This window comes from Ostrinia nubilalis, chromosome 1 (genome assembly GCF_963855985.1).
Source record: "Ostrinia nubilalis chromosome 1, ilOstNubi1.1, whole genome shotgun sequence".
Lineage (NCBI taxonomy): Eukaryota > Metazoa > Arthropoda > Insecta > Lepidoptera > Crambidae > Ostrinia > Ostrinia nubilalis.
In genome coordinates, this window is record NC_087088.1 from 7,966,704 (window position 1) to 8,038,792 (window position 72,089).

General features: G+C 36.4%; 1 protein-coding gene and 2 long non-coding RNA genes across 3 annotated transcripts; 2 read left to right on the plus strand and 1 right to left on the minus strand.

Moving 5' to 3' along the window:
* Positions 1 to 27,800: 27,800 nt before the first annotated feature.
* On the minus strand, positions 27,801 to 29,122 carry LOC135075452 (uncharacterized). The gene is made up of 3 exons (XR_010258025.1): positions 28,592 to 29,122; positions 28,268 to 28,406; positions 27,801 to 28,182 (listed from the first exon to the last, which is right to left on the minus strand). It is a non-coding gene; the product is annotated as an uncharacterized LOC135075452 (long non-coding RNA).
* Positions 29,123 to 34,846: 5,724 nt separating this feature from the next.
* Positions 34,847 to 35,524, plus strand: LOC135088560 (uncharacterized). Its single transcript, XR_010261058.1, has 3 exons — positions 34,847 to 34,885; positions 35,070 to 35,208; positions 35,294 to 35,524. It is a non-coding gene; the product is annotated as an uncharacterized LOC135088560 (long non-coding RNA).
* Positions 35,525 to 69,852: 34,328 nt separating this feature from the next.
* LOC135075458 (putative nuclease HARBI1) lies at positions 69,853 to 71,632 on the plus strand. Its single transcript, XM_063969901.1, has 5 exons — positions 69,853 to 70,372; positions 70,443 to 70,724; positions 70,879 to 71,266; positions 71,347 to 71,480; positions 71,570 to 71,632. The coding sequence occupies exons 1-4, from the start codon at positions 70,118 to 70,120 to the stop codon at positions 71,475 to 71,477; spliced, it is 1,056 nt and encodes a 351-aa protein (XP_063825971.1). The 5' UTR covers positions 69,853 to 70,117; the 3' UTR covers positions 71,478 to 71,480; positions 71,570 to 71,632.
* The last annotated feature ends 457 nt before the right edge of the window (positions 71,633 to 72,089 follow it).

The following is a 72,089-nucleotide window of genomic DNA, read 5'->3' on the forward strand; positions in this document are numbered from 1 at the left end:
TCTGCTCGGTCGCTTCGTCTCGTTTGCTACTTATCAATTGAACTATCAAACTATGAGTAAACCTAGATTCCAATATAGAAATTCTGTTCCACAATATTTTGCTAAGAAAGCAAACATTCTAATGCAAATATGTATTTGATAATTTGATTGTAAAACAAGGAAGGTAAAGTAATTCAAAGTACTACCTATTCAGGAAAATTGCAGACAAAAAGAAAGGAACGAAAGTTATGGTTATCAAGGATAATAATACCGCGAAATTACTGCTTAATCCGTGGAAAACTTAAAGTCAGCACTATTGATCCAAAGTAGACAAACCTAATAACGAGAAAAAACAGTTTAATTCAATTTTTCCGTTTTCAAAAGAGCCCGTGAAAGCCCGGGACAGAAGAACAGAGTGGAGTTAAATCGACGAAGTTGTAGAGACAAACTGTGCCATCCGCCATTCATAGTCACAGACAAGTTTGAATGCTTTCATTGAAACTTGTGCCGCAGCCACTGTGCCGTCTTCCAAGGAATTAGGCCGAAATGGCAAGACAGATTAGAAAAGTTTGATAGCACGGATAATATTTTTCCACCAAACAAACGCTCGGCCAACTGAATTGTGATTCTGCGGACACGAAATGAAATGAAAGTTTTAGATGGATTGTGGACGTATTCTTTCAATGTATTGTTTATGAACCTTGTTTTATGACAAGATATTAAATAAGTAGTCTTTCTTCACACTTTGTCGTAGCTGTGAATTCTCGTGTTTGCGTTACAAATACATAACTTTGGTAGTGTTGCAAGACGATATTAAGGCTGAGTTACACCACCTAACTTTGACCGTAACTATAAGATTAACTGGTGTTTTTTATATGGAGTTTGACAGATTTTTGACGTATGTTAAAGTCAAAGTAAGATGGTGCAACCTAGCCTAAAATGATGAGCTATTTCTTTTAATTATAAATTGGGAACAATCATCGAATAGATTCAGTAAATCAATAAAAGTCCTTAAAAGCTCTCTAATTTACTATCACAATAAAATTGTAATAAAAATTCTTATCACACAATTGAGAAAGAATGCGTGTGGCAATTCTAGCGAAATTGTCTCTGTGTGTTTTTAAGTGGGGATGTAATAGGAGTAACGAGTAAGAGTTGTGCATTGGAAAATGCAATCAAACATGTTGATACGGGTTTTAAACGTGACTTTAAAAAAATCTATTATGATGATAAGTATAATAGATGGCTTGTTATGAATAGTTAAATAATCTTTAATATAATTCACAACTAGGTTGATTTACTTTGGAAAAGCATAATTTGTTTGATTTTTATAATGAGTAGGTATACTCGTATGTATACTCGTATGTTAGGTAGGTAGGTATTTAATATTTAGTAGTTTAGTCTGCTTCGAGGACTGGCATAGACATCAGACATGTATTCTGAGGCAAGATACATACACGTCATGACGAGGCTTCAATACCTATCTACTTGGAAGAACTATGATGTTCTCGCATTACTCATCTTCTGTACGAAAAAAGGTTATCTTATACCTAAACGATTTAAAAATGATGTGAGATTTATTGAAATGAGTTTATTTGTGACAATTTAAAACACCCACAGCATTAGAATAAATATTATTTAAATAAGCCTCGCATGTAGGTATAATACTCAGATCATTCCTTGTTTAATATATATATTCAAATCACTACTCAAATCACAGGGACCCAACTTTGCATTAGTGAGCATTAATATTTCAACCAACTTAATCCCTTAAAATGTTCCAGGCCGGTTTATATTTTATAGGTACACGATATTCAACATTGACTATTCAAAATCTTGAGGCCCATTGCTAGAAAAAGCCAAAAACCTATAAATCCCTAAACAGGGTAAATATGTGTAACGCCTCAGCCTCGAGTTTAGCGGGCAGCGGGGCGGGAGCGGCGGCGGCGCGGGAGCGGGGCGGGCAACGCAGGCCCGTTCTCGAAACCAATGGAAACAAGCGGGCAGCTCGCGCGGCGCTTTAGCGGCGAAGTGTTGTGTTCGGGGTTGTGTTGTCGAGATATTTGTTTTTATTCGCAAACGAAATGTCTGAACAACGGCGACAATTTTATTTCGATTCAAATTTATTCCTAACGCTCGATTTATTGTGGGCAAAAGAAGCAGTGCGCTGCCCGCTCGTTGCCCGCTGCCCGCTCGTTGCCCGCTCGATGCCCGCTCCCGCGCCGCTGTTTTCGAGAACCGGTCTATTTGATTTTACGCATAAGATCCTGCCGCTCCCGCGCCGCCGCCGCTCCCGCCCCGCTGCCCGCTAAACTCGAGGCTGAGGCCTAAGAGCGGCCGTCCATCAATACTCTATCTAAATAAATAAATTTTTATGTTTATATTGCAGAACCTAGTTGTATATACCTACTTTTGGGCGACGGTTCATAATATAAAATATAAACTTTTGTTTATATTTTCTGACAATGACATTAGTTTCAAGTAAAAAAATATTTTCCTTAGAGAAAAGTGGCTGAAAATGTTTACTACCTACCTAGGTACGATAAATTTACACGTGCAGGTAATTGTAGAACTTGGAAATTTGGTTTCATTGTTGTATTTCTGTGTTTGTTCTTAAAACACGAGTAAGCGTTGTGAAGTTTTAATCCATTCTTAGTACTCTGACACAAAGACTTCGAGTTCTAAGCTAAGATTTCGTGTTCATTCATTGCGTACTAAAGTTCAAAGACCTTGACGACTTAACGTTTCTCCATACGACAATTTTAAAGCTCAACCATAAGAGTAGGTACAATTCAGTAGCCACTAGATCACGGGGTTTTAGTTAATTAATTTATTTATTTAAGTACTTGTAATAGGCGGTACTATCCTACTTATGTCAAATCTATGAAGGAAGAAGGTAGGTATATAGATGACCCACGCTGAACTGTCCCACCAAACTCAATGACAGGGGGGCGCTACCATAGTTCAACTATATGGTTCCCAACATGGCAAAAATCGGAACAAGCGATCCGGTATTGACGGTGGCGCCCCGCTGTCAATGTCATGGGTAGGACAGTTCAGTATTTTGGAACTATACTTAAAAACTTTGATATGAAATCCTAAGATAGGTATGACGTTTCTTGCTCCGTACATTTTCCCCGCACAAGACGTTGGCAAGACAGAAAAAATATACTCGTATTTTAGTAGTAAGATGTAATTGACACGCCTGAGTGTTTGAGTAAGTTCAAAAATAGGCACTCTCTTTAGCAAATAGTTGTACTTCCTACGTAGGGTATAATGTTATGCTTCAAGAGGTAGAGAAGCGGTTATAGAAACTCTTTGTATTTTAACTGAATAAAAAATATTATGTTTACTTTTACGATATTATTGACTACTAGGGAATCATAAATATTATAACAAACATAAAACCAGTAACATTGACCATTCATGTCTGATCATCTGAAAGTTTTCCCGCCGATTCGATATTGAAAAAGTTGTGGTAAATAAGTTATTGTATTACGTTCCAGGAATAACGCTGGTTCAAAGTCGAGTATGGGCATGAACGGAATATAATTCCGGTGGAGATGTCATATTCAGACACAATGTGGCGTGTGCTCCACATTGATAAGCAGCGGAGCGATCTGCGGGACCTTAAGGCAAGGTCTTAGTAAAGCTGATCCAATTCTGCTGGCGTAATTTAGAGCAGATTTCAACAGAACGAACGAAGTTGTGAACTGAAATCGACTGCTGCCTGGATTTACTATACTAGCCCCAATGACACCAGTTGATTTTGTGCTTAAAGATACATTGGCATGCGGAAATGCATTTTTTTCTCTATCATTTATCTTACCTTAGTCAATTTCAACGAAAATGGGCATGTTTTTTAGTAAAGTTGGATTTTCTAAAGGGAAGTTCTTACTTAATTACTAACTTAACCATAAGTAGCGGGTTTGAAGTACGCTAAAACGAAACATCTGAGTACCTCCTAAAACTGATTAATTTATTTGATATTGATTGTCTTCTAGTGTATGTCTTGTTGGTTGTCCTATTAAAAATTAATTTATTTATTTATCTACAGAAATGCAGACGATTTAAAAGATATTGAAAATTGGTATCAGTTTTAAAGGACTTGCTAAGTTATTAAAATTGACGTCATTTAAGGAGTTAAAATACATTTCACGGTAATTCATTTTTCCAGCCTGTTGGCCGAGTATGACGGCTATAGCAATGACGTCATTGTTTGCTGTTTTCTTAAAATTATGTTTTGTTTCAAGGTTGTTTCGAAGGATTTTTAAGACTTTTAATAAAGAAGAACGTCTTTATCGTTTTAGATGAAGCAAATCTGCATCTGATCATAAAGAAACGAAATATATCTTACATTTTTTGTTTTTATGTAGAGTGTAAGAGAAATTATTAGCGTAAAGCCGATAAGTATGCAATTTAAAGCGTAAGGCAGATCCTAACATGATATCATCATTAAAAGTAGATACTTTAAAAATTAACCAAAACCAAAGGGATCTTTTTTCAGACTCGTATGGTGAGTGAGATAATAATGCGATGTGGTGTACTTACGCTATTTTATTACATATTTATAATAAGTAATAAATCTTGCAGATTCTATTTCGTTACGGAAAATATCGCCGATAATGGAAAATGGAAAACGGTAAAGAAATCCTAAAGAACCGGTGTTGGATTTTAATCTAACCTTCTAGCGATTCGAAAGATGGTTCTTAAATTTCGTTACCCGATTCAATGTGATCGATAAGAAATATCAGGTGATTGCGAAAGTATTTTCAGGCTGCGGAATTGAAATAAGACTACTCTTAAAATTTTAATAGCTTTTAATGTTTTCAATTCTAAAGTAACTAATATTAGACATTTACAAAGCCTTCAATTCAAATTCATTTTCATTATCATCAGAAACGCGACATAAGAAACAATTTAGAAACAGACATGAAATATATCACCACATAATGTAAATACCTACTTACTTATACCTGGAGACTATTACAATATTATTATAAGAAAATTAAAGCAGCGTGTTTGAGTTATCAAAGACATCAAAGGTAATATTTCTTAGATATAGTAAAATACACGTAGACGGCACACCTCGTTAACTTTTAATTATCTTAGGGGTTGTAATTGCCTACTTCATATTCTTAACGTTTTGTGCTTAACCCTACGCAAGTCACTGTTAGTTCGCTGACGTCACCCTGATGTATAGACCCTCCGAACTTTCTAATTACACAACACATACATTTTTGGGTAATTAGCAAATAAACTCTTTCCGAAATGATTAATGAAACTCAGCCGGAAACGAAAATAGAGTAGGACGTTGAATTACAAGTAGGAGGTACATTGTATAGGCTATGACCTTAGCATAAGGAATATCATGAAAATATTTTGCTTGTAATTAAATTAAGAAACTTTATAATGCCAATTGAAGTCTATTATTTATTTATTTATTGAACGTTAAAAATTACAGTGGTCCTCCAGACAAAAGTGCCGCACGTAAAACACTATTTATAACTTCAATTCATCATCATCATCTCAGCCATAGGACGTCCACTGCTGAACATAAGCCTCCCCCAATGCTTTCCCTGTTGCCCGGTTGGTAGCGGCCTGCCACTTTTATGATGTCGTCGGTCCACCTTGTGGGTAGACGTCTCACGCTGCGTTTTCCGGTACGCGGCCTCCACTCCAGAACCTTGCTGCCCCATCGGCCGTCAGTTCTGCGTACTATGTGCCCTGCCCATTGGCACTTCAGCTTGCTAATCCGTCGGGCTATATAGCTCCAATTGCTCTATAGCAATTCGAATTATGACCATCCATAAACATATTAGTTGCGGAGGATTGTTTGGGTCCCACGTAACCATTCCTGAATCAATATCCTTCCTTTCATTAACCATTAAACTCCTGCATTGGCTATGAATTGTTTAGTTCGTGTTAGCTAATTCGGGTGCTTAATAATGCAGTAGCGCGTCAAGTGACTTCGCGACGAATGAATTATGAAGGGACCGACTCCATTCACGCGCCGGCGTGCTACGGCAACGTGTCAAATTAAAGTGTGTTCTCATTTAACATGACATTCGCGTATATGATTGAGTTGAGATATAAAGACGTTTTTTTCTTTATCGTCAGGAAGGTACATGAATTTGTATACCCACCAACCGCGGCGCAGTTAGTGGGCTATGTGGAGTTCTCCGTACCAGAAGGACTAATCAGACCTAAGTTGATCCCGGGACATCACTAGTATCAGCGTTTGCTTCAAGTATAAGACTTTGCAAGGAGCAAAGCAAAATTTTCTAGTACTTTCGTACTAAGTTTTCCCTTCCATATTTTGTCAAAAGACTGAAAATGATTAGAGTTGCTATTTTCACTTCAATGTCACATTTACTCCTTTCAGTGATTGTTTCCACAAGCACAATGCTTATAGGCTGTCTTTGCTAGCTGTTTTACAATTTTGTATTCAACAGCCGTATTAAATCTTCTTTTTTATAGAAATCGGACCATTAATTCAGACGTTTCTATTACCGAGCGCCCAAGATGTAGCGGCAGGTGTAAAGAATCGTCTGATATCTGATAGAACATAAATTAGAGTTACAGTAATGGTACTCATAAATTAAAATCCGTGTGTTTGCGAGATTTACAACGAGTCGAGAAATTCAGAGGAAGGAGATTGGGTTTCTTGCTAACTTTGGATACACGGTGATTCCAGCATTTCGGTACTTATACCTTGATTCTTTAGAATCCAGCAGAAACGTAAACAAACACTTTCATACACAATTACACCATAATCACTTACGTGTTGATAATATCATACACATTATCTCACAAGCCCATGAAACCAACTTTATTCTCACGATTATACAAGTTTGAAATCAATCTTTGAAACAAATTATTTTAGCAAAATACGTGGACGATGAAAATTTGTGAGACTTGTCAAATTGATTTGAAGTTTAAAATTATGTGTTATCTTTGACAAATCAGTGTTGTAACCTGTAAGGTCAAAGACAATAATCGGTAAATTTAATCGATTTTATTTCAATTATTATTCAATCATTTTTATTACTGATTACATTTAAATAAAGGGATAAAAATAGGGCCATATTCAACAATGTATTTTTTCTTCATTGAATGTACTATTAATTATATTATTTAATGCACTGCTTTTTAAGGCAGTAAAAAATATTTCTATAGGTACGTAAATAGGTACTACAATAATATCAATTCGCTATTAACGAGAGATTTTGTCGCCTCACTAGTGCACAGATTAAAAATGCTTTAATGTCAGTTGGCCATATTTGTTTACTTTTCTGCTGAATTCTAAAGAATTTGACTGTATACGCTTCCCTTAACATCATCATGTCAATATGACTATAATTAAACATTAGCAAATTGCAGAATTTGCAGATTGAACGCTGGGCTAAATGTAAAAGACACATAATTATTTTTTATGCATAACAAGGCAGGTGTTTGACCACAATCGCACCTGGCGTTCATCATGTTTAATTATGTTTAATCTTATTGTTCTTTCGCAAATCTTGTAACATAAAACAAACAACTGAATATAGGTACAACTGCCAGTTTATGGATTTTACTGGAAGACTAAAGAAAGTGACTGGTTGAACCAATACGTAGATACGTAACAACTCTAGGTAGGTATGCCTATGACCGCAGCTATCCAACTTATCGTTATGTCCGTGCTTTTACGTTTGGCTATCATAAAACACTAAAGCCCAAGTAAAATTTCATCGTAAAAGATTGCGAGGTGAAATAAAATAAGTATGAGGTTATCATGAGGAAGAAAAATGGACGAAGAGACGAGGCGACGTGCGGACATGATGAAATTACTACGTCGCCTGCACGATAGGTTCGTGCAAAACTACGGGAAAATTGTTTAGGTACGTCATGTTTTTTTGGTCAAGTTGGTCATCTAATGGTTTTAGATTGTGTGAGATATTAATCACATTTACGCACCTATACTTTAGTAGACTTTAAATTCGAAGGCTGAGTTGCTGATGCAACTCTACTTTAACTTTAACAAACGTCAAAAATATGCACCGGTTATTGTTATAAGTTGGTGCAACTGAGGTTAAGATAAGATGTTATCAAGTAATCAGCTCTAATTATAATTATTTAATAGGGTTTATGTGATTGAAGAAATTTTGTTGCGAAACCGCAGTCATGACCTTTATCATCATAAAGTCAAAGAAGTGGGAGAATATTATGAATAATATTTGTTTGTACTTAAAAATATCTTTTCGATTTTTATAAACTCAGTGAAAACTTAACTCGCCGATTGACCAAAGTATGCTATGACACGCACACTATTATTTAAACAGCATTACATTTTTTATGTAAATTCTCCGACATATCACGCATAAGGTCGTGCGTTTGGCTCTAATCTACGGTCGGGTCGGCTGAACCGCACGGTGGTCGGAGAATAAATCTCTATTACTACGGAGCACCGAGCCTGCATTCAGTGACCCGAACTCAACCTGCCACTGCGTGGTCTCTCCAAAATTAAAAGGACCAAGCAAACACGTTTTGTTGTGGTTTCCTACGATTGTATTGCGGATAGATTCTTTGGCTACGCAACTAGTAACTACAGCGACTAATTTTGATTTGTTGTTTGGGACGTGCAAAAACGGAATGCTTAATTGCAAAATATTAAACAACATTTTTTCTACGTTATATTACAATAAGAATTCCATACTATAGGAAATATCATTTTAACGCGCTGAGCACTAATATTTCAAACAATCAACAAATGAAAAAGTTTTAACTTAGTACCTACACAGTAACTTTCGTGAGATAATAATAGATCCAATTCACATCCGATTGTTTCATTCACGCACTAATTTTATACACATTTTTCTTGAGCATTTTCCGCAACACTAGCTTTCTCTTTCACTTATTTTATCATTCTAAGATAAGAAGGAGAGACAGAAATATCGAAATCGTTTTGCAGCATCTTTTATTGTAGACCTCAGGCTGCGTGACGGGGTTGGTAAATAAATCTCAATTACGCACGAGCTTTCTGCTGCATTCAGCTGAGAGCGCTCTACTAACTTCGACGTGTTTGTTTGTCTTTTATTATAAAAGAAAGGAAATAAGCATGTAGGTTATGTTATGGTAAGTGCTTTTATTGTACTTCATAGAGATAATTTAAATATAATATAACTCACAGGTGACTGACTGACTGACTGACTGACATAGTGATCTATCATCGCACAGCCCAAACCACTGGACGGATCGGACTGTTTGGTATGGCAGGTAGATGTTATGACGTAGGCATCCGCTAAGAAGGGATCCACGTACGAAGTCGCGGCCGGCCGCTAGTGTGGGTATATGTTTATGAAAGACTCTATTTTACATTACATTACGATTGAATATCTTGTACCTACTACTTTATTGTTGGAACTTCTGTAACAATTCGAAGTGAATAAATGAATATGAATAATTCCCGTGGACTGAATTGTTGCAAAGTTGGAAGCACTTGTGAATACTTGGGAAACACAATAATAAACTTCATTACTTACTGTTTTATTATTTTTTAATGATATCTAATTGATACTTAGGTAAGCACCTTAGTATAGCTACACGTAAATGTCAATTATGCAGTAACTAGCTTAGGTATACTCGTATGAGTATGGGCTAACAAAACGCGTCTTACTTATTGATTTTGTACAGCTATAATTTGTTTGTTCACTGTTTTCGATTAACTTATTTACTGGTGGTCGAAAAATATAAATGTGATTTTACTGATAATTTGAAAATAAATTGGATCGCTGTAATGAAAAGAGATATTGTAACCTAAAATTATCTCTTAGGCTGAGTTGCACCACCTATCTTTGACCGTAACTTTGACGATAACCGGTGTTTTTTGTATGGAGTTTGACAGATTTTTGACGTTTGTCAAAGTTAAAGTAAGATGGTGCAACCCAGCTTTAATGTTGTCAATTACAATTTTTTTGCAACGTAGTCAAAACAATCTGTACGTATTAAATCTTATTCCCATAATAAGTATTATGAACGCAAAGCAATTTGCATATGTCATTGTATTATAGTGTGTTTGTGTTCCGGCCTATTCCTCCCCTCGTTAAGAGCGTCCCAATTAACATACTGGGACGTCCCTAAGATATGTTAGTAGTGGGTAACCATACTAAGGGCTAGTTTCACTTATGAAATTACAGACAGACATCTAACATAAAGTCTATCTAACATAGTTATAAAGGGTCACTTATCCGCCAGATATCTCTATCCTAGACCTGGGAAACCAAAAGATTTTCCGAGGACCATGTAAATAATTGAAATTATTAATTAAATATCTCACTTCCAATATCTCTCACAAAATAATTTCCAACTGAAAATCCTCAAGACAAGCTTAGCTAATAAGAAATTAATTGGTAGTTCAAATCAAAGCAGATTAACAAACTAATCTTGGCTTGGCTTAATTAAATCTCCCTTTTACTGCTACTTTGCGCCTAAATTAGGTTAGAAAAGCAAAATTGTAATTTGGTTCCAAACGTGACCAGTCGTGACCAATTCGGTAAATCTCAATTAGGAACTGACTACATTCAGTTGAGTCGCACTTTACCTCGGCTGTGTTTGTCCCCCAAATTAGGGGAGAGATAGACTCTACCGGTACACGCGGGGAAAGGGCGACAGAACTTGCCCTGAGTAATGAAGGTGGCACGAAAAACAAAATATTGCAAAAGTGTATTAAAAAGTAACGAGAAAGGACGTTACTTTTTTAATACACTTTTGCAATTTTTGTACGTCACTTGAGTACACTTTTAATCCGCTGAACTAAACAATGGTAAATACTAAATAGGTAATAATGGCTACTGTAACAGTCTGTTCACGTGAGCTAAACTGTGGGCTAAAACAACTAAATAGGTAGTTACTAGTGAAAGCGACTTTTGTACTAAATAAAATATTTTTTTATATTATAAAATAGTTTATTATAAGAAAACCTTTGTTGTCCGAAATTACACCTACACCAAAAGTGGGATTACGGCAAACAATAAAAGACAACAATAGTATCAAATAATACTTGTAATATTACACTTGTGTAGGTACTCATAATTAAATACTCGTGTGGCAAAGCAGAAGAAATTAAAAAAGAGTTCAAAATACACTTTTTAGTTACGATACGGTTCGATTTTCTGAAATCTAAAGTAAGCACGCACGACTGCAGCCGACAGATGAAACTATTTGGAATGGCATGGCGGATATTGCCTGGACAAGAAGGACTAAACGGTGGATGACTAAGTTCAACTATGTGCCACTTGAATTAAATTAATTACGAATTCACTGATTTAGTGTAGGTACTCGTATTTAGCAACTTAGTTTTGACGATTTCAGTTAGGTATTTAGTATTGACAACTTACGAGTGCGCTTAGAACAATTTAAAATCCCATCAAAAACAATACTTGTCAAAAAAACCAAGTCTCGCAACTCAGTTCTACGGTAAAAAGTTGTGAGATCCATGTAATACCAAGTCCAGGCCAGGAAATCTTTAACGTTTTACATAAATATATTGACTTGGCCATCGCACTAAATAATTTAATTTACACGTGTTTTCATGCGATGGCCAAGTCAATATATTTATGTAAAACGTTAAAGATTTCCTGGCCTGGACTTGGTATTACATGGATCTCACAACTTTTTACCGTAGAACTGAGTTGCGAGACTTGGTTTTTTTGACAAGTATTGTTTTTGATGGGATCTCATTTCTTTTTGTATTTTGTAGACAGCAGTTATGTATCTAGAAAACTAGACCGAAATTGAAAAATTTTACTAGACTTGGCGGTTGCACTACCGTGCCCCCAAATCTCATTTCTTTTTGTATTTTGTAGACAGCAGTTATGTATCTAGAAAACTGGACCGAAATTGAAAAATTTTACTCGACTTGGCGGTTGCACTACCGTGCCCCCAAATATTTTAGTTTTTCCTTGATTCATACACCAAACACTACTTATATTCCAAATTTGAAGCTTCTAGGTCTGCTAGAAGTGCCTTAGAATTTTGATGATCGGTGAGTCAGTCAGTGAGTGACAAAATTAAGTAACTTTGACCCGTTATAATTCTTAAACTACTGGTTCAAATTGAATGAAATTTTAAATATACCGTGTCTTTACAATGCCTGCATAGCTAATGAAAATTCAGCCTTCTAGTTTTATCCACAACGAAGTTACAGGCGGTCGAAAATGGCCTGAATTGCTTCGAGAAAAGGATGGTACGGCCGTGCCGCTTTTTTGCTCGACTTGGTGGGGGCACTGCCGTGCCCCCAGATACTACATATCAGACCAGTTACATTGACTTTGGTTTTTATCAATGGAATCTATTAGATACTCGGTGACAATTACGTATGCAAAATACTTATAAGGAAAGTGGATTGTTTAGTTTAAACGAAGATACCGCCTAAGTAAAATTCATGAAGGAGAAAAATTCTCAGGCACTCTTTACCGAGATTATAACTTATGCATATCTCTGGCAGTGTATGGCAATTTATTCAATACAAAATCAATCTCGGTCCTAACACGATCGGAAGAGAAGTTGCGTCATTCTGTTTACGGAGCCGTCATTTTGCCAGCGATAATAAATATTACATAAATGTACGGACGACGGCATATCAAACTAAACACTGTGGCGTCTTATGGAGTGGTAATAGATGCTACATTGCAACAATAATGGATACTCTGATATGCCCTGGATGGTACTTAGGGTGCTATCGACTAATCCCCGTCTCCTATCGGGTGGTAACAACCTTTTGCGTCTTTAGTAACGCGATTTTTACAGGTGTTTATGATTGTATCTGACGTTTAAGCTCGTAACAGAGCCCGGGGTAAGAGAGGTATAATTAATGATTAAACGAACTTAAAAAGTGAAGTTCTATCATAATTATGCGAGGGCTTTGTCCGAAGAGATTAGAAATAAGAACTATGTAGTATCACGTACGGTGATGCCAGTTTACGCACTGTTAGTTGAGGATTTTTTTTTTTTTTTTTTTGTGGGTATCTCACTTTACATCTTATTTGACATTGGTATCCGTCGTCAGTTAGTTTGGAGTAGTAATTTGTATTTTTTATCATTTCACTAATATGGGGGTTTGTGTTTTTAATAATATAGGTACATAATATATGATTGTTAAAGACGGGTTGGGAGGGTTTCTAATCTCTTCGGACAAAGCCCTCGCATAATTATGATAGAACTTCACTTTTTAAGTTCGTTTAATCATTAATTATGCTCGTGCTTTGTCCTCGAGATTAGAAATAAGAACTATGTAGATTTTGAGAGAACTGATGTGAAATGATAATAAAAACAAAGCTGTTTATTACTTTGCAAAAATAATAAATCATTAGTAAGAATACAATGCTTGTTTTATAATTACTATTAAGTGTGACATAACTGTCGTAGTTACCCGAGTGAATACTTTCGTATAATTGATAATTATTATTAAGGGTAAGTAATTAAAGGCAAGTATAATTAGCTGTTATATTAGCCATAATGTAAGTGGGAAAGTTAATTATTGTTTCCCAAATCAATTGTCAGTATTAGGTTCTTCTGGCAATTAAATGTTGATTGTTATTTCTGGACGCAATAGGCATTCTATTAAAGAATTTGCCCAAAGTAGCTATTTGAAATAACGCTCCAACCGGGGGTAATTCTGATAATCAAGATTAATTCCTAATGTATATGCTCTAGACGAGGCAGCATGCCTCGTGCTGTGAGTGGTGAATATCAAGGTGTCAATATCACAAGCCTGCAATGTTAATTGAACTAAACTTGTGACTAAACTAAGTGCTCGGTGTTAGAGCGGTAAACAATTTCGTAAGCAACACTTTGCACAAAATGCTTGTACATGACATAAATTGTCAAAACAATACCACGATTGATTGTTGTGAACTTGGGCGCGATGTCGTGATTAAATTGAATATTTGTATGCATAATATTTGAATGCTTATAAGGAAGGTTTGAACAATGTGTGTAATAATTACACTAACTAATGACAGTAAAATGGCTAATTTCTCAATATTTTAAATTTTTCGGAAACCATAATATCTGATTATGTTTCCAATATGACAGCCAAATTAAAAGACAAGCTTATTACAGCTATCGAAATTCACAATTTTTTATTAAAATAGTGGAATCTAATACCTCAATGAATGATAGTTATGGTAAAAGTAAAACAATTTCCTTGAACAATTATTGTACTGCTTGATCATCAGACAATGATGAAGATATAATATCCATAGATAGATGAAGATGTAATCTTCGTTTTATATGAGACATTTAGACACATGTAGCGTTTTTATTTTTATCCAATTAAAGAAACAAAGCTAGACTACATTATAAGGGTACTGCTAGTATACCCGTCGCTTGATCACATGTGATTTTTCGCAATGTATGTGTAATACAAAAAAGGAAGGAAACCGCAGAAATAAGCTTGACCTTGTTGTCTTAAAATTTTAATTGCGTATGCATCAGGGTACCTATCTAATTTAGGGTATATAACGATAACGAATTTAGCAAAATTAACGATGCCACGTTCTCCAAATGTAAAAATGATAAAATGGTGAATTTGGTAATGTCGAGTCCATACTAATATTGAATGGACTCTTCAAGATTCGGTATCTACCATGCTATTATCTAGATAAGATAGATCATTAGATAGGACACATCGTTGTGTATTGATGATTATAATGATTTTTCTAGTTTCGCATCATTGCCACAATTATTTTTATTTGTGTTAAGTGGGGGGAAACTGCACGCCACCTATGCGGTGTACAAAACTGAATTTCATTCTGAGAAACTGAAAATTTTGAAGATCCTTAGTAAATACTTTTAGGCCAAGAAAGGTCAATGTTTGGAATCTTTGCAGATTAATTCTTATATTATGTTTTTAATATTAGATAATATTAATAAAATAAAATAGATGTTGGACCATGGGTCCCCAGAAGCTTCCCCGTAACACGTCGCCCCCCATCCCGTAGTTGAGACATCGGAGTACTATATTTCATGACACTTAATATAAGTTTATGAATAGCCTGATATAATTGCAATTTTTCTATGTCCGAATATAATCATGTATTATGTGATTTATACTGACATTTATTATTGGTTGTGAGATTGAAATCACATAACTCTATCCTAGTACAACAGAGTCACTTATTACTAGTGACCACTGATGGTAAAAATTTAAAAGCCAACCGACATATTTTACGAGATTCAACTGTCGCGGTTCTGAGCTGGATGCGGCTGGTGCGCTCACGAGCATGACACGTGATGACTGTTTTGAAAGTCAGGAGGTCAAGTCCTCTGTTTTCATCGGTTGTCTGCCTTTCGGGGAAGTCCCTTCAAGGTTAAATTCGTATAAGAAAGGTCTTTTTGGTGGCTGCTGATTTGATTTTGGGATTCAATTCCAGATCAGCCCCAAACTTTGAAGTTCGCTAGGCAGTTTTTAGTGTTTTGGAAAGTTTTTATCAAAAGACATGGTGTCAATCTTCGGTGTTTGTAATAAATAAATAAATAGATAAGTCTTTTAACAATTTCACACAGCGCCAGCTGGCCCCAAAGTAGGTAATAATTGATCTTATCTTTAATGTGTCTAAGTAGAATTACGTTTTTTCTGATAATGAATTCTTAGTAGACAGTCGAAAAAATGCGATTGGCATCGATAAGAAATTCATATTAAGGTAATTGTGTTGAGGCTTGTCCTACACAGGATCATCACCAATATTACAATCTCATCATGAAGGGGCGCAGCTGTTTCAGACCAACAGTGTTGCAGGTGTCGAATCTAATTGATTTCTAGTTTCAGCAGCAGCGGAAGCGGCGCAGATGTCAACGAGAGCAGCAGCGTCGGCGGCGGCAGGGTTCGAGGCTAAGGGTTCTGAGTCCAATGTTTCGATAGCCACTAATGGTTTTTCACCTGCTAACGATTTGGCGTGTATCATATCACCGCCCGGTAGTGTGGATATAAACCCATTAAATTATGTCTTATTAAGACAACTCCCAATTTTTAAACAAGTAGGTATGCATTATTGCATTTTTTTTTTTTAATGTGATATGTACTTTTACAAGTATGGAACAGCCCTTTTGACTGCCTGCTAAAATATGTAGCGGGTAGGTAACAACTTAACACGAATTATCTGCATGCCTAGTAATATTAACGTTTATATCAATTTAAAATTAAATATCGCCAAATTGTTATCACCGAAAAACTTAGACTTGAACTTACTTGACTTGAAGAATTAAGTAGGTAAGACAGTAAAATTACAACCCGTTGTAGTTGCCCGCAATACCGTAAGTATCGTAATATTTTTAGGATTCTGCGTCTGATTTAGAGGGTAGGTATTGTTGATAATACCGCAAACCATCATATTATAAAAATCACACAGCTCCGCAGTATGGTAGTATGGGTAATTATTATTTAAAAAAATAATTAACTTCGAACATCTGATTTAGAAGTAGGTTATTAATGCAAAGTTTTTAGTGCCGCAAACCCTTAGATATAGATAAATCATTACATTACGAACGTCTGATTTGGAGGCAAGTATATATTAATATCGCAAACTGTCAGACAAAAATAACCACACAAATTAAATAACGTGACAACCCGTGTACGGTTGCCCGCAATATGGTAGTATGTGTAATGATAATATTGTACTAAGTAAATATAATTTACTGTATTCGTCTGAATTAGAGGTAGGTAATAACTCAAACGTTAAAACGCAAATCGTCAGACAAAAACCACAACTAGCATAACGTGACAACCTGGTATGGTTGCCCGCAATATGGTAGTATGTGTAATGATAATATTGTATTAAGTAAATAGAATTTACTGTATTCGTCTGAATTAGAGGTAGGTAATAACTCAAACGTTAAAACGCAAATCGTCAGACAAAAACCACAACTAGCATAACGTGACAACCTGGTATGGTTGCCCGCAATATGGTAGTATGTGTAATGATAATATTATAATAAAAATAATTTACTGTATTCGTCTGAATTAGAGGTAGGAGTAGAACTCGAACGTTAAACCGCAAACCCTCAGACAAAAAACACAACTAGCATAAGAAGACAACCCGGTATGGTTGCCCGCACCATGGTAGTATGTGTAATAATGGATAGAACTTACTGCATCTGTCTTCTTCTTCGTTTGGTTGAAGGCGATGAACTTGCGTTTTTTCTAATTGTCTGAATTAGAGGTAGGAGTAGAACTCAAACGTTAAACCGCAAACCCTCAGACAAAAAACACAACTGGCATAAGGAGACAACCCGGGATGGTTGCCCGCACTATGGTAGTATGTGTAATGATGATGTTCTTCTTCTTCTTCTTTTGGTTGAAGGCGATGAACTTGCGATTTTTCCAATTGTCTGAATTAGGGGTAGGAGTAGAACTCAAACGTTAAACCGCAAACCCTCAGACAAAAAACACAACTGGCATAAAGAGACAACCCGGGATGGTTGTTCGCATTATGGTAATGTGTAATGATGATGTTCTTCTTCTTCTTCTTTTGGTTGAAGGCGATGAACTTGCGATTTTTCCCAATTGTCTGAATTAGGGGTAGGAGTAGAACTCAAACGTTAAACCGCAAACCCTCAGACAAAAAACACAACTGGCATAAAGAGACAACCCGGGATGGTTGTTCGCATTATGGTAATGTGTAATGATGATGTTCTTCTTCTTCTTCTTTTGGTTGAAGGCGATGAACTTGCGATTTTTCCCAATTGTCTGAATTAGGGGTAGGAGTAGAACTCAAACGTTAAACCGCAAACCCTCAGACAAAAAACACAACTGGCATAAAGAGACAACCCGGGATGGTTGTTCGCATTATGGTAATGTGTAATGATGATGTTCTTCTTCTTCTTCTTTTGGTTGAAGGCGATGAACTTGCGATTTTTCCAATTGTCTGAATTAGGGGTAGGAGTAGAACTCAAACGTTAAACCGCAAACCCTCAGACAAAAAACACAACTGGCATAAAGAGACAACCCGGGATGGTTGTTCGCATTATGGTAATGTGTAACGATGATCTTCTGTTGAACCGCTTGAACGACGTTCAGCACCCCATATCTTCTGCTCCAATTTATTTATTTTCTTCAGCAAATGTTCCTTATCCTCATTTGACGTTTTTCGTTCGGCATTTTGACGACACAAAAACACTATTTTTAACACTGGGTACGTATTTAAGTAGAAGTGCGAACTGGCAAAGCACTGAATCGTGACTGGCGACGGATACCAATGTCAAATAAGATGTAAAGTGAGATACCCACAAAAAAAAAAAAAAAAAAATCCTCAACTAACAGTGCGTAAACTGGCATCACCGTACGTGATACTACATAGTTCTTATTTCTAATCTCGAGGACAAAGCACGAGCATAATGCTAAAAATACGGACATTATGTAGGTAGTAGTCTTGCTCGTATTCAACTTAATGATAGACGAGTAGTTTAATTGTTGTTAAGTACGTAACATATGTACGACAAAATACAATGTAAAATAGAAATTTTGCATTGCAACAGAATTTATATCAGAATTTATGTGTTTTTGTAAAGTTTACTAAAACCCAGCAACAATCAAGCATTCAGTATTACAGTCATCTAATGACTTGCCATTTAGATAACGCCCCATTTCCAGCCCTTTTTTGCATAAAGTTTTATGTTTTGTTCAAAAACAAAAGCTTTAAAATCAGCAGGTTAAGGTTAAATTAATGGAGTGGAACGGTATTATTTTAACTGTGAGCTGCGTAAGCCATAATCGCATTTATTTCATCCGGCTCCAAGCGAAAAGCGCGAGAATGGAGAATTATTTTCAGTTGTCCAACCTACGCTTGACTAGGGGGCTAACTGGATAAATAAAACTCCCCGTTACCGTTTCAATGAATACGGTTCTGTTTTCATAAAGTTTTATTTGTCGCGCTAACTTTTGGGGGAAAAAAGAATTTAGTAACTTTGGGAAATTACCGGCAAAGTCTGTTTTCGGGAAAGGTTGAAGGCATCTGTTTGTCCCGGAATCTATTTTCCCTTTTCGGAATCGACTAATATTATGGAGATCCAGTAGATTTATCTGTGATTCTCTTATGATTCCTAATAGTGTGAACTGTATCGTATGGGTAGAATGGCATAATCTAGTTCTCATTAGAATGGGTTTTGGTCATCATCAGGTCAATTAGTCGCCACTGAAGATGCAACAACCTCTAACTAAGTATAATTTATTAGCCAAATGGCGGATTTACCCATGGTATGGCTTTCTGGTCAAACGATCCTAATTCAAGCACATTACGTGACCATAGCGCACTGTTTTCAAAGTTTAGGTATTCCGGCTAAAACAGACCCTTAACTATTTCCAACGAAACCCTAATTAACGTATGAATGAGCCGGTTACAGTTTGTGTCAACACATTTAATTATAACGAAGCTAAGGCGGCCATTGTGGCAAGGGACGTTGTTTGTGGGCAGATTCATTGTAATTTTTCCGTCGTAATGTGATGAAAACGAGCAGCTCTTGTGCTTGGAGCGGCCACCGTTATCTGAAGCCGCCGCTTAGTCCCTAATTTATGTAGGCGCTCTGCAACAACACTGGCATGGAAATTGTAAGGAGATTAGTTTGTACAAGAGATAATTTTGGCTCCGAAATTAAAAATTTGGCTCAGTTGACCGTGAACTCAAATATTTTCCGTATTAAGTACGTTCGATTATTGCCCTGGATATACTGGCAGGGTCGTGTAAATATGACTACCCAAAGCTAACTTTGTTACCTAAGTAACAACAATTTTATTTTATATAAAACTTTATCCCCACAAAAGTTGACTCATATGAATCGCAGTTATTATACAGCTGGTTTTATGATTAGATTTGAAAGCAAGAATTTTTAATTGCATTTTACAAGGTACAGGGTGATGAAGTTGTAAACTTCGGCCGGTTGGACTATCGGCAGTAAATTGAGCCGTTCTGTGGGCTGCCGCAAATTTATTCGACGGCTAACTTAATGTAAGTTCTACGTTTCGAAGTCATTCAGAACATTACGGTCCAAGTTTGGCCTGTAACGTCGCCACGACCTTATGTTCGGCGATAGACGATCTAGGTACTATATTAGTTGGACTTATTTAACTTAATGTCAACATCAACTACTGATATTGAAATAATGCTGTGTTATTATTTCACTGGGACCTTGTGAGACGTCCACCCACAAGGTGGACCGACGACATCATAAAGGTAGCAGGAAGGCGCTGGACGCATGTCTCTACCAACCAGGCAACATGGAAAGCATTGGGGGAGGCCTATGTTCAGCAGTGGACGTCCTATAACTGAGATGATGATGATGATAATGAATATTTTCACTTAGAAATTGAAAACCTCAGTTAGGATCTAACCCCTTAAATGACGCTAATTCATGTTCATAGCATAATCACCCAATAAAATTTTATGAGTTTATTATTTGAGTGTCAATTCAGGTGGACAGAATCCAATCCAATCCAATCTAATCCAATCGCTATAACAAAAGGCAAATATTTGTTTATTATAGTGACTGAAAATAAGCAGAAAGATAGAATACCGTGTCTTACCTATTTTCCCTTAATTTATCACGCCAAGATATCTACATCGTAATACGTCAATGATTTTACTAACGTTAGGCCCTCCCGAATGGCGGTAGCCTCGTCGTTGGGCGTACATTTATCTAAATCACGGTGTCGTATGCCCAGAGGATGGGTTTTTTCAAATAAGATTCGACACCCGACTGATTAGAAACCGGCCATTCACTTGCCAAATGAGATTGTAAAGTGTAAACACGCGTTCGTGAAACTTTACGCAGTTCTACAAACGCTATAATTCATTTAATGTTTACGCTCTCCCGACACGCAGATATGAAGGTAAGCAGTTTGAGCGGAGCTACCATTAAAACGTAAACAATTTCTTACCTGCCAAATTACTTTTCCGAGGAATTTCATTAAAATATTCTCATAAGACTTGTTTTACGGTTTCGGAATAGTGCAACTTTTATGATTTCACAGAGGTGCTGTTATTTTGATGCTTTTTAATATCATTAAGAAACGAAACGTCTTGTTTTCAAGATGGAATCAACACGGAGATGAAATAATAATGCATTAACTCACATTATTATTTCGATATTATGTCGATTCGATATCAAATAATCAAGGATGACACTGTCACCTAATTCGTAACAAAATATTGGATGCCTACACAGAAAACAGTATAGAGATAGGTTGGTGTAGGTTACGTAGCACAAAAATATCCTTATATTTGGAAAGGTGTTTCGTATTCATAGTCTGATATCTGGGGGCACGGCAGTGCCCCCACCAAGTCGAGCAAAAAAGCGGCACGGCCGTACCATCCTTTTCTCGAAGCAATTCAGGCCATTTTCGACCGCCTGTAACTTCGTTGTGGATAAAACTAGAAGGCTGAATTTTCATTAGCTATGCAGGCATTGTAAAGACACGGTATATTTAAAATTTCATTCAATTTGAACCAGTAGTTTAAGAATTATAACGGGTCAAAGTTACTTAATTTTGTCACTCACTGACTGACTCACCGATCATCAAAATTCTAAGGCACTTCTAGCAGACCTAGAAGCTTCAAATTTGGAATATAAGTAGTGTTTGGTGTATGAATCAAGGAAAAACTAAAATATTTGGGGGCACGGTAGTGCAACCGCCAAGTCGAGTAAAATTTTTCAATTTCGGTCCAGTTTTCTAGATACATAACTGCTGTCTACAAAATACAAAAAGAAATGAGATTTGGGGGCACGGTAGTGCAACCGCCAAGTCGAGTAAAATTTTTCAATTTCGGTCCAGTTTTCTAGATACATAACTGCTGTCTACAAAATACAAAAAGAAATGAGATCCCATCAAAAACAATACTTGTCAAAAAAACCAAGTCTCGCAACTCAGTTGTTCTACGGTAAAAAGTTGTGAGATCCATGTAATACCAAGTCCAGGCCAGGAAATCTTTAACGTTTTACATAACTATATTGACTTGGCCATCGCATGAAAACACGTGTAAATTGAATTATTTAGTGCGATGGCCAAGTCAATAATTTATGTAAAACGTTAAAGATTTCCTGGCCTGGACTTGGTATTACATGGATCTCACAACTTTTTACCGTAGAACAACTGAGTTGCGAGACTTGGTTTTTTTGACAAGTATTGTTTTTGATGGGATCAATTCCATCGGAACATGTCTCCTATATTGCTTTTGCGTCGCATCACCGGTGCACTGATGTTAGAGCTTTCACACGTAGCTTCCAAATATCCGTGTACCCTTAAATCGAAATATCTGAGGATCTGTATTATGTTTATCTTTAAACTATCTATGTAATATTAAGTACATGACGTGAGTTCAATACCTAAAAGATTTTCAAAGGCTACTTTGAAAACCATAATAGGTAGGCCTACATAGGTACGTAGTTGCGTAGAAAAATTATTATCATAAGATATGTTAGAAAATTAATTGCTCAATGTTATTTCAAGTTACAGACATAGACCATACCTACCTATCTACTTGATTATGTCGATTCTTTGCTCAATTTATTCAATTCTTGAATCTATGTTGAATAGGTATTCGTACTCATAGACATTTTTATGTCGTCATTTATTTTGGTGTTAAAAATATATTTTCAGTAGTACAAAACACAACATATGGCGGTTTTTAATTTAGCAGGGCCAAAATACGACATTGTTCACCGGACGAATGAAAGAGCTCGTGGACGAAAACGCTGGCGAATGGAAAAGAAAAACTATTTAGAAACTCCAATCCCGTATGTACGAGTAATGTATAAAGCTTTAGTTTTGTATTTAATATGTTACTTTCTATTATTTGCGGGTGCTTTATAACTCGTTCGTGTTTTTGGTAAACTATACTTATTATTGTAAAATTAAAAAACTTGGTTACTTGTACTGGATTTGAAAATGTTAACTGGCATAAAATATTTGTGGAATCCTTACACATCATTAAAAGTGAACGTTTCATGGTAACTTGAACCATCCCTCACGCCATGTTTTCCCATGGTAAAGGAAGCAATAGAACTCTCTTGTTTTTAATGAAAAGGCAGGGAAAAGATGTAGGTATGATATTATTTACACGTGAACAATAACAGTAAAATGAATGTACATATTTGTTTTCCATATTTTTGTAGGATTCTGAAAACTAGTAGTAAAAAAACGGTTAAGCTATTTATTTTAACTAAGGCGTAGAGTTAGGGCGTGTAGAGTTAGAAGCTTGGCTCTGCATGAGATCTCATAACTTTTTCAAAGTGCGAGCCATTTTGCATGAAAATGTTTTTGGCGGGATTAATTTAAACCAGAATAACTCACAACAACTCTTCACAAATTGGAGCTGCCTCAATTTATTTTATTTAAAATAGCATCTACAGGTAAAGTCGCTAGCAATCGGTAGTCATTTCAAACAACAAGGAATTACCTCAACAAAGCAAAACCTCAATAATAAATGGCTCTGATGCGTAATGATGCGGCTCATTACGTACCTCCATTAAGACGCGTTTGTAATCTAATTGATAAGCGGGCAATGCTAATTGACTCGCGCTCGCGAACAGAACAATTTGGGAACTCCTGCGACAGTGTAACGGTGGGGTAGTAGACTCCAGGGCATAGATAAAGTGACAGTTTTAATTCCGAAATCGCTTTGTTCAGGCGCTTTTTGTGTTACTTTGCTTCGTAAAACGATTTTAGATACTTTGTCTAAGGTTTTTGGCTAACATGACCTCTCCTTCATTTTGGTTTATAGTCTATTTAATCGACTTGACAATCTAGGTACAATAGAAAGTTACTGTCTCCACTATCATGACTACTGTCTTGGACAGTACTATTTAATACGTAAGTATGTACCTAACAAATTCATCCCATCAAAAACAATACTTGTCAAAAAAACCAAGTCTCGCAACTCAGTTGTTCTACGGTAAAAAGTTGTGAGATCCATGTAATACCAAGTCCAGGCCAGGAAATCTTTAACGTTTTACATAAATTATTGACTTGGCCATCGCACTAAATAATTCAATTTACACGTGTTTTCATGCGATGGCCAAGTCAATATATTTATGTAAAACGTTAAAGATTTCCTGGCCTGGACTTGGTATTACATGGATCTCACAACTTTTTACCGTAGAACAACTGAGTTGCGAGACTTGGTTTTTTTGACAAGTATTGTTTTTGATGGGATCTCATTTCTTTTTGTATTTTGTAGACAGCAGTTATGTATCTAGAAAACTGGACCGAAATTGAAAAATTTTACTCGACTTGGCGGTTGCACTACCGTGCCCCCAAATCTCATTTCTTTTTGTATTTTGTAGACAGCAGTTATGTATCTAGAAAACTGGACCGAAATTGAAAAATTTTACTCGACTTGGCGGTTGCACTACCGTGCCCCCAAATATTTTAGTTTTTCCTTGATTCATACACCAAACACTACTTATATTCCAAATTTGAAGCTTCTAGGTCTGCTAGAAGTGCCTTAGAATTTTGATGATCGGTGAGTCAGTCAGTGAGTGACAAAATTAAGTAACTTTGACCCGTTATAATTCTTAAACTACTGGTTCAAATTGAATGAAATTTTAAATATACCGTGTCTTTACAATGCCTGCATAGCTAATGAAAATTCAGCCTTCTAGTTTTATCCACAACGAAGTTACAGGCGGTCGAAAATGGCCTGAATTGCTTCGAGAAAAGGATGGTACGGCCGTGCCGCTTTTTTGCTCGACTTGGTGGGGGCACTGCCGTGCCCCCAGATAATTTTAGTTTTCTTAATTGATTTGAATGTGCTCCAGAGATGAGCACTCAAAAATTGATACAGCTACTTCAGTAGTAACACCTTTAAATGATCTCAGGATCATTTAAAGCTTTGGAAACCATCTCGGATCATATTTATTAGTTTACATAAATTGGAATGAAAATAAACTCTACTGTAACTACACCTATTGTAGTTACCTACGATTTATAATGCAAATTATCTTCAGCTGTTGCCGATTCCGTTGGCACGATCAAACCGAAACTCTAAGCCGCCCATGGAATAAATAATTCGATTCTACAGACGACAGCACCTCCAGCAAAACAAAGAATCTTATGTAGTTACAATAGTAGCTATTTTCCAACAATTTTTTAACCGACTTCAAAAAAGGAGGAGGTTATATGTTCGACTGTATGTATTTTTTTTTTTCTATGTATGTTCACCGATTACTCCGTCAATTGTGGACCGATTTTCAAAATTCTTTTTTTGTTCGATAGGGTACACTTCTGAGGTGGTCCCATTGTCACCAAGTCAGGATCTGATGATGGGATCCTAGGGAAATCAAGGGCAACCCTCAAATTTTATAGGCACGTATATCGTTTTTCAAACTTTTTCTTAAGTTATTCAAGTATTTGCTCCTGGAAATCATCATCTCATATTGATGAGCTGATGATAGAAGGTAAAACTCCTTAATGCTTAGGAGTTGGAGGATAATTCTTTTAATTTTATAGATAAGTATAGTTTCTAAAGTTATTCAAGTGTTTACATCAGATATTCATCATCTCATCATGATGAACTGGTCATGGTAGGTACAACTCCTTAATGCTTTGGAGTTGGAGGATAATTCTTTAAATATTATAAGTACAAAATTAGACCAACAGTTGTATTCTTTCATGTTTTTAAGGTGGGCTGACGGTTTAATGTCTTTTTAGGTTTCCTATATGGTAACCTGTATTTTGTAAGGAATATTATTTACACTAGACATGAAGAATATGGTGTCAATGTACTGCCTACCTTCAGTGGTAACATCAAGGTAATAATTAGTTAACTAAAAAGCAAGAAATAAGTAAAATTTTATTAAAAAAAATAAAACCGACTCCAAAAAACCTACACTAAAAAGTAGAAAAATAATTACTAATTTCCTACTTATTTATTAGGACGAATTAATATTTATGTAGGTATACCATGATTGATACTTTTGGAGTCGGTGCAGGTAAACTTTACATGTTTCATAATCTTGGCACCGACTCCAGAAGTATCAATCATGGTATACCTACATAAATATTAATTCGTCCTAATAAATAAGTAGGAAATTAGTAATTATTTTTCTACTTTTTAGTGTAGGTTTTTTGGAGTCGGTTTTTTTTTTAGTCTGATGTGCCGTTGTATGTACAACTTATCCCATAAATGAAGGTACAAAATGAGGACGTTGTTTTTGTAATCCAATAAGGCCGACCGAAAAAAGGTATCCGTGTTTGCAGTGACAAATGATAAATCCGGTTTAACGGAATTCGTTTTACAATTTTGAGGCTTTAATCAGTTACGTCTCTCTTGTTAAATGTACGAAAACATTTACGCAGATGTTTAGGTACCTACTTGAACGTTTGATTTCATAAAAGTCCATCTTTATCGAACACAAATAGCTTATAAAATTTACACTATAACAGTCGTAGTTAATAGTTAATTAAGTGCTTATTATGAATTTTGCATTTGATAACTAGCTAATTTTTTTTTCTTTTTACAGTTTCTCAACTTTATTTACAATAAACAGAATTTTTTTTTAAAACTAAGGCAAACTTAACTCTAAACAAAATAAAAATATAAACTTATTTTACTCAAAAATAAAAGTGTGTCCGTGAGGCAAAGAGGCGAGAATGCTGGCTGCAGTTCCTCGCTGAATGGCAATACTAAGCCTTTGTGCAAGGAAAGAGCCAGCATTTAGATTTTCCGAAATTTTAATTAATTTAGGGGAAATGGTCCGAAACAGTAATTTAGCATTCGGTCCCCAAGGTCCGAAGGTCTCGACACCAAAAGGCGCAAATATGTAGTCATTAGAAAGTGACTCATATTTGCGCCGTTTGGCTAACTCAGCCGACTCCGCTGCAGCCCCAGCTTTAGCAACTGATTCCCTGAGGTGGGAAGGGGCTAAAGTATCGACACATGTAGCGTCCCAAACTAAAGCCCATCCTCGTTCCCAGGGAACCAGAGTGAGACCATCAGGTCTCTTGCCATCATCACGGACCAATCCACGTGGTTCTAACGTGGAAGGAACGTTGATGCTGGCAAGGGCTCTCCTGTGCCTCTACCATGAGTTTACCTACCGAGCACCTCGCTATCGAGGACGTAAAAAAATGTATGGCAAATTGTACAGCGCCTCTAGCGGTTAGTAGCTGAACCACAGCAAAACTAAAAACACTACCATGAGTTCATCTCAAATCGTTAGGTAAAAAACCTATCTAAATGAATACGATAGCGACTAAAGTTTTTATTAAGTTTCATACAAATAACTTACCATGAGTTGCAATTTTCAAAGATGTCATCGAAAAATACCTTAGCTGTCACAGTAACGTAACTCACTGGCTTATTGACGTGTGAAAAGCAAAATAAAATTGTGGTTTTAGGTCATTTTAGGTATTTTCTTTATTAAATTATGTCGGAAAGAAGTTTATTACGATGGAACATGTTATCAGCATGTGGGCAGACCTCCCACTAGGTGGACCGACGATCTGGTGAAGGTCGCGGGAAGAACCTGGATGCGGGCACATTGTGGAGATCCTTGGGGGAGGGAGAGGATGCTGCGTTTCCCAGAGATATGCGAGGGAATTGTGTCGTGCGAAGATGTCTAGCTGTGCTGTGAAAATGTGTGCGGGTTTCCACCAAAGCTGTGCGAGGAAAATGTATCGTACCTACGAGGATGTGTAGCAGAGATTTGAAAATGCTCATTAGTGTTGTACAGCCTGAGCCTTTTCTACCAGAGATTTGCTGACCGAGGCGAGGTAAATGAAGCGATTCTATTGGTTCTTTACAAACACATCCTTCAGTATCCATCAAAATCCGTTCAGTAGTTTTTGCGTGAAAGAGTAACAAACATCCAGACATCCAAACTTTCGCATTTTTAATATTAAGTAGGATATTAGTAGGATATGTATTTAGGTTAATTATTATTACTGACGAGATTGCTACCATGTATGTTTAGTGACCATGAAAGATTAAAACAATATAATGTATTTAATTAATTATAATATCTTAAGTTTTACAATAATAAGGTAGGTAAATCCATCCAGTTACCCTAGGTCTTTATTATGGATTTAATTTACAAGTAGTTATTTACAAGCACTCTGCTCTAAATCCTTTGGCTTCAGGGAAGAACCTGGACCGCCACCAGTCCAGTGTTCCCTTGGCAGCTCTGTGTATGCGAGTTGCCTTCTTCTTGCTGTTTAAAGTCACTCCACACCTTAACAAATAAACATTACAAATAATAATGACGAAATAAGATAAAAGCAATCAAAATGAATAAAGTAGTAGGTATTTATACACACTTTTCTCAATTTCTCAGTAGTTTTCGTGTCGCCGGTGGCATCAGCATTTCACGTTCGCGTGTCCGTTAGTTCCACCCACCGTTGACTATTGTTGGCTCTTTCTTGGGGCCCTTCAGTGGGCATACTCAGATCGCCATATCTATAGAAAAACAACTTTATTGTATCTAGAAAATATAAATCTAGCACTCATATTACTGAATTTTAGCTAGGCACGTGGAAGTTATGCTGGAAAGATTGTATTTCTCCAAAAAAACCAGCTCAAAATTATTCGTTTAATTTCGAAATTCCTCCACTACATAGTATGTTTATTTTTACTTAACTTACCTTTCCATAAATTCTACAATCGGTTTAAACGGATAGGCGCAGGTTCTCATTTTCCTATCGTGGTTAAAATCCAATTTTTTGTGGAAAATTATTCATCAATAATCCTTCAACAAAACATGTTTTGTTATCTGTTGTCATGGCAACAGCTGCGTCAAAGTCGCAATGACAAGAAATAAACAATACAAATTTAAAATCATCATGTTAATTCAGCTTTAAGCACTGTTCTAGGACACTTAAATTTAGCAGTGTTATTTTTGACATTTTTGTTATTTCCTACTCTATCTTTTCTATATAGTTAGAAAGGAGCGGCATTCGTTCTTTCATTCATCCATTCATAGAGTGTGAAGTTGGATACGTTAACATGTTCACCAACATGACATCACAAAACCATCGAATTATCGCTGGCGAGTAAAGTATACGGTAATTGAACTCATGGTATGATTTTAATGCAAACTTCATCGATCCACGTTTAAACTCTATCGACTGTAGTATACGAATACAAGTTTTCGATGGCAACTCATGGTAGAGGCACTGATGGCGTCGTTAAGAGCAGCGTGTCGGGCGAGACGACCAGCACTTTGCTGGCAACATAGACCGTGGTGACCGAATTGGTCCACCTCTTTGCCACAGGGCCACGTGTGGGGTAAAACACCAGCTAATTGTTGTAATTTCTTTGATAATTTTCTGATTCCTCGGTTGTTAAATGTTCCTTAAGGCACCGGACCTTTCATTAATACGATTTCGTTAGTATTAGGTAACTATTGTTGTTTATCAAGATCGTGCCTCTACCATGAGTTGCCATCGAAAACTTGTATTCGTATACTACAGTCGATAGAGTTTAAACGTGGATCGATGAAGTTTGCATTAAAATCATACCATGAGTTCAATTACCGTATACTTTACTCGCCAGCGATAATTCGATGGTTTTGTGATGTTATGTTGGTGAACATGTTAACGTATCCAACTTCACACTCTATGAATGGATGAATGAAAGAACGAATGCCGCTCCTTTCTAACTATATAGAAAAGATAGAGTAGGAAATAACAAAAATGTCAAAAATAACACTGCAAAATTTAAGTGTCCTAGAACAGTGCTTAAAGCTGAATTAACATGATGATTTTAAATTTGTATTGTTTATTTCTTGTCATTGCGACTTTGACGCAGCTGTTGTTATGACAACAGATAACAAAACATGTTTTGTTGAAGGATTATTGATGAATAATTTTCCACAAAAAATTGGATTTTAACCACGATAGGAAAATGAGAACCTGCGCCTTGTTCGAGGAGTGTGCCTCTCCACACAACTCCTGGGAGGTTATTCAATCATAATAACGCCACTTCAATACTCACACACACTTTATTATTAAAATATTATCAAAATCTATTACATATTAAATATTAAAACATTTACAACTGAATCTATCGAACTTCAATAATACAATGATACAATGTCACATTTTCTTGCGTTTCTACACCTGTCATTATTTTCAAACTTTATTCTAATGCTGTTTACTTTTAAAATAAAACCTGCCAGCAACATGTCATCTCATGATAAAATTCTATATCCTAACATCCCCTCTGAATTTTATCTTTATATAATCATAACAACTACCTATCTACTCCTTAAAACCCAACTTAACTAACTTACCCAATACAACCATACAACAAATATACTTTTGAATTAATTAACCTAAATACCTTACATAACTAACTTAAAATTAAAATTTCAAGTTAACTCCCAAAAACCTTATATTCTAATAAACCTACATAATTCGTCACATCACAAATGTCCACTATGTATCACTCACTATACATTGTCTAAGTCTCAAAAACTTTGTTCTATCCAGTGGTTTAGTTAAAATATCAGCCAAATTGTCTTTAGTAGGACAATAATAAATTTCTAATAAATTTTTATCTAATTTCTCCTTAATAAAATGGTATTTCACATCAATGTGCTTGCTCCTCCTATTTAAGATTCCGTTTTTAATCAAAACTATTGCTGATTGATTATCAACAAACAATTGTGTTTTTGGTAACTCCCCTGTCAACTCATGAATCAAACTCTGAATGTAAAGCAGATCTTTTATACACTCGGCTGCAGATATATATTCAGCCTCAGTACTAGACAAAGCAGTTACTGACTGTTTGCGAGAACACCAGTGAATTGGACCACCACCATAAAACACTACAAAACCAGTCGTGCTTTTCCTAGTATCAGGATCACCTGCAAAGTCTGCATCACAATATGCTTTTAAACTTAGATCGCTACCACGAACATATTTTATACCACTGCTAACTGTATTTTTAATATATCTAAAAATGTTTTTAATATTTGCAAAATCATTCAAATTAGGATGTTCCTGATGTCTACTACAATAACCAACATGAAACGACAAATCTAATCTTGTTTTGTTCACTAAATACAACAACGAGCCGATTAATTGCCTATAACGATGCACATCATCATCACCACCTTTCCCCTCTTGATGTGTATCTATCAAAATATCTGGATGACTACTATCTTTTAAGCTTTTGTATTTAAATTTATCTAAAAGTTGATTTATATAACTTTCCTGAAAAATTTTTATAAAATTTTCTTCAATTAACACATCAAAACCTATAAACTTTTCAGTTTTATCAAATTTCCGCATTTCAAATTCCGTTTCTAATTGATTTATTATTTTATTTAAACATATCTCATCCTTACCAATTAAAATACCATCATCTACGTAAATTGCTAAGTATATATTTTTATTTTTATTATGAAACACACATGGATCTAATTTCATTTGTATCAATCCCAATTTCTTCAAAAATTCCGTCAATCTCTTATTCCACATAAGTGGCGCTTGCTTCAACCCGTACAAACTTTTCTTTAATTTACACACCTTATTTTCTTTGTCCTTTATGTTGTATCCTAAGGGTATCTCCATAAAAATATCTTCATTTAATTCCCCATATAAAAATGCTGTTTTCACGTCGAACTGCTTTATTTTAAACCCTTGTTGAGCTGCAATAGCCAACAACAATCTAACACTTGTTGTGTTTACCACTGGACTATATGTTTCTTTATAGTCAATGTTATACTTTTGTAAAAAACCTCTTGCCACTAATCTAGCCTTATATCTTCCACCAGGCTTTATTGTAAAAATCCATTTACTTGATATTATTTTTCTATTTCCTGCTTCCTGCCTTTCTACAATTTCCCATGTTTTATTCTTCTCTAAAGATTCTTTTTCTTCATCAATTGCTTTCTTCCATAAATCTTTATCAACACTACTCAAAACTTCCGTAAAAGTTAAAAACGAACTCTCTAAATCATAATCCATTAGCCTAGAAGGTAATCTTCTCTCTCTATTTGGTAAAATCCTTAAACCATCACTGTCTTCAACAGCTGAATCTTCTCTAACCTCCCCTCTCAAATTTATATTTTCTTCAATACAATCTTCAATATTCTCAGTATTTCCACCATCAACTTCAACATCTTCAACTCTATCTTCAAAAACATCAGTAACTCTTTCTTCATAAACACCATTATCTTCAACACCATTTCTAATATCTTCATTACCAACACCACCGCTTATAACTTCATCACAAGTATCACCATTAATATCACTATTAATATCACCATTAATAACTTCATCACTAATATCAACACTAATTTCTTTAAATAAATTATTTAAATCACTTAGTCTCACTTCCCTATAATACGTTTTTAAAAACTCACTAACATCACTCTTACTATTATTAAACGTTACATCTCTTGAATAATAGATTTTAAAATGTAAAGGATCCCATATTTTATATCCGTTATTAGTATAACCTACTAAAAGCCCTTTACTGCTTCTTGAGTCAAGTTTATTTAACTGAAAATTATTTTTAAAGTATGTTAATGATCCGAAAATATTTAAGTGTTTTAAATTTGGTATTCTATTAAACCACATCTCCGCCGGTGTTTTAATGTTTACTGTGTTTGAACATCTGTTTAATAAATAAGCAGAAGTTAAAACCGCTTCACCCCATAGTTCATGTGGTAGCTGCATATCAAAGAGTAAAGCTCTTGTTCGTTCCATTAAGGACCTATTTAACCGTTCAGCTTTACCATTCAGTTGAGGAGTATGCGGAATTGTATAATCAATATTAATACCTTTGGAAATACAATAAGTTTTAAATTGGTTACTGGTGTATTCTCCACCATTATCACATCTGAATGTTTTAACTGTTGTGTTAAAATGATTTTCCGCCAAATTGATAAAGTTTAAAATTTTAGAAAAAGCTTCGCTCTTGTTTTTAAGAAGAAATACTTTAACAAAATGTGTATAATCATCTAAAAATGTAATAAAATATTTGTAGCCATCCCATGTTTCTTTTCCAATAGGACCACAAATATCACTGTGAATAATTTCTAAAGGTTTAGTAGCTCTATATCTAACAGTTTTAAAAGGTTTTCTACAAAGCTTGGATTGTATGCAGACTTCGCAGATGTCTACATCATCTACTAAGTTTCTATCTATACCTAAAACAAGGTCTTTAGTCTTGTTTATAGGTACATGACCTAAGGCACGATGCCAGAAGCCTTTAATAAGGAATGTTTTGTCTGACCTCGAATGCACGACTGACTTTGACATGTCCATTGGCAGTTTCACATAATAAAGGCCATCCTCTCTGCGAACTCCTGTCTGCTTACACTCAGAGTTCTGATCCATGATTTGGCATTTATTTCTGTAAAATTTAACAATATAATTATCATCAGCTAATTTAGACACAGATAATAAATTCTTTTTAAGTTGGGGTGCACACAAAACATTCTTAAAATTAATATTGTCTGTATAAATATTTCCCATGGTGTTAACTGGATGTATGTTTCCATCAGCAGTCATAATTCTATAATTTATGTCTTCTTTGTCATTCAGATAATTTTCAGACGTAACAATATGACTACTGGTTCCTGAATCCAGGATGAAGTCCACAGTTGTTTTTAAAGGAATAAAATTACTCACATGCTGATGTTGCTGTAGACAGAATTTCGTGAAATGAGAATTATGCTTGCAGTACATACAGTTCGTTTGTTGACTGCACTCCGTATGTTTGTGTCCGAACTTCAGACATCTGAAGCATTGCAGGTTATTATTTTTCCATCCACGATTTGCATTCATATTCTGCCGACAATACTTGGCAATGTGTCCTTTCTTGCCACATTGAAAACAACTCTTGACTAAAAATGCGTTGTCATTTGTTTCTATTGCTGACGTAGACGGCGTCATTTCGGGTTTTTCCAAATTTTTATTTTTATTTTCTTTTCGCATAGTAAGTTCTAGATTTATTCTTGATAGTAGATTTATTAGTGATTTTTCCGAAGTTTGGGTTGACTCCCACGCAGTTCTAAAAAAGGCAAATTCTTCTGGTAAGCTTGATAAAATTTTAATCATGATTTGTTTTTCGTCTATGCTGTAACCCAAATTTCTTAATTTTATTGCTTGATTTTCAATTTCTGCTATGTCAATCATCAAATCCGAATTTGAAAATTTGAATTTGTAAAATTGTTCCAAAAGTTGACAAATCTGTGTATCTTTATGTCCTAGAAATAATGTATCAAATTTTTGTAAAATTTCTTTTGTTGTATTGCAATTCAATGCATATACAACAAATTTATCACATAATGAGCTTATTATAATGTATCTTGCTTTTGCATCTTTTCTATTAAAATCCTTTTTGCTCTCAGCATTATCTTCCAAAACACAATCTATATCTTTCGCTGTCAATAACAATATCAATTTCTTCTTCCAGTTTGTATAGTCTTCTCCTTTTGATAACGTTGATAATTTAAAATTTTCTTCCGACATATTGTTGTTTTAAAATTTTCCAAAAACAAAATCAGGATAGATCTTTCACTTTCATTCTTCTTATTCAAGAGATAATTCTTACAGCCCTCTGGGTTCGTACGCTGGGCCCATAACCTGTTCGAGGAGTGTGCCTCTCCACACAACTCCTGGGAGGTTATTCAATCATAATAACGCCACTTCAATACTCACACACACTTTATTATTAAAATATTATCAAAATCTATTACATATTAAATATTAAAACATTTACAACTGAATCTATCGAACTTCAATAATACAATGATACAATGTCACATTTTCTTGCTTTTCTACACCTGTCATTATTTTCAAACTTTATTCTAATGCTGTTTACTTTTAAAATAAAACCTGCCAGCAACATGTCATCTCATGATAAAATTCTATATCCTAACACGCCTATCCGTTTAAACCGATTGTAGAATTTATGGAAAGGTAAGTTAAGTAAAAATAAACATACTATGTAGTGGAGGAATTTCGAAATTAAACGAATAATTTTGAGCTGGTTTTTTTGGAGAAATACAACCTTTCCAGCATAACTTCCACGTGCCTAGCTAAAATTCAGTAATATGAGTGCTAGATTATATTTTCTAGATACAATAAAGTTGTTTTTCTATAGATATGGCGATCTGAGTAAGCCCACTGAAGGGCCCCAAGAAAGAGCCAACAATAGTCAACGGTGGGTGGAACTAACGGACACGCGAACGTGAAATGCTAATGCCACCGGCGACACGAAAACTACTGAGAAATTGAGAAAAGTGTGTATAAATACCTACTACTTTATTCATTTTGATTGCTTTTATCTTATTTCGTCATTATTGTTTGTAATGTTTATTTGTTAAGGTGTGGAGTGACTTTAAACATCAAGAAGAAGGCAACTCGCATACACAGAGCTGCCAAGGGAACACTGGACTGGTGGCGGTCCAGGTTCTTCCCTGAAGCCAAAGGATTTAGAGCAGAGTGCTTGTAAATAACTACTTGTAAATTAAATCCATAATAAAGACCTAGGGTAACTGGATGGATATACCTACCTTATTATTGTAAAACTTAAGATATTATAATTAATTAAATACATTATATTGTTTTAATCTTTCATGGTCACTAAACATACATGGTAGCAATCAGGTCAGTAATAATAATTAAGTAAATACATATCCTACTAATATCCTACTTAATATTAAAAATGCGAAAGTTTGGATGTCTGGATGTTTGTTACTCTTTCACGCAAAAACTACTGAACGGATTTTGATGAAACTTTACAGTATTATTGTTTATAACCCAGTATACCTAGGCTATAATTATGACGATCTGTGACAAACTAAATTTCACGCGGACGAAGCCGCGGGCAAAAGCTAGTTGAAAATAAAATGATTAATTTTTATTGACTATTTATTTCACAAAACCTAATAGGTACATAATACACAGACTGATTAAAAACAAAAGTTAATTTCAACTTCAGGAAATCTTGAACGTTTTACATAAATTATTGACTTGGCCATCGCACTAAATAATTCAATTTACACGTGTTTTCATGCGATGGCCAAGTCAATATATTTATGTAAAACGTTAAAGATTTCCTGGCCTGGACTTGGTAATTACATGGATCTCACAACTTTTTACCGTAGAACAACTGAGTTGCGAGACTTGGTTTTTTTGACAAGTATTGTTTTTGATGGGATCTCATTTCTTTTTGTATTTTGTAGACAGCAGTTATGTATCTAGAAAACTGGACCGAAATTGAAAAATTTTACTCGACTTGGCGGTTGCACTACCGTGCCCCCAAATCTCATTTCTTTTTGTATTTTGTAGACAGCAGTTATGTATCTAGAAAACTGGACCGAAATTGAAAAATTTTACTCGACTTGGCGGTTGCACTACCGTGCCCCCAAATATTTTAGTTTTTCCTTGATTCATACACCAAACACTACTTATATTCCAAATTTGAAGCTTCTAGGTCTGCTAGAAGTGCCTTAGAATTTTGATGATCGGTGAGTCAGTCAGTGAGTGACAAAATTAAGTAACTTTGACCCGTTATAATTCTTAAACTACTGGTTCAAATTGAATGAAATTTTAAATATACCGTGTCTTTACAATGCCTGCATAGCTAATGAAAATTCAGCCTTCTAGTTTTATCCACAACGAAGTTACAGGCGGTCGAAAATGGCCTGAATTGCTTCGAGAAAAGGATGGTACGGCCGTGCCGCTTTTTTGCTCGACTTGGTGGGGGCACTGCCGTGCCCCCAGATACATTAAAGATACTGAGTAATGGCTGAACGGTGTGTGGAGGACGAATGGAGGGATAAATGACTCAATGACGGCTGACCAGTTTGCATGGAAAGGAAAACAGGCCATTTAGATGAATTGGAACTGAAAGAATTGTAGGATATGGCATCTTGTCTAAGATATTCGAAATATCACACGTCACACCCATCTCACCCCATTACCATAAGCTTGACATACCGCTATTTTCTCCAGATTAGCTAATACGCGTGTTAGGAGTGATTTCACTTCAATAATCCAATGGTCGTTGGGAATTGGGATCGAACTACAGACCCTAGAATTGGCGGTCCGACATTGACACCTTTGTACTATTGTCGTATTTGTCTGCCTACCTAGCGTATACAGGGTGTCCCAGAATGGGTGAATCAAACTTATAGGGGAGGTGGCTCTACTAATGTACTATCCCTAAAAAATATGAAAAAAAAAATTGAGTTCGGAATTTCTTTTAAATAGGTAATGTGCTCTAAACTCGAAATCTAGTCATTATTTTAAAAGTTTGTTTACAGATAAACGAAGCGATCATGTACAATTAATATTAATAAGAAAAAAGTACAAATAAACTCCAAACGCAGCAATATTATAGCCAGATACTTAGGCAAAGCTGATTTATTTTCACGTTTTAAAAAAAAATTGTGTCCTTATGTGCTTTATTTTTTTTCCATATTTTTTAGGGATAGTACATTAGTAGAGCTACCTCCCCTATCAGTTTGATTCACCCATTCCGGGACACCCTCTATGTTTCTATATCCTAAATTCCTATTTAGTTAGAAGATTACTCGTGCTTAGAAACTGGTTGACTAATTCTATAGAAGTCTGTTGTTAATATGATATTAATACGTTGCTCTCGAGGTAGAGTATTAACTTTTGTACTAATTTATTTGTCTTAAGTTCTGTTTTGAAACTATTTGCCATACTTAAGTAGAACATACATGGAAGTAAGTAATTAAACTTCTATCTGTTATCAAAGTACCTATTTGCTTGTATAAATACTTCTCGTGCCCTTTTTGATTGGGTATTAGGGTATTAGCCTGGCCCAGGTAGTCGCAAACTAACTTCGATCTCGATTAGATATGCGGGTGGGACCATTGTTCCATCTAAATCATCTCTCTATACCTCTAGCTAGACAATCAGAATCGGTAAGATGCTATGAATGGCAATATCGACTTGAATTTGAAGTAGGTAATTTGCTAAATTAGTCTATTTATAACTCGTCTTCTTACTTATACTCTAGTATTTTGGTTATGAGAGTTCAATTTAATTGCTTATCAATTACTACTAAATACTAGGGACGTAAGTTTATCATGTTTGATGGATTAAGTACATCTAGTAGGCGCATCTTCTATACATAAACGGTATTGTTATAAAAATGAAATAAATAAGTTTGAATATGTCCATTTAGTCTCTTACATAATTTATACAGATTTTTAGATTTTTACGTTTATAAAGACTGGATATAGCCAGTTTTTTTTTTATAAATATAGAGAACGTCCTATTTCTGCAATGCAAATTACTGCAAAATACATGAGCTTGTATCTTTATTTTATCCGGACACCTTAGCAACCATTAATAAGGCAAATAATAAAACGCAAATATGTCGATGTTTCCTCAATCTCTGTGAAAATAGGCGGAATTCTTCGTACTAATATGCCGAAATTCTTAAATTCAGGAGTGTTCGGATCAAGTCTAGAGTATTGGAATGTAATTTAAGCAGTACAAGAGGCCGTCTTTATTATCTACTACTTCACGTTTATTGTTTTTTCACTGCTCATACGAATCAGTACGTACCTACAGTACATGGCTCTTGGCGTGATGAGAGATATTACTAACACTTCGAAATAACTTACTTATTGTGAAGCCAATTTGCTGAAATGTGTAAATGTGTTTCTCTTAAATTATTCAAAATATCTAGCTGTGTTATTTGAGCAATGTAATAGATAAAGTCAATTTAAGCATTTAGAGTGGAAGGAAAAAAACATGCATTTAGGGCTGGGTAAAGAACATTATCTTTTTGTCCCATGGGGCTTACCGTTCGTAATTGAGTTTTATTTGAATGTTTGTGGCTTAGAATCCTTTGTAACACTGTGTCTATTTTACCTTGGCAGGGTCCTGATGAGCCCCTGTGACGTAGACCGACGCTCTCCGTCCAAGCAATGTTCGGCTGACGATGGAACTGCTCCTGCGACCAGACATGCGATCCTGCGGTACTGGCAGCATCTTGATTTCTTTCTTTTTCACTTCACTCACAATAACACTGCCACTGTACACACTAACACTAAACTTCACTTAAGTCTTTAGACACTTTCACTTGTTTATTTATAACACTTATCTTATTTTTTCACTCTATTTGCTATATAGCAGTAAATTAGATTTTGAGTATTTTTAAACTTATAGGCACATAGTTTTAAACTGGTGTTCTTTGGTATGTTATGACTAGAATAACTTAAAGCTTATTCACTTAAACTAAAGTTCCATGTTCTTGGATGAAATCTGAAACAAGAAGAAAACGATTTAATTATATGAAAGATTAAGCTACGGAATCGCCTGCGTTAAACGCACAATAAATAAGCCTTTTTGTATGAAATACGCATATTTCTTTCAAGTAAAAGTTTCTGAAAGGCCGAATACGGTATCGGAATGATGAGGGTTATGATTCGAGAACGCCTTTTCCGCGTCCGCCAATCAACGCAAAAATGATATGGGTACTGTTTGGGATTTCGTCTTTTTGTAACTATCAGCTACTATCCAGTAAGATATGCTAAGTTAGCAGGATGTTTGCGTATCAAAGCATTTTTGCACATTTTATTATTTTACAATAAAATTCCTATGTAACTCCATGTTACTATTTCTTAGTTACCTATATTTTAGTTTTTCGTAGTGTTACAAAAAGTAAAGTTTATGTCTACTCCACTCCTTTTCTAAAGTTACGCGCATTTGAACTATTTACAAGATCAAGATACTTAAGCATTCCTATACAAAACGTGACAGTACAGTAGACAGACAGTAGTATCGAAAAAAGTAATTCATACAAATTACTTCAAAAATCTAATAATGTGACTTGAGACGTTGGGTTTTCCGTTTCAAATTGAGATAGCTGTATTTGATATTCCTTTGTTGCTCCTTGTTAAGAGTTCCTGTCTTCATTAATTAGCGTTCATTAATTTTATCCCTAGGCCTGATTGCTATTAGGTTTCTTACATGACACTCCAATCTTTTACGATACTTTATAATATGAGTCTTTTTGTAGCGTGAAATTGTTTGGCATACCTGAATTGGCATTGAACTATTAGTCTAATACGTTAGTATAAAAGATTGCCAATAATATCACCCATACAAAACATTTCTTAATACATACAATTTCGGTCTCTGATAGTAACCAAAATATTTTGCAGGCTTGGTACGGTACCCATGAGAGTTCCCACTCAATGTTATGTGGGGATGGGTAAGCGATGTCCAAAACAGCAATTTATTGTAGTGCTGACCCAGTTTGATCCTTAGTACTTGAGAAATAAGAGCCAACAGGAAAATGCATACACACAACGTCTACAAGTCTCCCGGGACCTATGGCTTCAGTCTGCAGATGTCACGGATCGTACCTCCAAATCTAAACATGCTTATATGTACAGTCGACATCACATCAGACTGTTCATCTTTGTTGCAAAATAACACCTATAGCATCTAGATAAGATGCCACAACGTTAAATTCGACGTACTGTCGTTGTGCCTTATAATATTTTTTTCATACCTTAAGAAACAGATCGGTGAAAATTTTGAGTAGGTACCTACATCTTTGGATATTTTAATAATCGGATTATAAGCTTCTCTGTGAAGAGTTTATAAAAATAGGACGGATAAGGCGGAATTTAAGTATAAGATTAGACTGACTTATAATAAATCGTTAAAACCATTCTTCAAACACTGTGCAAATCGCGTGAGCTGCTTAAACTGACGCCGGCCGAAAATCCACTAAATTAGAAAGACTGTCTTCGGCCGAAAGAAAATGAATGCGCCTTTCAGCGTCCGAACGGATGTACTTGACATGAAGGTTTTTCGGCTAGGATTTGTGCGATGGTTGAAAGCTTCCGTACAGCTCGTTTGTTAAGGGTTTCGGTAAATGCGATCCCCGACGGTCGGCTTTGCGCCTCGGGCGAGATGGAGCACCATATGTTTATCTATTCAGACCCGCATTTACGTAGATGACATTATATTACTACTGAAAATGACGTCTTTTGAGTCGTGGCAGATAACTGCCATTGAAGTAGTCGATAAAGGTTTGTCGATAATATTTTGTCCAAGTGTTTTCACTTATTACTCCAAGCAAAGTACCTACAAGAGTTTTGTACGCTAATGATGATGAGTGCTTGTGAAAATGAGTATTTTGGCAATTTCCTGGCTCTACATTTTGTTGTGAATGTTAATGAAATTGCATCGCTTAGTGTGATTACTGTAAAAGAAGGTTACGTGAGAGTAGAATATTTCAGGCTTTATTAAAACTAATAAGAAAGTTTTTGACCAGGAAATGTAGACAGTGACAGTTTATTACTTTCATAATCCAAATTGAGGGTACAACTTCGGAAAACATTTTCTTTGTAAGATTCAATATTCTGCAATGCCGCTGTAATATTTGTTAAAAAGTTTGGAGACTTAGAGCCACAGCACACATGCTACTTTTAGCATCAGGGACTAGCGATTTAGTCACTTTTTAAAAACGCGGCGATTGAGTCGCTTTTCGGAAGCTCGATGTAGCGATAGTAGTCGTTAAAACGCATGATTCTAAGGCAAAGAACTCATGGCGCGATTTTCACAACCGCCGCGGGCGGGGGTGAAAATCGCGCCGTGAGTTCTTAGCCTAATACCGCGTCCGAAGTTCCGAACGCATGACGTCGCGAAATTGCGATGCTGCATTGATAGAGTCGCTAAAACGCGTAATCTTGATACCGCGTCTGAACGCATGAAGTCGCAAAATCGCGGTGCTGCATCGATACAGTCGCAAAAGTAGCATGTCTACTGTGGCCCTTATCAAAGACGTTCGCGTATTCAAAGCACAAGCGTAGCCAGGGCTGATCTTGCAGCGACAGTGCGCCAGATAGAGGCTCATTACACGCCTGCGACGTGACGGCCTTATCTTGACGACTTCGCGTTTTCCGAACACGTGTACAACAGCCAAACAAGTCGGTGATATTATTTTTAGAAGTAAAGTAAAATTTGTTTGCACGGTCACCAAATTATAGCACTACATTAACGTTTGATTTGTCTTGTCTCTTCAAGAAGAGACATTTTCTATTAATAAGAATAAGATTTTTTTTTTTATAATGTTCATAACATGTCAAATTCCACAGTCCCGAATGTCATTTCGACGATTCTTATACCCTAACCCCTTATTAATAAAAGTTACACCCTAGTTGAATTGGGTGGCTTAAATTGTCATTTAGTATGGATTAATTTTAATCCAAAGTTCATCCTAGGTGTATCTTTTTATTAATAAGGGGGGTAAGTACCTATATTGATTGCTGACTACGATAATGCCAACATTAATTAATTTAAAAACATGTGTTTATAGCAGTTTGGATGGCTTTAAGTGAATTTTAATCGGTCCAATTTTACACAGAGGAGCTTCAATACTTAGTTCTTAGTCAAACGTAAGGTTTTGATGATTTATGAAGTTGTTAAAATTCTGTCTGAGGCTGCGTATTCAAGCAACGGCTGCGTAGTCTGCAGCGCGTTGATAAATGTTTACAATTTGTCATGAATGCTGCGGTATATAGGTTAAGATTTAAAATGTTAAGGCTTAATAGACTTCTAAAATTTTTATACCAGTAAAGATTTGGGACTTCTGCTGACTAATATTTTTTTTTGCAATTTTAAAACCTCTTAAGTACATTGCACAGTACCAATTCCGCTTCTCAACCTATTTAAATAGGTTTCAGTATAGTTCAGTACATAAATAGCTATTTATTTATTATGTACAATCGTGTGATCTTAGTACCAATAAAACACAAAGGACCTCAACTTAATTGGGTATAATAGAAGGGTTCTAGCGGCAAATTGATCAACGGGCTGAGGATGATAGAATTAAAAGTAAAGCGAGCTTTGAAATAAGATTTAGTAGAAATTAGGCCCACGGAATAACGATGACAAAACATTTAACATAAATTCTTAAAATATCTCAACTCAACACAAAACAGATGGTGGATGACTTGTTATCAAATGCAGATTGAAAATGAGCAAAAGATATGAAGCTATAAACTATAATCATATAACTTTTATAACTACGAGTAAAACAAGTGTTATGAACGCAATATGTGCAAATGCTCTGATAATAAATCAGAAATCGTTCCCTATTATTGCTCATAACTTATGTGATTAGATGGCAAAAGGAAAACTTACTTACAAAGGGAAAACTTTGTTTTGAGGCTCCTTAATACACGTAGATTAAAAGCAAGTTATATGCGATGTTCTACGTTGATATTGGAGTCGAGTATCAACACGATATCCCAAAATATTGCTCCATAACTCGATCAACTTTAAACCTAACGTATCGTAAAGTGAAACTTGAAAAATCTGATGTCATAAACGCTGTGGAATTTCATCTCAAACGCGGTCCTCTGAAGTGGGTCAAACAATAACATCTCCTGGGTATTCTCAGGCACACAAGGCAGACGGATAATATACTTAATCTTATTGAGTTTATTGTGTTATTCTCTATGTTATCTGTTTTATGGCCGCCCGTAGAGTTTGTACAATTTATATTGCAATAGCCTACAGTCATCGCCTCAAGGTACGCATAGAACAGCACGTGACTTGAAAATATTCCAAATGACAAGGAAATCTCTTGTTAATGAAAGCCCTTGGGCACGAAAGAACTATGTAGCTTTGTTCATACAATTTTGGTCCTTATTTGGTTTCAGACAGAGATTTTGCAAAGGCGCCAGATTGCACAGCTTTGCCAACTAATGTTTTCTATTTTCCCGTCGATTCAAGTTCTATTCGGATTTTGAACAGTGCCCGGAAAGTTTAGCTAGAGTTGTGGTTGAGAAAATTTATTTTAGTAGGTTACTTTATCATAAGTTATGTGGTTGGATTTCCTCTATTAGATAAGTAGGTAAATGGATAAATCAACATTGTAAAATATATAGTTGAATGATGATCGTCAGTTTTTTAGGGAAAATATATCTGTAACTAAAACAATCAAGCAACACCATTTCCTTCACTGGTTATCAATGTCACGGATCGTTATGTTTTGCATCTACTTTTTAATGAGATGTGTTCAGGCGCTTAAACTTGTAAAATAAACGTCCCCACCCCATAAACTAACCGACCTATATTAGCAATTCCTCATACAACTTGTACTTGTCCCAATACCCCTAATGTTAGCCCACGCGCATCCCAGAGCGCGGTGCGCATATCAACAAACTTTGACGCCACTATTATTCGTGAATGCGAGCTCTTTAGCATATTTAACCTATTATGAGGTTAATGGGCAATGATGGCGCTACCGTTCGCGCTCGCGGGTCGGTTCGGGGCTTAATTTTCCGCCAGTTCTTAGTTAACGAGACGAGGCAACACTCAAGGTGGAATACGGGCGAAAGCAGCCAGATTCAAAAAGCGTAATTTCGTTTAAAAGTTCGTTCGTTTGTTTCAGATAAATGCTGTACAAAGCCCTACCCTAAACTGTCCACAACGACAGTTAAAAAGTATTGACTACTTGTATTCTATTGACTCCAGCTACCAGCGGCTTCGCAATATTTGAGACTCTACATTTAATAACACATCACCGACAAAAGTTGATTATTGCGTACCTACCTAACGGTTTCGGTCCGTAAAAGCAAGAACTAACGAGACGAATCTACTAAATAAATGTTTCTCAAGTTACTTGTACAAATACCATCATATTAGCTATTACGGAAACATAAATTATCATGAACTTCTCTTATCTCCCAGCGAAAAAATATGACACGTACAGCGAACTTCATAATTAACGTCTTCCTTTACTAACGACATAATACATAAATAAGGAGGAAAGAATAATTTTATCTGTGTCAAATAGCGCGCTGCCCTGCTTATCTGATGAGAAATGTGCCAGGAAAATATCTTATATTGAGGTCTAACATTACAAAAATGTATCACACCATGTGTCATACTGTCTATCATGCCTTGGTTGGATCTGTATTCATTTATTTGCCGGAAGATGAAGTGTGGACTGGCCTCCCAATAGGTGGACCGACGATCTGGTCAGCAGTAGACGTCATTCGGCTGAACGAACGAACTTTGTTGGATCCGTAGATATTCATTTTGCACTAATTGTGATGGCTGACCTCCTCGAGTCGTAACTCAAGCGTGCTCTCACACGGCCGCTTTTCATCGCAGAATTGATGGCCCTAGCGAATAAATTCGCCTTTAGCTGCGCTATGCGTGAGGAGTGAGAACTTCGCATAGCTCGTTTGTTTCCGATATAGCCCCTTTAACAGGTGTAATAAGGCGCGCAATATCGCTACAAACTTCTAAGTAACATAAACGTTACTCATAACACCGTATAAAACCTCAAGTTTTATTCAGTACGGATGGTTTAAGAACTTGTAATATGAAACGATTTATGAAACGTGTTGAAGTCAAACATCAAACCAAGTCTGAAATTATACATTATTCCTTAAGGTTAGACCAGACCAACGCGTGCAGCCGGCGTGCACGATGACGATGGCGATGGCGACCAGACAGCGTGTATGAATTTGTAGCGATGTGTTCACATCAACGCGTCCTGTCATTGGTCGCGGCGATCTATGCAGCGTCTGCACGCAGCGATCAGCGATCATAGCGACATTTGTCACTGTGACGTTTTTGTTTTTTAAAATCGATGTAATAAATAGTAAGTAGGATCTGTTAAAAAGTTTTTACACAATTAAAAATGAATTATTCATAACATACCACTATATAGTCTGACCTACTTGAATAATAAAAAAGGTTTTAGAATAAAGTATCAATATCAGAATTTATTTTTATGTAATAAACAAATTATTCTAGTTTTCTCGAGAAACCTGCTTCTTCAACTTCATAAATAAAATTGGGATATTATCTGCAGAACAAAATAATTGAGAATGTAGGTATAGTTCCAAAATACTGGACTGTCCTGTCGATGACATTGACAGTGGGGCGCCACCGTCAATACCGGATCGCTGGTTCAGATTTTTGCCATGTTGGAAACCATATAGTTGAACGATGGTAGCGCCCCCCTGTCATTGAGTTTGGCGGGACAGTTCAGCGTGGGTCATCTATATATACATGTATGCCGCTTTCTCAAAGGCCCTAGAGCAATTCTAAGTATGCCATAAATAAAAACCTAATTTAAGTCATCAAACGTCTCAGTTATTAATTTATTTATTTTTTTTTTTTTTATGTGATAGGAGGCAAACGAGCAGACGGATCACCTGATGGTAAGTGCCACCTAGAAATACCTAGTTGACCAAAACTGATGTCTTTTTGTATTTTTGGGTTATTATTAAAGACAAAAAAGATATTTGGACTATAAATGTACTCTGTGGTTTGGGTGCATAATGTAATTCCTTTGCCTTAAAAAAAGTAAATGTCAAGATGACTGTTGCACCAAAAATGAAAATTGATTTTGATAGATGTTGTGTTGAGTTCTGTGTAGTTTTGTGCGATTTAACGATAAGAACGACAATGGTAAAAGGTAATGGGGGCAAATTTTTTCCCTCAAGGAAAAAGATGAATGAATTGGTTATAATCTTACTTGCCCACAAGGATACTGTACGAGCACGTCAGCATCGACCGGGACCTACAACATGCTAGCCGACTGGCCCATGAACCCTGAACGAACGTGCACCGTAGGCACTCTACACCGACGGCACATTGGACTGGACACATTGAATTGTGTACATTATGTAAATCTTGTACCTATATACATGGACCTATAAAAAAAGGCGGACGGAACTCGCGCTACAACAAAACTGTGACGCAAAATTTTGGCGTTTGTCTATTGTGTGAGTGAATTTAGGGATGCCATGTTAGCCAAAACATTTTACCCATTTATTTTAAGAAAAACATAGATCGGCAGATGTTACTTGGAAATGTAGACAGAATTATTCCGTGCCATTTTAAAAGGATGAAAGGTGAATGCGTTGAGGTAGGCGCGAAATTTTCAATGTTCAAATTTTCTTACATTGTTTGCAAGTCAAGTGTGTCAGGGTATGTACCTACATAATGTTGATCAAAAATGATTCACGCAGTTACAAATTACGAATCTTGTGTACATTATAATCATAATCTTATGCATCATCAATATATTATTATTATCTCTGATAGATTTTTTTTAACATACAACCTGACACTGACTTGCAATCAATGTAAGAAAATTTGAATTTCGCAGTTCCACATTTTTGGGAAGGATCAAATTTGCCTATGAAAATATATCCCATTAAAACACAATTATTATGATAAATTATTTTATTTCGATAGTATGCGTAATAAATAACTAAAAAGTCCTAAAATTATTATTAATTTCCCATATTTCGGGTAATTTTCCCACGTAAATAACTGAGAACACTGGTCTTTGACGTATTATTTTTTCGAGTGAATGACGTTTGATTTCAATTAATTTCAATATTTTAATGTCGGGAAATAAGTGATTGGATTATTATTTTGCCTGTGAAATGTGATTCCTTAATTTTTGTTTGTTCGAACCTCAGATCATAGAAAGAGAATAGATATGAAGTCGCGCGTAACTACAACGAGAACCAGTGTCCCCACATTTCCCCAACCACAGCTCCCACACACACATTGAACTGTGTAAAAACAAAGCGACTGAGAGTCTACAACAACATGTGCAACCGGCTTAAAAGTGCTGTGATTGGCCAGAAGGCGTGCCTTATGGCCAATCAATGGCCGCGTGACGTGACGCACACTTTGAAAAAAGCAATTAGAGAGAAGAAAGATAAAATGGAGTCGATAAGATATCGATACTTTAAATCCTGGGGGCAAGGCTCGAAATTGGTTTAAAAAATGCTTGTATGAAAACCTTTTTATTATTATACGTTATTATTATGTTCTTTAACGATTTTTGCATAAAGGAGTCAGTTCCATTTTGTATGGACGAAAAACTCAGAATCAATTATTGGGACTAAATGAAGTTACCTTATATTAATTTACCCCAACCAAAGCTCAATGTCGTTATCGATGGAGTATAGAAGTTATAGACTGACAAAGTTTGTATGAAAAGTCATTGGTTAAGTAGGTACTTGCGATTTTTACCAGTATTTACAATATTGGTAATATACTATTATTTACTTTAATAATAATAACAACAGGATCACTGTAATTATTATTAACTACTATCGCGCATTAACTTTTTAATTATGGCGAAATTCGTACCGCCTATGTTTATCAAAAATAATGCCTATATTAGGCTTTCAACTAGCTCTTATACTAATTACATAGTTGACAGTTACTAATCCCTTCTACTATTGTTATTGTTTTTGTAAAAACTTAAAAATCGCAAGCAACTCATGATTTTTTCATTCAAAATAATATCTCGTTCGTTCGTTCGTTTCAGCCAAATGACGTCCACTGCTGGACAAAGGCCTCCTCCAAGGTTTTCCACAATGCACGGTCCTGCGCTGCCCGCATCCAGGCTCTTCCCGCGACCTTTACGAGATCGTCGGTCCACCTAGTAGGAGGCCTGCCCACGCTACGTCTTCCAGCCCGTGGTCGCCACTCGAGAACTTTTCTGCCCCAACGGCCATCGTCTCTACGAGCTATGTGCCCCGCCCACTGCCACTTGGTTTTAGCAATTCTGCGAGCTATGTCGGTCACTTTGGTTCTCCTGCGGATCTCCTCATTTCTGATTCGATCACGCAGGGAAACTCCAAGCATGGCCCGCTCCATCGCCCTTAGGGTGACCTTGAGCCTTCTTATGAGGCCCATAGTAAGCGACCACGTTTCGGATCCATAAATCAACACTGGCAGCAAAATAATATCTATTTATCGATAATAGGAAACCGTTTTAGAACACGAGCCCTGCACTATGTTACGACCGGCACATGCGGCCGTACTGTGTATTTTCACGCGTCAGTGGATATCGGAAGAAATAAAATACATTGCGCAGTAGTTACGCATGACATAAAGTGGTTGCTAACTAAATCGTCAATGTACAACGTGTTTGAATTTTTATCACCACTAATTTCGATATCGCAGTAAATGTCACGGCACTGAATTCGTTCGTAAAAATGTTTAGTTTTTTTTATTTATAAGCAAAATACCAATGGATTTGCAATACTTACATGTGGTAAATGACTTCATTGTTCCTGTAGTTCTTCGTTTCACTTATGTTATTGCACGTTACGACGCATTATCCAACAATATCGGAGAACATTTCCTCAGTACGACTGAATCGCGACTAACCTGGCGTCGCGGGCGATGTTCGTTTCTGGGCATATCGCGGAGACACGCGCCACGCCCCCGTTTCACATCTATTCCCTTCTATGATCTGAGGTTCGAACAGAACGGTTTTTACACAATTTCATCACACAAGACATGTCGTATTCGTGTTGTTTTTTCGCTGCTTAAATGTGTCAACTGTGTGAAGTTTGCACTCGAAGTGGTGTAACAGGGTGTGAATGTGTGCGTGCCGGCCTGTACGTACAGGCAAGCTGGTGTATCCTAATGTCACAGTATTTTGTTGATGAGAATCCGTCCGACTTTTTTTATAGGTCCATGCCTATATAGCAATAGCATAACAGTAATAAACCAGATATCAACCGTCCGCGTTGTGTTTCATTTCCCCCACTGAGGCCAAGAAAGCCTTAGTGCAGTCCTCCTTCCTATCAAACCTTTCTTTAAATCTAATTAAAAGGTATTGTTAGGGCTCTAGGGACTACAAACGAAGCCAGAAATATAGCTTGGTTATGAGTTACCAATACCTACTACCTATACCGCATGTAATCCTGTTTCATTCTATAATATATGGCCGCCTGAATAAACTTGAGTGAAAAAGTGTTTCCACTGTCTCAATTGCATCAAAAGCTTCAAACAAATCATTTAATTCAGTTTCCATTTTGCCGAATAGGCGTGATTGACAATAAGCGTAAGTGACAATATGCGTGACAGTGACAACCTGCACGCGCAGTGATCGCCATCGCGGTCGCGGCAGTGTGAAACAACTTTTGCACGCGCAGTGGTCGCCATCGCCATCGCCATCGCTGCACGCGTTGGTTTGTCCGAACCTTTACACCAACAAAGTTGTCGGCCAAGGCGAAGAAAAAATAATATTGGACCTATAATCAGTAGCTGATTCCATGGTCTGTTAGAAAAAAAATATTAATACTAAAATACTATTACATAACGACAACGCCAAAATAAGTTGCATGATAACTCTTAAACACATTTTTTTCTTAATTATTTACTCTTCACCTTCAAAGTTGGATTTTAGTGAACTTTCTTTACGCATTTATACGTAGGTACAGTCAATAGAAAAGCAGACTGCTCAAACTTGCAAAATAGCATCTAATACGACTGAATAAGATTACAACATTTAGCTTAATGTGCGTCTGTAGGTACTACTTACAGAAGTTTCTTTATCCGACCGTAAGAGATTGGCGAGCCAAACTTTGGCCCTGATTAAAACCACGATTCACCGTGTCATGAATTATGAGGAACGCTTATTTACTTCTTATTTATTATCTTATGTACAAATAAACAAATGACGTATGGCTAATTAATAACCGAGCTATTTATCAGAAACGCTGTGTTAATTTATCATGGAGCTTAAATATGGTTTCGGTACTTGCCTGGATTAAATACGAGTATCTATAATGGCAGGTTGTTTATTATTTTCACGAGGACTGACACATATGGATGGATAGTCGACACCGCAGTGACGTACACTTTACAATGCAACAGAATTTGAACTGTGGTCTGTTAACACTAATCTCAGCCAGCACTAAGCATACTCGGTAGAATTGCTTATCAACGTCTACATACTTAACAAATGACTCGGGTTCAAGCTCATAAATGGGTGTTTTTTTAGTTTGTTTGTATTCAACCACTAACAGTCAAGGTTGCTTACCAAAAAGTGGGTATGTTGTTGTTAAGTGTTATTCTATCTGACGAAAAACAACGTTTGGTCATAATCTTAATGATCAAACATTATTTAGTATAGAATCAAAAAATGTAAAAATCGCTTTGTGTTTTTATTTTGTGCCCAATATGATTATCTAGGTTTCAAAAACCCCAAGTTAAAAAGTTTAAAGCAAAAACACCAAAACAAACTATGAAAACTCTGGCGCTTTTTGCTATAAGTAAATGTGGAAATTCCGACGTATGCTCGCATATATCTTCAATTTCAGGAATATCGAGGGTATTTCCACTATTTACTTGGCTTCAAATTTCGTTTTGAATTCAGAACCGATATTTTTCGGTCAGCCAAGAGAAATATTGTTCTGAGATAAAATTCTACTTGATTTCTAACAAGTTTGAGTTTAAGACCAGAACATTTTGACACACAATAAAATTAAAATGAATCAAAATGTTAATTTTACAATTTCTATATTCTTTCACATAACACTTTTCATTTGTCTTGAATTCTCGATATTCACAAGTGAATATTTTTGTGCAAACTGCGACCAGAAAGTATTGGCATAAAATTATTGGAAAAATATTCAGGATCGAGAGAAACTTTTGCAAAATGAGATTTTTATATTTTATAGCTCTGAATCCTCTTTGGTATACCTAATGTTTCAGACCAAGTATCAAGTATACTTTGGTATAGAATTATCGTAGAATTATACGAAATACGCAGAGCAGTTATTTATTGGTCAAGCTCACGAAGCTTTCTAACTGAGAATGAGAAACGAAAGTTCTAACACCCTGCGACCTAAACGAACAAATTACGCCGTTCAATTTATGGTGTGCTAATTTCATGACCACTATGTGTGCTAATTTCATGACCACTATTACCTTAAATTGGTATGATCAATTAAGAATTGGGATATTAGTATTAATAGAGTCATTCCGTATGGTTTTTTTTTGTGGTCTTTGTAATTTTTTCGGTTAAGCCCGCCATAGATTGCAATTAAGGTAATGATCACAATTATACGATTGTTTCGTTAAGATAGGTAAGTCTCAAACATTTAAAAAAATTGGAGCATATACATATAATGTGGTTACAAATATTTTGAGCTTAGCCGAACCAGACTGAACAATATTGAGCATGAAACCGAAGCCCAGTCTACGAGCGAGTGTAAGAATCGCTTAAATTACACAGGTTATCTTTATTGCCGCACGAAAATGTCATTTTTCATTTTGGGTGTTCAGCACTATCATTATCAGTTTAATCGTTTCCAATATCCAATTGATAACGCGTCGAACGACATAGCTAAGCGGTTACATAATGAAAATATATCGAAAGTAGGTTCTAATCAAGTTATAAGAGTCCTACAAACGAGTTCTAACATCCTTTCTTGACAAGCTAAAGGCAATAAAATTTAGCTAAAGTGAATAAAATTTTGCAAGCTTGCTTTATTTAAAAATGGGCAACTCCATCTTAAGTGCATTGTTCGCCATCGCTGCACGCCGGCTGATCGCGTGTGATCGCGTTGGTTTGGCCGAACCTTAAGAAATATCTGGCATCTATACTATGTCATAGTATTTTTTTATGGTAGTTTCGATTCCCATTTTAAGCAATTCTATTTTTTCATGAATTACTGTCATATTTTGGAAGTTTCAAGAGCCTACTTAGTGTCATTTCACTGTAGCGGCTATTATGGTGCGATTAGCCGCAACCCGCCCCGGCGGCCATGATGGGCTGCTTGATAATATGCTCCACTAGCTTCGCTGATGCTGATAGAGACATTCCCATGATCGGGATCGTTTAGATACGTAGCAAGCTCTATATTTTAGGGATCCGATATAATACGAGTATTTAGGTGTGCTAGTATTACGTACGGGAGTATTCCCACCTTTTGTTCCCACCACTGCAACTCCTGTGTAGCCAGAGCCAGGATCTACAGTTTGACAGCCAATAAAAACCCAACCTGTGAAGGTCAAGTTTGCTAATATTAGCTAAACAAGGTTGAGAGCTGATGCTAACGAATCAAATTGGTCAACTGAGTTATAAGTTACCGCCAAGTTTTATCATTTGTGTAGGATGACACGGTTTTGACACCAGCAATCAGATACACACAAACAACAGCATTATTAGATTTGTTGATATTTGTTACGATTATTGGGTTGGTCCTTATTCGTTAAGAAGTTATTGCTTACTTTATTTATTTCTCTGTAAAAGTTGCTTGCGTTCACTCATGATGTTTTTAAAGCATTTGCTCTGCTTTTACAAATCCTAATTTAACTTTTTTTAGAACAGGCGCATAAAAAGCGTGACATTTACATATTAAGTGTAAATGTCACGCTTTTTATGCGCCTGTTCTAGTGTGTAAGTAAAAGTTGCTTGCGTTCACTCATGATGTTTTTAAAGCATTTGCTCTGCTTTTACAAATCCTAATTTAACTTTTTTTAGAACAGGCGCATAAAAAGCGTGACATTTACATATTAAGTGACAGTCAGGCAGCACTCAAAGCCATTGCCTCAGTGAGGGTTGGATCCAGACTCGTTCTGGAGGCAATCTTGGCACTGAATAAACTTGGAAGGCACAACAGGGTGACCCTCATGTGGGTACCTGGACATACTGGAATCGAAGGCAATGAGAGAGCCGACAGTCTAGCGAGACAAGGGTCAGAGGCGGCACCTATTGGGCCAGAGCCGATAGTGCCCTTATCTATGAGCACTTTACACATGGTCATGAGGCAATATATATCCAGGAAGCACAGAGCTGAATGGGAAAGCTCCAACGGTATGAGCCACTCCAAACTATTCCTAGTTGGAAACACAAGATCATGGGAAAAGCTCATACTCAATGGAAACAGAAGGCAAGCCCGAGTGATCACGGGTGCGCTGACAGGACATTACACTACAAACCACATGCTCCACAAAATGGGCCTAACTACGGATGACAGCTGTCGAGCATGTGGAGAACATGCGGAGTCCATGAAACACCTACTGTGCGAATGTGACGCGCTAGCTAGAACTAGAATGGGTCTCCTGGGGTCGGCTTATCCGACACCAGAAGAATATAGGTCCTTCTCACCCAAGCTCTTGATCCACTATATGGATAGGATCTTTGCGGATGAGGGGGGATAAAGGTATAGGGAAGCACAAAAGATCCCAATGGGTCGACGTGCACTGCGCTCATGCGCGGCCCTAAATAAGATAAGATAACTTTTTTTAGGTAGCGCCGTGTTATTGAAAACTTTGAAAGTGCAAACTAAGTTTAGCAGGTTCTCACGCTAGTCTCCACATTTCGGATGTATTGTACTATACTGTATAGAATAGGTACATTATGTAATGTACTCGTACTACTCGTATACATATTGACAGTAACTTATAGGTTTTTTCAAAAACTATTTATAGTTGTCATCAGACTATACGCTTGCGTATGTTTAAGTTAACTCAATCTATCTTGTCAGCGCATAAAATGTAGCATGTAGATCACGATCAAACGTCTCAGACACTATTACGTTTACCCGACATTCAATTTTCACCACATCTTCCTTGAAATGCATACGAAAGATGCGCAGCTACTCGTATAAGTGCGATATTTCCTCTTACTGCATATCAGAATGATTTATATTCTTTGGGTGAGTAAAATTCGAATTTAAAGCGTAATACTCGTGATGGTGATTCCAACGAGGCTTTAATATAAGGAGCAGTTACTTGTTTAATATGAGATGCTTGTTCTATCAATATTTAGAAAACTGTACAAGTTTTGTAAAAACGGAACACTTATAAGGTCACTCGCATCTCAGTCACGTCTTTTTACAACACGAATGGGAAATAATAAATCATAATATTTAACTGAATTGAAGCAAATCAATCATTTGAAATACATGATGATGGTCTGACCAATTCGGTGACCAAGTGAATGTATAAATAAATAAATAAATAAATATCCTTGGATATTTTACACTGCGCTTCTAGTCCCAAACTAAGCAAAGTTTGTACTATGGGTACTAGACAACGGATATAAACATACTTAAATACTTTTTTTTTGTAAATACATACATATTATACATATAATAATAATAATAATAATAATAAGCCCCGCAGGGCAGCTTTGTGGCGAGCTGTTGGTGAGTAGCGACACCACGGGGCCAGTTGTTAATCCGAGTGCTCCCGAGAGTCGGTCAAGACCCTCGTCTTCGGCTTGCCGAAGTGGAATCCGAGAGGGTCTGCAGGACTTTCACCTCTGGCTTGCCTTAACCGGCCGGCCAGAGTGGAGTCGCTAGAGCTATATGCTCCAGGGGTGGAAGTGTTAAAGGGCATAACGCCGCGAGTAACCTCGGAGAAAGCGCAGCACACCTCTCTACACCCCTGAGCTGGCAGACGCCAATGTTGCCCCTCAGTCCGGTCTATACGACTCATGACGCCAGGGGGGGCCCATTTAGTCGCTGGCTAGTCACCGCCTGCCATTTTTTCAGTCAGAGACTATGAACCAGGCAGGTGTCCCGTAGTCTCCATCCATAGCCCAGTAACCAGTCCCTCCATCCTTCATCCATAACCCTAGTCCATTCTTCAATAACTGCAATAGCTCCTGTGCACAGGCTGGGGATGGTCTCTGGCTACATCCCATGATATAGTCAGAGACTAGATCCAGCATGTGCACCACTTTCACTTTTGTCGATTATTTTGCGCTTAAAACGGCCTCTACGTGTTGGATCTATATCCCCACGCAAGCCTTATAAAGGACCGGGCCACTTTTGACCCGTGAGCTCCAAAGCGTACAAACATAATAATAATAATAATAAATCTTTGGACAATTTCACACAGCGCCAGCTAGCCCCAAAGTAAGCAACTTAATGCTTGTGTTATGGGTGCTAGCTTAACGGATATACTACTTATATACTTTTTTTTTTTTAAATACATAAATATTATACATAGTCACACCCAGACCCGTCACAGAAATTAAAATTCATCATTTCAATTTCTGCCCGGCCGGGAATCGAACCCGGGACCTCTCGACATAGTAGTCCGTTCTGAACCACTACACCAAACGGCTGATCGGCAGAAACTGTAGGTTTCTATCAATTTCAGCATAGTAGGTACCTACTAGAAAATGTTCAGTATCATCTTGTTTCAGAGTTCCAATTGACTGGAACTTCTACATTTAGACAGATCACATTAGGTATGACGATACATCTTCATCTTCAATAAACAAGTAGTAATAATGTATGATGAATACATGATGAATATGATGGATGAATAAAGACCGTATCGTACTGGGCATAAACAATCAGTTTTAAACTAAGTATGCAAATACCTATAAAATATGTACTTTAAGTAAGTATTCCAGCTAATTTTACTGTGGACCATATTCCGAAAAACAATCTTTACCTAAGTATTAAAAACGTGATGAGGCATAAATTGGCTAGAGCCAAATACATGAGAAATTTAAGAATTTCTGATGAAAGCCCTAAATTTCTTAGAAAATATTAGTATCAAAGCGCTTATAGAATATAAGTACTTATGGCTAACAAAGCTTCAGATTTCAAAGATTAAAACTGAAAAATGTAGTTATCCATGATTTACAGTTATCGTAAGCAAGCTTGCTTGCTGATCGCGGTATCAACACTAAAATAGAATTAGCAGTAATTTGTATACGTTAAATCCTCAACACGTAATATTTCATAGTTTTATTATGTTAGGCATGCCGGCATTTATTATTTCATGCGTGGCCTTCAATATATTTGATCTTTATTAAATTTGCGAGTTCCAAGACTATGTCAGATTTCCCTAGCGGCCACCTGAACTTCATTACTCAGTAAGATCTGTCGCGTGGCGAATCGCACGTTATCTTGGGAGATAACTAGTGGAACGTATACTTACACGAGGACATTATGTCAACATGGAGCTACATGTTATTGCCTTCTGGCTTTGGAAATTTTTTTTTCCCCTTATCCTTTTAATCTCGCTTATTAGTGCGCGTTCACTGATTTACTAGATTAAGAAAGAAGCAATCAGAGTTTTGATTATGTGCTACATTGTGGGTAATTTGTCCACGAAAAAGTTTTTATACGTTGTACGTTACATTAGATTTGAATAAAAAAATACGAGATGTAAAACATATTCGTTGTCTTTGAGGAGTTATTTAGAATACACAAAGAAAGGCGCGTTTAGCGAGAAATCTACTTTGTAGATTGTGTGAATAAATGGAAATTTACATAGAATTTCTCGGTATCAAAGAGCAACAAAGAGGTCGAGGTTACACTGCACTATTCTATTAAACTCTGAGTACCCATCTCCGTGTGCGGGTCGGGCACTCTCCATGTAGAGCGCCCGATCAGAATTACATTTTCAAATTTGGGGCTTCGCGCGGCGTCAGCTGTGGTTCGGATGCCAAAACAATTGTTTTATTCTATAGAGAGCTTGTTGGAATAGCCTAAATAATTTTCTTACTCTACTATGCCTACATTTTCTCCTTTCTCTCCAATTGAGCTAAAATTATCGGTATTTTCATAACATTTTATTCAATATAGAAAAATATTTGAAGGATGGAATGGGAAAAAGATTAGGACCGACTGTTTATCATGCACTTAAGGGGAATACGATTCATCCTATGAGTAAATAATCGTACTTAAATAACATATCATGTCCTATCAAAGTATGTAAATATTGTGGCTAGTATACGGAACCCTATAAGCCATATCTTCGTGCCTGACGCAAACAGATTCATAAACGGCTGTGCCTTCAACCCTGTCATATACGCAATCAAAGTCCATTAACTAATGGCGACCATGCCCATGATAAATGTATAACGGCATAGCTTTACATTGGAGACAAAAGCTAACCAATGTTCTATTACTATTTGTTTATCTTTCTCAAATGTCTTTGGCAATTAGTTAGTTATTAGAGGTGATAAATCTTCTGTAACAAGAAAACACTTTCAAAAATACATTAACGTAACATTATTAAACAGAGATAAAGTTATATTGACAAACATTCAAAGACAAATGAATATTTCTATTCTATTCTATTCAGAGTTGTACATCGATTCCCAGCGTGTTAGATTTACTTCTAAGATTTTAAACTTTGGCGAACATTTCATCTAAAATAGAGAAACACGAGTCTCAACGCGACATTTTTATATGAGTTATCCGTGTTTCTCTACTTGTCTAAAACTTTTATGTTTATCCATATTGGCTCTATTATTAATTCTCTTGACAAATAATTCCGCAAGGATATTGCCACCACCGAATATTCTAGAAATAGCGCCTCAAATGGGACAATGAATGGAACTCATTGTTGTCAAAAGCCATTAACAAGCGTTAAATCCCGACACTGAGAGCCTCCGAAGTTGCTGACAACTCGCAGCTTTAGTAGAACCCACTTTCATCCTGCAGACTTCCACTAATCTTCGAGAAAGTTAATGTTTCTAGTCTAAATTTATGAACGTCATATTTTAGGCTATGCGTAAATCAAAAATACACACGCACCTACCTACCTGTACTTATCTTTATTGATCCTAATGTCTTTAAAATCTTTTAGGGCCATTTTACCATCGTCAGATACCTAACTTTTAACTGAAGAATAAGTTTGGCACACTGACAGTTTCAGTATGGGAAATATGTCAAAATGACAAGTTCATTCTTCAGTTGAAAGCTATCCGACGATGCAATGGTAAAATCAGAAGAGTGTATCTCTTAGTAGATAAACTAAACTATTGTATAGTGTTATTGTCAGATTACTATTTGAAACTTTGCATTGCATTATTGTCAGGTTACTACCTACTACCTATTTGAAACTTTAGGAACTTTAAATAACCGGTAAACGCGATTTTTATCTGGATGATTGGAAGGTTTGACCTCGATCTGACGTAGTGGCAAGTGATGATAAGATCTAGGATAAAAAGCACGCTTACTCAGCAAATACCTTTATTCGTATCTTAAAGAAACCCAACACAAGGAAAGAACTGCAAAGAGGAGCGATAGAAGCGATTTCCTATTTTTCTTACATTCTGCATGGTGAACGTAGAAGCAAATTGATTCATCTTTATCAATGGGATATCGTTGTGAGTTTAAATTAAATTTGCTATTAGAGTATACTGTCCTACTCGTGCCTCTACTATACGAAAATTTAGTTTAATCTGTATTTGTTTATTTGTCTGAGTTACTGAAGCTCATATTAATCGTGCTTTATTTTTCTCAGTCAACAATTTAACATAACAATCCAGGTCACCACAGCCCTTTGTCCGCAGTTTTTCAGCCAACATAAAGAAATCAACGAGATGAAATAATATCGTTAAGGAAATATCGCTAAATCACCTCTGCGGCCTCGTTTAGTCGACGCCTTGGAGCTGAACTGCTACGTCACTTCTCTTTGAAACCATAACAATGTGTGATGATGACTGATTATCCCATAATTAGACCCCCCGATATAAAGTAAAGTTATGGAATAGGTCAGACGTTTTTTGCTATCGTAAACTATTTGCCCTGTTCGCAAACTGTAAAGTTAGGTGGAGGGATAATGTTTGGACTGTTGCTTTAGTTACACATTAACTCTTTCTGCAGCTAACTTGTGTACCTCGGACTTAAGCCTACATAGTAATATGGCTATTTCAAAAAAAGAGAATTGTGTAAAGTCTCCTTTCCAAGCAATAAATCAAAATAATCAACTTCATAGAAACAGGCCTCAAAGACTGAAAATAAGCTATGGAGGCTTAGGCTGTAGCATATGTATTTTGTACATTTAGGTGTTAATAAAATAATTAAATATTATACAATCACGTCAGGTGGCAACTTAGAAAAGCCACAGGTGGAAGTGTGTATAACAGGTTACTTAACTTTTTAAGATTGAATTTATTGTGCCTACTTATCTATCAACTATTTGCAATAACTAAAAGGGGTTTTCACAAGAAAATCAAGCCTGGAACTGCATGATATCCGTATCACTGAGCAAGAAAGACTATCGGCATTTGAGCGCTCTCTACCAGCCACTGACAAATGGGAAACAAATCGAAAAACCGCCGAGTGCGCGGAAATACCCCTGGGCGACGAATGCAGTGACTTCAAAAGTTCAAATCGTGAAATCGGAAATGGCAACTGTAGTATTAAGATGCATGTTCATGCATGAAGGTTGATGACCTTTGCTTCTCTTGCGCATTTTTTGACAGAGAGAGCATACTGTTTCTATCCATGACACACAATTTTGACTCCACTAGTTGCAGCGTTGGTATCTGTCCCACGGAATCGAGGGAGCGAAACGTGTTCGTGTATTTTCCTTTAGTAGATGTCATCGACCCAAATCGGTCGGAAGCATCATATTTAAATTGTAGACACGTAGGTGACACGTTACGTGCGAAACGATGAAGATAGGTCTTCAGATATAAAGATTTGGCTCCATGTTGGTATTACCTGTATCTGGAGTGAAACCATTTTCAAACTAAGTATAAAAACCTCAATTGATAGTAACCTCAATACATAATGTAGGTTGGAGTTTCATACCTACTTTAATTTTACTCAAGAACATGCAGTACTTAACTGTTCAAGTAAAATCAGTTTTATGATTTTGCTGCAAAAATATAAAGTTTAGTTTTATGTATCTGTGCTAGTGGGTTCACTCAATGCAAACGACCTGCAAACTGCAATCCGTTCAGCGATAGGTGAGCACTAACTGGCCAAGTGCATGCCTCGCGTGCTTTCGTATTGTTTCACGTTACTCGAGTCGTTATTTTTACTCCTGACACTTGCGATTTATTTTCAAACCTTCCGTTTTTACAATTAGATGACGTATGTAAATAAAAAAAGTAATGTCATTTTAGTTGTTTGTTCGTATTAAGTCAAGTATTGTATTAATTTTGAAATGAAAGTGTACTCGTAACTGAAGCTTTCGAATGAGATAAGTTTTATCTATCTTTGGTGCCCAATTCTGTATCAAACCCTCGTTATTTTCATATCCACGTAACGTACACGTAAGAAGATGGAAAACGAAAGAAACAATGACAAAATCATGCTCACATCGGCCTATCCCATAACAGGACGATATTACATCCTGTCTTATTACGTCTGCTCCGGATCGGCAACAGATGGCGGTAGCAGCCAGTGACTTGTCCAATATCATTCACAAGAAGCAGCGACCTTTCTCCACCGACGGAGGCTTTCAATAAATTTCGCCGTCCTTCTTACAAGAAAAATATTTTTAATTAGGACTTAACGCCCACTCTCCGCATTCAATCTTGACTACGCTTTTCCAATTTCTTTGGGAATGATTTTCTTTGTAAACACCTTGTTTTTATCTGCTACATTGAACAGAAATAATGTGCGTACATGCATTTGCTTACGAGTATTGGTATACGCAGAAAGTAAAGCATCATTATATTTATGCATGGTTGCGTTAACGTATGCAAAATTTATATTGCTTAATGGAAATGGAAAATTATACTAACCCATACACGAAATAAATAATAAGCAATTTTACAAAATGAAATATCAGTTGTGATAGCAAAGAAAAAAGTTAATTAATTAATGCTTGTAAAGTACCAGTTCACAACCAAATGAAAATCACACAGATTGTTGTTTAACAACTTCACAAATCTACTAACAAAATACTTGATAGAACCTAAACAAATAGCATATGCTATCCATCCAAAATTTTGTTGTTTCAACCTCATTTTACCACTTTGCATGAAATATTGGCATTGTTTTGACTGAGAACGAAACAACACAACTCCTCAACGTCAACTTTCAAGTTCCTCGCATAAACAAAAACATCTCAATTTGTTTTCCAGTTTGCCAATATTTCGTGAAGGGTCGGAAAACGGCGGGTCACTTGAGATTTATGTCAATTGTATAGAAAAGTTAGTGCGTCAGTTTGAAAAGATCACTCGCTTAGTGGATTCAGAGGCGGAATTCCATCTGAAGAAAAAAATACGTAGGAACAGTAGCTTCTTCTTGCCTATGCATAAGGTCTAGTTGTTTTACTTTTGATTTAATTTCTGATGTTTAGTCAGCTAGAAATCAAAAAATGAAGTCTGAGCATCTTATTGAAGTCCGAAGTTAACGAGTTGGTCATTCGTTTTGTTTTTTCCCCAAAGTGAATTCGTCAAGTTTGGGCTTAGTGTAGGTGATCCATTAGTATCTTCCTTGTTTTCGTTCCGTAAATTTTTTTTATCTGCCACGTACCTTTACACATCTTTAGTTTACGTGGTAAAAGCGATCCTTCTGTTTAAATCTAGCTTATGTCCATAAAGAATGTGACTCTTATGTTCGTGTCTAGGGTTGAGTTCCTAGCATTTCCTTTCCTCACGTCGGAATGTACCTCTAAGCAAATAAAAAGACACCACTATTTTTATCACATTCAAAATAAATAATATTATGTTTTTTCAACGGTCACACCAAAGCTGCAACTGTCTTGCAAATGCTCGTACTAATCTCACTTAAAGCTCCTAGCGGGATTTGAACTCGGAACCGCCTGGCGTCGCAGTCCGCTACTCGAACTACAAGGCTTTACTCATTACTATTTACTCTTAAGCCAAGAATTAATGGGTGAGCCTATAATGTGTACAACCATTCGACGAGTATTTCTAAGCAGTATATTTACGGCCAATACCATACGTATTGCTAGGCAGAGAGCAAGAGTGCGCGAGCATTAAAGGTTATTTATGGTGTATTACTGTGCGGATGCCCTATGGGATTTTCCATCGGAAACATCTTGAACAATCCGACTTTGTCTATTGATGAAGTTTATGTTCATAAAAAAATATATGATAAAGTAAATATATTTTTTTTTTCGTCAAGTCGTTCAGTATCTGTTAGTCTTTAGTCTACTATCCCAACCAGTGGCGGATTTACAAATTTGCCGCTAGTAGGCCATTCAATTTTTGCCGCCCCTACCTACTGACTTTTGAAATTCAATACGTTAGTTTAATCCCGTTTTAGTATGATTGTGAACTTAATGATATTTCTGTCAGTTACTAGATTATTATTGCAACCCGCTATGTAATGAAGAGTTTAATGTTGACCTAAAAACAGCAGTATGTACTAATACTAAGGTGGGCAAAGGCATGACTTAAAAATACCTACACTATATGAACACAGACAAAATAATGTGTGGTCAGTAAACATTGTTTTTGGTAAATATGTTTTATTGGACTTAACAGTTTAAAAACAATACAAACAATTTCTATTAAAATTGGTAGATATAACTTCAGTTAATGGTGACAGACAATGAGATCAAATAAGTTTTACATTATTTTCTTGCGAGATTTTAAATTAGCAAAATCATTAATTATATCGACGTATGAAATCTTTTTCATAAGTTCTGACTCTATGCACAAAAGAGATAAAGCATTAATAGGCCAGAAGAATTAGATTTTAAATCGGAAATAATTCCTACAAAAGATTTTATTGCTTTAATGGCTTCATTGGTTGCCCATTAAGACTTTCCTAGGTTTTCGACTTCGACGGAGTTGTGCTTAAGTGGTGGGGGCCCCCGAAAGGGGCGCTTTTTAGGTTTTCCGGTTATACCGCGAAAAGGACTTACCCTATCGAAAAGTGTTCTTCCTGATGGTTGAAGGGCATTTAATCTTGCATTAAATAAGACCAAATTCATATGTTTTGGACAAACCGTTCTCGTGCAAATGTTCGGCAAAGTAGAAAATATGTGTATAATTAATGACCCTCTCCACGTCCAATGGCTCGTTATCCGTAGGCTCCCAAGCCTTGTAAAGGGTCGCCTTAACCAGCGTATCCCTGTCAAGGCTCACGAGTTGGATTCGCTTATCCTTGTTCGTCCCAGCCATTCCTTAACTGCGGTTGCTGCACCTCTTCCTGGCACTCTCCTGAACGATTCTGTGTTACTTAATGTGGCTGCCCCTCTTCCTTGTACCCTCCTGTACGATTGCACTGCTTAGCCATATGCCTGGTCCAAGGTTCGACGCCACAAAATCAACTTCGTACGCGAGAAAATAGTTTAAATACTATTTTCCTTGCTTGCAACATTTTTCTTTAGCCTTCCTCAATTTATGAGCTATTCAACACAAAAATAATTATTTCAATCAAACTAGTAATTCTTGAGATTAGCGCGTTCAAACAAACAAACAAAAAACTCTTCAGCGTTTTAATATGAACTTGTTGTTGTTGATTTTTGGCGTCGAACCTTAGACCAGGCATACGGCTAGGCAACGTAGTCCTGCAGGATACAAGGAAGAGGGGCAGCCACAGTAGGTAACACAGTCGTTCAGGTGAGTGCCAGGAAGAGGTGCAGCAACCGCAGTTAAGGAACGGCTGGGACGAACAAGGATAGGCGCATCCAGCTCGTAAGCCTTGATAGGGTTACACTGGTTGAGGCGCTCCTTTTCAAGACTTGGAAGCCTGCGGGTAACGAGCCATTGGACGTGGAGGGGGTCATTAATTATACACATATTTTCTACTTTGCCGAACATTTGCACGAGAACGGTTTGTTCAAAACATATGAATTTGGTCTTATTTAATGCAGGATTAAATGCCCTTTAAACCGCCAGGAAGACCACTTTTAGATAGGGTAAATCCTTTACGCGGTATAACCGGAAAACCGAAAAAGCGCCCCTTTCGGGGGCCCCCACCACTTAAGCACAACTCCGTCGAAGTCGAAAACCTAGGAGAGTCTTTATGGGCAACTAATGAAGCCATTAAAGCACTAAAATCTTTAGTAGGAATTATTTCCGATTTAATTCATTTTTGTGTTTAATTCTACTGGCCTATAAGCTTTTCTTGAAGTAGATCGTAGATAGTTTTTAACCCGTTTTAAGCAAGAAAAGCTTCTATATCTAGTATAATTAGCTAAGAACTACTTAAAGGTAAACAGAAAGACCAAGGCTTGGTAATACAGGGTGGCCCAGAAGAAAATTAACTTTTGAAAATTCAAGGAAACGAAAACTGTACCTACATTTTTATAGAACTTTAACTATTGCAATTTAAAGAAAATTTAATGCAATTTATTTTTAAATTTACCTTTATTAAATTACATCGCCCAGGAGATTTCCTTGACGCTTACAACATTCGATCAACATACATCAAAATCTTGGAATGCGTTCGTCAGAATTACTTTGAAACCTATTTTCAATTTTTTGCCGAATGCTCAGCTTCAGTTGCTGCATGGTTGTTGGATTATAAAAGTATACTCTATTCTTAATGTAACACCACAAAAAATAATTTTCTGGAGTGAGATTAGGGCTTCCTGGTGACCAGAAGATGTCACCCCTGCCTGAAATTATTTTTTTGTGGGAACATGTCTCTTACCATCTAAATGCTCTCAGTTGAAGTGTGACACGTAGCCCCATCTTGATGAAACCAAGTGCTCAGGTCATAACCTTGCAAATCTTGCAGCTTTGAAATCAAAAAGCTTTTCAGCCTACCAGTAGGTATAGCGCTCCCAAAATTAATCATCCTTTCAATGCAACAAACCAATTAAGCAGTGGTGAAATCTCACTGCCTCTAAGAAGCGCTAATCTCATTCCAGCAGACTTCTTTTTGTGAGGTTACCTTATGAGCAGAGTATACTCTAATAATCCAAAAACTCTGCAGCATTCATCCATCCTAAATCCATTTTGAGGTAACTCTAAGGGCTCCTGTACACGACGCTGCCACCGCGCCGCCGCCGCGCCGTCGACGCGCCGCTACACTGTTCATACGCACCGAGTAAGCGGCGGCAGCGGTGTTCACGCGGCGCGTATAAACAGTGCAAAGGCGCGGCGACGCGACGGCGCGGCGGCGGCGCGGTAGCGGCGCCGTGTGCTGATCAGCGCTTACGAAAGTTTTCCAAAATGTTGATGTATGTTGACCGAATGTTGTAAACGTCAAGGGAATCACATGTAGGTACGATAAAATTTATAAAAGATAAAATTTTAAAATAAATTGCACTAAATTTCCTTTAAATTGCAAAAGCTTAAGTTCTACAAAAATGTACAGTTTTCGTTTCCTTGAATTTTCAAAAGTTAATTTTATTCTGGGCTACCCTGTAAAACAATATACACGAAGTTGTGGAGAGATGGTGCTCGTGCTAGGCTCCGAAGATCCTGTGTTACTTAAGAGTTTTTATTTTATTTTTATTGAAACGCTATTGGAATATTTTAAAATTCATGATCACATAAGTACCTAAGTATATATTACAGTGCGTTTATTAATCGTTTATTTATAGATGGATTGTGTAGGTATACGTATATTTTTTTTTTCCTGTAAAAAAAAATTTGCTAAATTTGCCGCCCCTCTAAATCTGCCGCCCTAGGCACTGGCCTACTTGGCCTATTGGTAAATCCGCCACTGATCCCAACACTACGTCACATCATAAGCTTAGGTCATGAGAGGTCTCCACGTTTTTGTCATTCTCTGCCGCTTTTTACTGAAGGAGAGTCGATGCTAAACTTTATCCCGATTAATTCTGTGGCAAATGCAAAAACAATTCAGCACATGAGCTATCCAAAATGTATTATTAGATCAGTTTGTTTCTGAGAATACGAGGAAAACGGCGAATAGAGTGATAAATGCCATATGTATGAATCTCAGATAATCCTATTAAGTCTTAATCACGCTATTGCGTCACCGGACCCACATGTTTTATTTACAAATGGAATATAATATAAAAAACACAGAACTATTAAGTAAAACGTTGAAACATAATACTCGATTTGTCGTGGCTAGCGGGTCGGGTTAATGATGTTCTTTATAAAACTGGAATTGGAGTCTTACTTTATCCTAACACCCTAGCTCGGCTTACAGGGTACAGACTTTTATCACCTAATCTTAACTAGACCGTACTAAAAAGAATATTTATTTTATATTTAGTCAAATAAGATAAAATTAAGATATGAAAAAACTAAAATATGAAAATTGATACTATTTTTTGACAGTTTTGTAAATCAATAATGCATTTAAAATACAGTACTTACTAATCTAAGAAAATTAATTTAATTTTATAATATGTACTACGATTAATCCTGATTACCGTTTTGTGATACGGGCCGCAGCAAAGTATCACTCGCTGTGTGCTCCTAGTTAATACTCAATCTAATTTTCTTAAGCTAAACTTAAAGCTGGCTTTCGGATAAGCTAAATGATAAAAGTTGACTTCCCTCGGTTGTAGACTTAGGGAATTTCTTTGTCAAAAAAATTAGGCCAAGATTTAGTACAGAAGTATAATTACTTATGTCGTTTCGATTTTATATTTCTTTTACTTGTCAGTTCAAGTGTGGTATGCAATAAGAAGTATCTCTATCTATCTACGAGCATCTGATGAGTAGGTACCTACTATATTTTGAGTACTGAATACCTACAAAATATATAGTTTTCATCAATAGGTAATTAGGTAGTCATCATCACTATTTAATTGAATGTAATGCGGCATCCACAGACGTGCTTAATTAACGATTGCATTAATTAGCAGTTATAATGAGCATTTCTGTGAAAACATAAAGCCATGGTTAAGACCCACTCTATTTAAGTATTACTTAAGTTATTCCTGTAGTTTTATGACGGGTACACGTTTTATATCCCAAATAGGAGTAGTGAGCTATCATAATTTCAGCTCACGGACACCTTTCCACACGCAATAACTCTTTTATGCTGATGTTAGTGATGTTACGAATATTAAAAGTAGGTACTACTTTCCAAAATTGGTCCCATTTGACGAAAATATCTGACACTGGCATTGGCATCTTTTTTAATGTCGGTTCAAAAGGAAGCAATATTTTTAGTGAAAGAACAAATAATATTTTTGGCCAGCTATAACCTTCTTATCACAGCTTTTGTCCAGCAGTGGACGTCTTTCGGCTGAAACGAACGAAGTTGTATTTTCTTTTACACCCAGTTGATATGGAAAACAATAGATAGGTGGTAGCAATGAAGGAGCTACTTATTTGTTTGGTCGACATAACATTCAGTGTATTTTGGTAACATATTTAAATCCCTCCTGTGACATTTTACATATACCGGAGATGAGATCGTAACATCCAACTTCCAAGAGTCTTCGCGTGAGCCATGAATACAGATCCGTATCTCTAGCACGAACAACTTTTGTCTTCGAATCGTTTGCGTATTCGACAAAATTTGGGCGAAGGCTGGGCTTCAATTTCAACGATAACGTGATGATCTCGATTGTCAAAATTAGTTTTGTGCTACCATTTCTCATACTAAGTTCATTTTGTACTATCTTTGCGTTTTTTGTATTGTCTATGAATGTATGTCTTTGAAAAAGCTGCCCAGGGGGTCGGCCAAGAAACACGAATAAAACAAACTCAGTATTAAAACTCAGTCTTTTAATGATCTACCTTTTCCTACGCATAATAACACAGTTCTCTTTACGAGGGGCGGCTGAAAAGTTTTGAGCCTAAGTATCTTCAAGTGTTATTATTGACTCGCGCTAAATTTAATTAATTTGCCAATAACCTCTTTAGTATATGTACAAAGTTTCATTTCATTAGCGTCATCACGCTTTTAGAAATTAATCCGTAAACATCATCATGTCTCAGTCATCCGCGCAATGTACGAAATTGAAGTACACAGTTGTCATAAAATTCCTCAAAAAGAAGAACAAAACGCTGACGATAACATTTGAAGAAATGTCTACAGTTTATGGGGAGTCTGGGCCTTCATTTGCCATCATGAAAGATTGGATCCGATAGTTCAAGCATGGCAGGGAGTCGCTAAAAGATGACCGCAAGTCAGGGCGGCCAGATTTCGCCATTAACGAATAAAATAACGAAAATTTAAAGAATCTTGCTTTAGAGATCAGCGAATTAAGCTGTGACAGATAGCTGAAGCCATAGGCATTAGCAAGAAACGTATCGGCGATATTTTTCATACTCATTTGCACATGAAATAGGGGTCCGCGCGATGGGTGCCAAAAATGCCCACGCCGCTCGACAACCAGTGTCGAGTCACAACTTCGCTGGAGTTTTAGGACATCTTTGACCATAACCCTATCAATGTTTTTTCTCACATTGTCACTATTGATAAATAATAGATCCGGCAATATGATCTAGAGTTAAAATAAGAGTCAATGCAATGGATTCAAAAGGGAAAACGCCGCCGCGGAAATTCAAAGTGGAGCGATCGACCCCAAGCTCATAGCCACTATTTTTGGGATTGTGGAGGAATTTTATTCATTGACTACCTACTTTTAAAAAAACTACAATAAACGGGAATTATTATGCTGTACTAATGATAAGAGTGCGTCAAGTGGTTGTTGAAATATTAAGAAGCAAACTGGCGAAAGGAAATCTGTTATTGCAAGACAATTCGCCCGCGCACACCGCGCATGTTACATGGCTTGCCCCGGGTAAAACTGGATTTCAAGAAATTAATCACCCACCACACAGTTTAGTTCGAATCCCTAGCTATATTGCCTAATTCTCAAATTGGAAAAAACTCCTCCAGGAACGAAGATTTTTGAGTGACAAAGAAATGGAGGCGGCGTTAAAGGCTCATTTCGAAGGCGAAGATTACGAATTTTTTTTCAGTAGGTTAAAAGCTCTTTTACACAAATGTAAGAAGTCCGTTGTAGTAGAGGGAGATTAAATAGAAAAATATATTTTTTATACTTTTCTATCGGCATTTTTAATACCTTAGGCTCAAAACTTTTCAGCCGCCCCTCGTATGTCAGGTCCACAGGGGCATTGTTTAAGTTTCCATATAATTCTTGATGGCGATTCGAATACGCAAACGATTCGTTGTCGAAAATTTTTCGTGCTAGAGGTACCGTAGAATGTGAAGAGTTGCGGTTTTGTGGTTCACTGATGTCTTTATGTCCTACAAGTAATACAGTGAGCTTACAAAATTGTGCTTTACGAACATATGCAACTTTGTAGTCATATTTGGAGACAACGGGACGCGAGTAAGCAGAAAATTGAATGGGATCTCTACTAGGAGCTTTAGAAAACACGAGTAGGTACTCTTAGATTGTAATTAAGAGTTATTTTATAACTGCTTGAAACTTAGTAGGTTTTTTTTTAACTGGTATTTTGCTACCAGAATCAATGTTTTTTTTTTTAATTGGATGTTGTTATTATTAGGTTACTTTTATTAAGTTTGGAGAGAGTAGCGGTCTTATTCATAATCATTTTTCACATTTTATCAAATGCTTATTAGAGGTTTATAAAACGTTTGATAAAAATTGTTATTCATAATCGTCATTTAGCGCTAAAATCCTCTTATAACTGTGTGATAAGTTATCGAGAGCTCGGGCCTTGTTTAAAGCTCTAATAAACCTATTTTAACCTAACTTTTATAAATGTCATTTCATATGAATGTCACTTCGTTGGTTTATTTATTCAAAATATCCTTGCTGTGATCCTTGCTTGTGAAAATGAATGCTATAAATGCAATTGTGCATTTAGCCAATAATGCCGACCCAGCGCGACGTAGAAAGCTCTACCGCCAACGAAGCAACCCATTCGATTTGCGGGACCTAAATTTTAAAATAAAATATAGGTTCAATAAGGACACAGTGCGCACCATCATAGATTTGGTGGAAGATGATCTGGTTCAGAGCGCTAGAGGTGGTGGCACGTGTCCTGAACTGCAAGTTTTAGTGGCCATAAGATGTTGGGGACGTCGTGAGGTAAGCACAAAAAAGTGTTTTATTTTATCCCTTTGTCGTGGCTGCTATAATTATTTTCATACATTTTCAGGTACAAGATGATGCTGGTGACCTCCATGGCCTAAGTCAGCCGACAGTGAGCCGGATATGCGCCAGAGTCGCGCATGCAATCGCGAATAAGGCAAATTCCTTCATCAAAATGCCTATCACTATAGGAGAGCAGGAAAGAATTAGTGCCAAATTTAGAGCAATTAAAAATTTTCCTGGGGTGATAGGAGCCATAGATTGCACCCACATTAAAATTAAAAAAACCGGAGGTGACATGGCCCAGTACTATATTAATAGAAAAGGCTATTATTCCCTGAATGTTCAGGTAAAATATATTTTGATTTTATACAGTTTACAACAGAGAAAGATTTGTTTTAATAATGTCTATAATTTTTACTTTGTATGATCTAAATTTTAGCAACATTCAACACTATATTATTGGATGGATTACCTACAGGATACTGTTTTTTTTATTTTAGGTTGTCTGTGATGCTGACCTCAAAATAATGGATATAGTGGCTAGATGGCGAGGCAGTACACATGACAGTCGAATTTTTATGGAGAGCAATATAAAACAACGATTTGAGGATAGGCAGTTTAGAGGACGCCTTATTGGCGATTCGGGCTACCCTCTTCTGCCATATCTATTTACACCTATTTTAAGGCCTAGTCGTCCAGAAGAAGAAGCATACAATAATGCTCACATCTCAACTAGGAACACTGTTGAAAGGTGTTTTGGGGTGTGGAAGCAGCGGTTCCAATGCCTACTCCATGGCTTACCAGTAAGCCTCCAAAATGGAAAAGCTGTGATCATAGCATTGGCTGTATTACATAATATAGCCATTGATATGAATGACACATTGTTAGGTAAATGTTATCAATTTGACTGTACATAAGGAATACAAATCTTTATGACAAAATGTTGACAAATTCATAATATTTTTCAGAACAACATATGGAGCAGGTCCCTGTAACTCCGCAACTTTCGACGGAGAACAGTGTTCACGACAACCGACCTTCATTGTTGAGGCGTAGGTCGCAGTTGATACTACAAAATTTTATAAATCAACATTTTTGAATGGTACTAAAATACATTTTGATAAATTCCAACGATTTACTTTTATGTAATGTCATTTGAGTTCATGAAAATGTTGTATTTTAATTTTTCAGATACTGTTCCTGGCATCTTAATGAAAATAAAAAGAATATTTGATTGAAAAATACCTGTATTTCAATTTTCAGTCCAATTTGTTACTATCACAAAAACAAAACCTGTAGTTCTCTTTAAAAAAGCAATTATTCTGCAAAAATTCAAAACAAATTACTTTATATCACTAATTTAAGTACAATTAGTTTCAACAAACTTACTTATTAAAAATCACAGTTCAATTCTTTAAAACAAAGAAATTGCTTAAGTATAAACGTTTCTATTCGGAGGTTATCAACCTTCTACATTTAAAACAAAATAACCATAATTTACACTATTATTATAAAGGCGAATGTTTGTGACTAGGCATATGTGTATTTACTTTATATCACTAATTTAAGTACAATTATTAAACTTACTTACTAAAAATCACAGTTCAATTCTTATAAACAAATAAATTGCTAAAACAGATAGATTATATAGTCTCGAATAACATATAGGCTTCTTTTTATCCTGGAAAAATGCACAGATCCTGTAGGTTAC

Coding starts and splice junctions, on each gene's coding strand:
- LOC135075458 (XM_063969901.1), top strand. CDS start 70,118: ATGAATGCTATAAATGCAATTGTGCATTTAGCCAATAATGCCGACCCA. Junction 70,725..70,878: donor ATTATTCCCTGAATGTTCAG/GTAAAATATATT, acceptor TTTTTATTTTAG/GTTGTCTGTGATGCTGACCT. Junction 71,267..71,346: donor TATGAATGACACATTGTTAG/GTAAATGTTATC, acceptor AATATTTTTCAG/AACAACATATGGAGCAGGTC.